The 54990-nt window shown below is 43.7% G+C and overlaps 2 protein-coding genes and 1 long non-coding RNA gene across 3 annotated transcripts; all 3 read left to right on the forward strand.

Moving 5' to 3' along the window:
- Positions 1-10731: 10731 nt before the first annotated feature.
- On the forward strand, positions 10732-14232 carry LOC139396796 (V-set domain-containing T-cell activation inhibitor 1-like). The gene is made up of 4 exons (XM_071143713.1): positions 10732-10926; positions 11900-12190; positions 12265-12324; positions 12674-14232. Exons 1-4 carry the CDS (start codon positions 10833-10835, stop codon positions 12835-12837), a joined length of 609 nt encoding a protein of 202 aa, XP_070999814.1. The 5' UTR covers positions 10732-10832; the 3' UTR covers positions 12838-14232.
- A 10889-nt stretch (positions 14233-25121) lies between these two features.
- Positions 25122-27449, forward strand: LOC139396794 (V-set domain-containing T-cell activation inhibitor 1-like). The gene is made up of 5 exons (XM_071143711.1): positions 25122-25273; positions 26114-26431; positions 26506-26778; positions 26941-27261; positions 27352-27449. The coding sequence occupies exons 1-5, from the start codon at positions 25174-25176 to the stop codon at positions 27447-27449; spliced, it is 1110 nt and encodes a 369-aa protein (XP_070999812.1). The 5' UTR covers positions 25122-25173.
- Positions 27450-27577: 128 nt separating this feature from the next.
- On the forward strand, positions 27578-31168 carry LOC139396795 (uncharacterized). The gene is made up of 4 exons (XR_011630871.1): positions 27578-27666; positions 27917-28082; positions 30634-30679; positions 30773-31168. It is a non-coding gene; the product is annotated as an uncharacterized lncRNA (long non-coding RNA).
- The last annotated feature ends 23822 nt before the right edge of the window (positions 31169-54990 follow it).

Below are 54990 nucleotides of genomic sequence, written 5' to 3' on the forward strand. Positions count from 1 at the left end.
ATCAGACCGTGTCAGACCGTATCAGACCGTATCAGACCGTATCAGACCGTGTGAGACCGTATCAGACCGTGTGAGACCGTGTCAGACCGTGTCAGACCGTATCAGACCGTATCAGACCGTATCAGACCGTGTGAGACCGTATCAGACCGTGTCAGACCGTATCAGACCGTGTCAGACCGTGTCAGATCGTATCAGACCGTATCAGACCGTGTCAGACCGTATCAGACCGTATCAGACCGTGTGAAACCGTGTCAGACCGTATCAGACCGTGTCAGACCGTATCAGACCGTATCAGACCGTATCAGACCGTGTCAGACCGTATCAGACCGTGTGAGACCGTATCAGACCGTATCAGACCGTATCAGACCGTATCAGACCGTATCAGACCGTGTCAGACCGTATCAGACCGTATCAGACCGTATCAGACCGTATCAGACCGTGTGAGACCGTATCAGACCGTGTCAGACCGTATCAGACCGTATCAGACCGTATCAGACCGTGTGAGACCGTATCAGACCGTATCAGACCGTGTGAGACCGTATCAGACCGTGTCAGACCGTATCAGACCGTATCAGACAGTATCAGACCGTATCAGACCGTGTGAGACCATATCAGACCGTATCAGACCGTATCAGACCGTATCAGACCGTGTCAGACCGTATCAGACCGTATCAGACCGTATCAGACCGTATCAGACCGTGTGAGACCGTATCAGACCGTATCAGACCGTCTCAGACCGTATCAGACCGTATCAGACCGTGTCAGACCGTGTCAGACCGTATCAGACCGTGTCAGACCGTATCAGACCGTATCAGACCGTATCAGACCGTATCAGACCGTGTCCGACCGTATCAGACCGTATCAGACCGTATCAGACCGTGTGAGACCGTATCAGACCGTGTCAGACCGTATCAGACCGTATCAGACCGTATCAGACCGTGTGAGACCGTATCAGACCGTGTCAGACCGTATCAGACCGTTTCAGACCGTATCAGACCGTGTGAGACCGTATCAGACCGTATCAGACCGTATCAGACCGTGTCAGACCGTATCAGACCGTATCAGACCGTATCAGACCGTGTGAGACCGTATCAGACCGTGTCAGACCGTGTCAGACCGTATCAGACCGTATCAGACCGTATCAGACCGTATCAGACCGTGTGAGACCGTATCAGACCGTATCAGACCGTATCAGACCGTATCAGACCGTGTGAGACCGTGTCAGACCGTGTCAGACCGTATCAGACCGTATCAGACCGTATCAGACCGTGTCAGACCGTATCAGACCGTATCAGACCGTATCAGACCGTATCAGACCGTGTGAGACCGTATCAGACCGTGTCAGACCGTATCAGACCGTATCAGACCGTATCAGACCGTGTGAGACCGTATCAGACCGTATCAGACCGTGTGAGACCATATCAGACCGTATCAGACCGTATCAGACCGTATCAGACCGTATCAGACCGTGTCAGACCGTATCAGACCGTATCAGACCGTATCAGACCGTATCAGACCGTGTGAGACCGTATCAGACCGTATCAGACCGTGTCAGACCGTATCAGACCGTATCAGACCGTATCAGACCGTATCAGACCGTATCAGACCGTGTCCGACCGTATCAGACCGTATCAGACCGTATCAGACCGTGTGAGACCGTATCAGACCGTGTCAGACCGTATCAGACCGTATCAGACCGTATCAGACCGTGTGAGACCGTATCAGACCGTATCAGACCGTGTCAGACCGTATCAGACCGTGTCAGACCGTATCAGACCGTATCAGACCGTATCAGACCGTGTGAGACCGTATCAGACCGTATCAGACCGTATCAGACCGTATCAGACCGTGTCAGACCGTATCAGACCGTATCAGACCGTATCAGACCGTGTCAGACCGTATAAGACCGTTTCAGACCGTGTCAGACCGTATCAGACCGTATCAGACCGTATCAGACCGTATCAGACCGTGTGAGACCGTATCAGACCGTATCAGACCGTATCAGACCGTATCAGACCGTGTGAGACCGTATCAGACCGTGTGAGACCGTGTCAGACCGTGTCAGACCGTATCAGACCGTATCAGACCGCATCAGACCGTGTGAGACCGTATCAGACCGTGTATCAGACCGTATCAGACCGTGTCAGACCGTGTCAGACCGTATCAGATCAGACCGTGTCAGACCGTATCAGACCGTATCAGACCGTATCAGACCGTATCAGACCGTATCAGACCGTGTCAGACCGTATCAGACCGTGTCAGACCGTGTCAGACCGTATCAGACCGTATCAGACTGTATCAGACCGTATCAGACCGTGTGAGACCGTATCAGACCGTATCAGACCGTATCAGACCGTGTCAGACCGTATCAGACCGTATCAGACCATGTGAGATCTTGTAGCCTGGTTCCCAGATGGAACTGCTCCACCACACCTGACTTTACTAATTACCTCACTAACTGAGATAATTCATCATTAAGCGATTGGTCAGATTTCACCTATTTGGCCTCCCAGTTCTAAAGCAAAAAAGGTCAACTCAAAAAGCTGAAGTACCTTCTGTTCTCCAGGAAGAATGTTGACTAACCCTGTGTTCAATGATCAATAAGGGTTAAAGGTTGTGGTAAGCAGGCAGGTGAGATGACTCACAGAGCTGAGTAAGAATTGTGACATGTAGCACAATAGGGAGGTGTGTGTGTCTGACAGGAGTACGTGACTTCATGCGTGGCTGCAGATAATAAAAGCCAAGAATGATCATCGTACCATGTTTGTTTAAGTTGGTTGGTTGGAGATGTGTTCAGGTGAGATGAAGAGCACACACACCACACACACTCACAAATAAAGAGGAGTCTATCTGTTGTTTGTACAGTGAACTACTATGGTTTCATTCCACCACAAGGTGTTTATATGAATGCAATGCAGGTTTACTTGACTGAATTCCTCTGATTGCCAATAGGCCCTGAGGTGTATTGACAGGTGTGTGTGATCTCTTTACAGATGCTCACGTGACGTGTGTGTTCTTGGAGGAGTGTGTCCTGCCCTGCAGCTTCCAAACAGACCGTGATGAGGTCATCCGCTGGCTCAAACAGGAAGTGCCTGTCCACTCCTTCCAGCGAGGAGGGGAGTGGAGTGAGCATGAGCAGTATGCTGGCCGCACCTCCCTCTTCACACACCTGGTATCCCGTGGTAACGCATCGCTGCACCTGAGGGGGTGTGGCCCCAGGGACCGCGGCATATACAAGTGTCACGTGCGTACCTCTGCAGGCGTGCACGAAGCCCATGTCATCGTCAGGGTGGAGGGTGAGTCAAGCTGTCAATCGAATGGTAGACACAACCACAGTGACTGTCAATGTTCTATCAATGTATGATCAGTTGGTGTGTGTATATATATATATGTAACAGTACAGTATAGCTTCCGTCCCTCTCCTCGCCCCAACCTGGGCTCAAACCAGGGACCCTCTGCACACATCAATCACAGTCACTCACGAAGCATCGTTACCCCTCGCATTACCCCTTCAAGGTCTCAGAGCAAGTGACGTCACCGATTGAAACGCTATTAGCACGCACCACCGCTAACTAGCTAACCATTTCACATCGGTTACATATATACACACCGACTTATATATATATATATGTGTGTGTGTGTAGCGCCCGTCCGGGCCCTGTCTCTGGAGTTGTCCAGACTAAGTGGCTATGAAGAGGTGAAGTGTACCACTCGACATGTCTACCCCGCCCCTCACGTTGCCTGGGCAACTGACCCACCCACCGCCCAGCCACTTCGACCAATAACGCGTAAACTGGCTGACCGACAGGGGCTGTATGCGGTGGAGAGCCGGCTGAGGAGGCTGAACAGCCAATCAGAGCTCACCTACATCTGTACAGTCATCTCCTCCTATGGATCACAGACCTGGACCGCTTCACTCAGAGAAAGAGGTATTACACACTCACATACACTGTTTTGTAAAACTTTAAAAGCTTTTTGTAATCTCTCGCTCTCGCTCTCTCTCAGAGATCAATGGAGTAGAAGGGAAGGATCTGACCATTCCTTGCCATGCCCCACCCTACCAGCCTAAATCCTCCGTCTCCTGGAGTTTCACAAATCACAACGAAGAGGCCCTCATCCTCACCTACGACAGCCAATCACAGCTCAGTTCTGCCTCAGCACCTTGGGAGGCCTGTGCAAGACTGGACGTCCTCAGGGTTCCGCTCGGTGACGGATCGCTGCAATTGGTCAACCCAGTCAGTCTGGAACACACAGGGACCTATACCTGTGTTTACTCTTCCCCCCAGAACACACACACAGAACACACCGGGGTCAACATCTCAGCTGTCACTGGTGAGAGAACACTCACACCTACACACTAAATTAAATCAAAAATCTAATCAAATGGTATTTGTCACATGCGCCGAATACAACAGGTGTAAACCTTACAATGAAATCCTTACTTACCAGCCCTTAACCAACAATGCAGTTAAGGAAAAAAAAGTAAGAGATAAGAATAACAAATGATTAAAGAGCAGCAGTAAATAACAATAGCGGGGCTTTATACAAGGGGTACCGGTACAGAGTCAATGTTCGGGGGCACCGGTGTCGAGGAAATTGAGGTAATATGTACATGTAGGTAAAGTTATTAAAGTGACTATGCATAGATAATAAGAGTATGCAAATATTCAAATAGTCTGGGTAGCATTTGATTAGCTGTTCAGGGGTCTTATGGCTTGGCGGTAGAAGCTATTTAGGAGCCTCTTGGACCTAAACTTGGTGCTTCGGTACTGCTTGCCGTGCGGTAGCAGAGAGAACAGTCTATGACTAGGGTGGCTGGAGTCTTTGACCATTTTTTGGCCTTCCTCTGGCACCGCCTGGTATAGGGGTCCTGGATGGCAGGAAGCTTGGCCCTGGTGATGTACTGGGCCACACGCACTACCCTCTGTAGTGCCTTGCGGTTGGAGGCCAAGCAGTTGCCATATCAGGCGGTGATGCAACCCGTCAGGATGCTCTCGATGGTGCAGCTTTAAAACCTTTTGAGGATCTGAGGACCCATGCCAAATCTTTTCAGTCTCCTGAGGGGGAATAGGTTTTGCTGTGCCCTCTTCATGACTGTCTTGGTGTGCTTGGACCATGTTAGTTTGTTGGCGATTTGAATGCCAAGGAACTCTTGAAGCTCTCAACCTGCCCCACTACAGCCCAGTCGATGAAAAGGGGGGCATGCTCGGTCCTCCTTTTCCTGTAGTCCACAATCATCTCCTTTGTCTTGATCACGTTGAGGGAGAAGTTGTTGTCCTTTCACCACATGGTCAAGTCTCTGACCTCCCTATAGGCTGTCTCAGGCCTACCACTGTTTTGTCATCAGCAATCTTAGTGATGGTGTTGGAGTTGTGCCTGGCCGTGCAGTCATGAGTGAAAAGGGAGTACAGGAGGGGACTGAGCACGCACCCCTGAGGGGCCCCCGTGTTGAAGATCAGCGTGGTGAATGTGTTGTTACCTACCCTTACCACCTGGGAGCAGCCCATCAGGAAGTCCAGGATCCAGTTGCAGAAGGAGGTGTTTAGTCTCAGGGTACTTAGCTTAGTGATGAGCTTTGAGGGTACTATGGTGTTGAACGCTGAGCTGTAGTCAATTAATAACGTTCTCACATAGGTGTTCCTTATGTCCAGGTGGGAAAGGGCAGTGTGGAGTGCAATATAGTTTGCATCATCTGTGGATCTGTTGGTGCGGTATGCAAATTGGAGTGGGTCTAGGGTTTCTGGGATAATGGTGTTGATGTGAGCCATGACCACCACATCTATTGTTAGGGGTTTACTGTCTTTTTATGCTACCTGTGTGTCTGTTACCTGTGTGTCTGTTACTTGTGTGTATCAGAACTAAGGATAAGACCCAGATGCAGACAGCTTGAGTCCCAGACGTTTATTGACCCAAAAAGGGGTAGGCAAAAGACAGGTCAAAGGCAGGCAGAGGTCCGTTATCCAGGGCAGAGTCAATAAGGTACAGAATGGCAGGCAGGCTCAGGGTCAGGGCAGGCAGAATGGTCAGAACCGGGGACACTAGGGAACAGAATTTGAGAAAGCAGGGAGATATGAAAACATTCTGGTAAGACCTGACAAGACAAACTTTTAACAGACAAACAGAGAACACGAGTACAAATACACTGGGGTTAATGAGGAAGATGGGTGACACCTGGAGGGAGGTGGAAACAAGCACAAAGACAGGTGAAACAGATCAGGGCGTGTGTATATTACCTGTGTGTATTTTACCTGTGTATTTTATCTGTGTGTAGGTGAGCGTATGCGAAGTCAAGAGGAGTCTCGGTGGTGGATCTTTGCCGTGGTGATAGCAGTGCTGGCTCTCGCCCTCACAGGAATTCTGGGATATCTTAAAGTCAGAGGTAAGGAGTATGGGCAGGGGGAAAGGTTAACTATAATAATAAACCTAACATTATCTGTCTATAATCACAAATGTGTAGTAATACTGAGAGAACTAAGGCTGAATGAGCTTGCAGGTAAATTATGGTTTAAATACTTCTACATTTACCCTATCTGTACCTGACGCCCCTTTTCCTGTCACCAGGTGACCAGTCCAAGCCCAGAAAGAGACCAGAGGAAACCAGTGAGATGAAGCCAATGAAAGGTAAGTCACAGTCCACCCTTACTGTGGAGTGTATGTGTAGTACCCGGCCAGACCATCAACTAACTGTAGTATCCAGGACAGACCACAAGAAGGTGTAAGAGGATCATGAAGAACACTAGGCAGGAGTATAGTGATCAGAACAAAGTGAATACTTACATCAGGAGTCAGGAGTATTGTTATATCTAGAAGCCTGTGTAGCAGAATCCAATGTACCTGTAGAGCTAGAGGATGCATTTACACCAGGGGTTGGAACTGGTTCAAAGAACCGAAAAAATAACATTTAGAGGAACAGAATCAGAACAGGTAACAAGTGATCTGTACTGTTCCGGAAGACAACTGTTATTTAAAAGCATGGAAACGGTTAATAAAGTTATTTTACATTCCGTTAAAAAAAATTCAAGCCCCCCCCCCCAAAAAAAGCAACAAAGTGCATATACCGTACAAGCCCTCCCTTGGTCACTCGTATTCCAGTGTCTGCCTGCCAGCTGAGTATCTTTTCCAGTGTGTCTGCAAGCTGTGTGTTAGCAAGCTACTCTTTTCACACTGATTTGTGAAGTATTTCATGTTCAGCTAAATGTAAAAAAACAGATTGAAGTTTAAAAAGGAACATAAACGTAACGATGACGCTGTGAGTCGAAAAGCAGGTGCAACGTTTGTTTTATTAAACATGAAACGAAATAGTGTAAGTGGCGACATTGCATGAACAATACCGACCGAGGAATGAACGTAAGGGAGGGACAGATAAAGGGGAGGTAATGGAGTCCAGGTGTGAATCATAACGATCTGCAGCTGTACATAATGATGAATCCCAGGACCGGTGGTTAATACTCCGGCGACGAACGAGAGAAACAGCAGTAGACATGACAGTACCCCCCACACCCCCCCACCCGGTCCGGGCAGCGAAGGTGGAAATCACGGATGATGTTGGGATCCAGAATGTCCTCCACTGGAACCCGACACCGCTCCTCTGGGCCATACCCCTCCCAGTCCACCAGGTACTGTAGCCGACCCCCACGACGCTGGTAGTTCAGTAGAGATCTGACAGCATATGCCGGACTCTCCTCTATGCCTGGGGGGGGGGACATCATCAGCTAGTGGAACAGGCACCACCGGCCTGAGAAGGGAAACATGAAGAGGGTGAGATCTAATAGTGACTGGGAAGCTGTAACCTACACGTCACCTCGTTGACTCTCCGGAGAACCTTGAATGGCCCCACAAACTGGGGGCTCAGTTTCTTGCAGGACTGGCAGAGTGGGAGGTTCCTGGTAGAAAGCCAGACGTGATCCCAGGGTGGAACACAGGGGTCTCACTGCAGTGGCGGTCTGCCTGTTCCTTTTGATGCTGGACGGTGTCAAACCACTCATCAACCGCAGGAGTGTCGGTCTGGCCCGGGGTCCACAGAGCCAGGGCCGTCTGAAAATCCAGAACACACTAGAAGGGGGTCAACCCAGTGCAGGAGTGACGTAGCTAGTTCTGGGCATACTCTGCCCATGGAAGGAATCGTGCCCACTCACGCTGCCGGCCCTGACAGTGACTCCTCAGGAGCCTCCCCAGCTCCTGGTTCATCCTTCCCACCTGCCCGTTGGACTGAGGCCGGTACCCGGAATTGAGTCTGACCATGACCCCGAGCTTCTCCATAAAGGCCCTCCATACTCATGATGTGAAATGGGGGCAACGGTTGGAGACGATCAAATCAAATCAAATCAAATGTATTTATATAGCCCTTCGTACATCAGGTGATATCTCAAAGTGCTGTACAGAAACCCAGCCTAAAACCCCAAACAGCAAGCAATGCAGGTGTAGAAGCACAGTGGCTAGGAAAAACTCCCTAGAAAGGCAGAAAACCTAGGAAGAAACCTAAAGAGGAACCAGGCTATGTGGGGTGGCCAGTCCTCTTCTGGCTGTGCCAAGTGGAGATTATAACAGAACATGGCCAAGATGTTCAAATGTTCATAAATGACCAGCATGGTCCAATAATAATAAGGCAGAACAGTTGAAACTGGAGCAGCAGCACAGCCAGGTGGACTGGGGACAGCAAGGAGTCATCATGTCAGGTAGTCCTGAGGCATGGTCCTAGGGCTCAGGTCCTCCAAGAGAGAGAAAGAAAGAGAGAAAGAGAGAATTAGAGAGAGCACGGAGACGATGTCCTCTGGAAGGCCATAATGCCGGAAGACCTGCTGGAAGAGTGTCTCAGTGACCTGGAGAGCAGTGGGGAGACCAGGAAGAGGGATTAAAACGACAGGGCATAGAAAATATATTGACCACCACCAAAATGGTGATGAAACCGTCAGATGAGAGATTGGTTAAAGTCAATGGATAGATGTGACCAGGGTTGCTCGGGCATGGGAAGCGGCAGGAGCTTCCCTGCTGGAGCGTTCCGGGGAGACTTGGTTTGAGCACATACGGAGCAGGAGTTGACATAGCGAGTGATGTCCTGCGCTAATGTGGGCCACCAGTATTTCCCAGAGATGGATTGGATAGTGTGAAATACCTGGATGTGAAACGACAACAGCTGTGTGCGCCCAGGTCAGCAGCCGGTCCCGCTCGCTAACCTGAGCGGGTTGCTGAACGGGTTGTTGTGCTTGCTCGACTGGTTAAAAAGTGTCCTCCGCTAGTTGAAGCCAACGCCTCCGGGGGTTGTTCTAGACGTTGCAAACTGCGAAGAACCTCCTCCATAGCCGTCCCCAGTTGTGCCAGCTGGTCATGGTGTTGATGTAGAAGATAAGCTTGTTCGTTGACTGTCAGAGACATTTGATTCTCCTGCTGCTTCCATAGTTTTGTGAGACAGTATTCTGTAACAATGACGCTGTGAGTCGAGAAGCAGGTGAAATGTTTAATCAAATATGAAACAAGACAGCGTAACATTGGCGATATAGCATGAACACAGGAACAATGCCACCTGAGAAATGAACGTAAGGGAGGGACAGATAAAGGGGAGGTAATGAGGAAGGTAATGGTGTGAATCATAATGATCTGCAGATGCGGGTAATGATGGATGCCAGGTGTGCATAATGATGAATCCCAGGACCGGGGGTTAGGGGAGGAGCAGGAGTAAACGTGACAACAAAGAAACGATATAAACCGTTAGTGTTTTAGGGTTTGAACCGGGTCAGAACTTTATTTTTCTGGTCAGAACAGTGGAACGGAACAAGAACAAAAATAATGGTTCTGTTCAGAGTGAACCGATTAGAAAATAATTTTGTTTCCAACCGAAACGTAAACATCCGTACTGCTAGACTTAGCCTTGACGGCATGTTAACTAGTGTATGATGTGTGTACTTCTGTTTGGTGAGTAATCTCTCCCTTCCATATTGTCTCTTATCCCAGAAACCACAGCCAATGAGAGAGGCTTGTCTGTGAGCAGTCCCCTTACCACAGGAGAGACCTTGTCGACAAATGTCAACATCCTCACCCCCAAACATGTTCCCGCGGCCATGCCAGAGACGGCATGACCTACACAGCTGGTGGATGGAGCAGCAGTACCATGAGTAGGTCTACCTGAGGCCTTGGGATGAGACCTGGCAGGACTGATGTTACTCACCATCAGCTGGCCTGGAAGTGATCCACAGTTACAGCAGTGAACTGTAATATTTAGGACACATAACTGCAAGAGACTTCCTTCACCTAGAGTCTGCTGATATTGGCCTTTTAGAGTTTGTCTCTGTTTTTACCTACCTGTGGTGAGCAGTATGTCAAAACTTTTTTTAAATGTTTGACAAAAAATAAATCTAAGTAATGAATGTTGAAGAACTTTAATTATATCCAGGAAATAATTGGCAACCATATCCTTGGTGGATATCCATGGAGAGTATGTGGAGGGGAGGCCAATTCATTGTCATGTCATTCATACAGACTTTAAAGATCTAATCGGCCAACCAGTAAAATGCTACATAGTCAGACAGATTCACTGAGTTGTTCAGTCATTATCTGCTTACCTTGCAGTCTATCCATGACATTCTGCTTTAGCACAGTCACTGCTTTGTCGTGCAAACCAAGCTCAGTCACAACTTCACAAGGGGGGAGTGTTTGTCTAGAGCAGAAAGGCCCTATCTAATCTGTAAATGTTTCACAATGCAGTACACTTTGCCCTACAATTATTTGGCAAATAGTAAAAAGAACTGGAATGACAAGCACAGGTACTGAATTCTTTACAATCCATTAAGAGGGAGAGGAGTTTGTTTCCACAACGATAAACCTGGGGTCTGGTCTCCATGGAGATGGCCTGGGTTCTGGTTTCCATGACATTAAGGGGTCTGATGTTGGTGGTGATTCTGCTGTGGACTGTCACACCCACAGATGGGGGAGGTGAGTAACAACCATCATCAGTCTGTCTTAATTCATCTGTCTTTACCTTCTGTCTGCCTCAAAAAATTACATTCCAAAATAACTCCAATAGATGTAGGATCTTAATTTGATCAGTCTTTTGTTGCTATGAATTTTATTGCATAATAGGAAATGCAAAGCTTTAGTGTACTCAAGTTTCAAAAAAGGCGTAACTATAATCCACATAATAATTCACATTTCCTGTTGCTGCAGGATTATTTTCCTGCTGTAGCAAACAGGCTCAAGGTAGATCCTACATCTGTAGTCCTAGGTCTGTTTGACAGTAAGTGCTGAGCTAGCAGCACCTGGGAGGAGGGAAGTTGTTATCACACAGGACAGACAGGGTTTTACTGATATAAACTCACTGGAATCACCTCACATCAGTTTAACTGTAAAACAAGCTTCTCTGAAACATGAATTACTTAATTCAAGAACAGACTTTTCCTGTTGTGCGTAGTGATCTTTGGCCACTTCCACTCTAAGGTAAAGTGTTATACAGATGAAGGATCATGTGACTGAAAATGAGGTTTCATCAACGTCTCTCTGTGATTGTTTGAACATCTTCAAAGTAGGAATCAGTGATTCAACTTAACAGACAAGACAGGCTAAGATAGTTTATCAATGTAAATGATTGCTGACTGGGTGTGGTATGATTAGAGGCATGAAGGAAGTGTAGTCATTCAGGTTTGACTGGAGTCTTTACTTGAGATTGTGATCTTAGTTAGAGGTTAGGTGCTGTGGGTGTGGAGGGTGGAGGACCGAGGAAGACAACAATAGCAGAATAGACTCAGGTTAATATTAACAATAATAACAATAATAACAGGTTAACTCTGATATAAACAAAGAGCCTCCTCACTTTCCCAGGGTATCTGACTATTGGGGAGTGTAGGAGTCTGTGTTTGAATCCTCTCTTGTCCAGATGCTCACTTAACGTGTGTTTATTGTTTGTTCTCAGAGGATTGTGGCCTGCCCTGTAGCTTCCAGCGTGGCAGTGATGAACTCAGCCACTGGCTGAAAGTAGAAGACAAGGACCTGAACATCCACTCCTACTACTACAGTACATATCAGCTCAAACAGAAGAGCCAGCGTTTCAGAAGGAGAACAACCCTGTTCAATGACCAGATCCCCAAAGGAAACGCTTCACTACTGCTGAGAGGGATCACACTCCAGGACCAGGGCAGATACAAGTGTTACACCAGCACTATTAAAGGCAACATGGAGTCCTTCATTAACATAGCAGTGGAAGGTACAGAATGTCTATCTGTCTGTCTATGATGATCACTTCATGCTGCTCCATGTGTAATGTCTACTTTGTTGCAGCTCCAGTCCACTTGGTGGACATACAGTTATCAGATGACATCATCACCTGCAGTTCTACAGGTATCTACCCTGAGCCTAAACTCACCTGGTCCACTGGCTCACCTGGTCCACTGCATTTACTCATACTAGCTGTTTGTGTGTCTGAATCCTGCTAACTCACCCTAAACTCACCTGGTCCACTGCATTTACTCATACTAGCTGTTTGTGTGTCTGAATCCTGCTAACTCACCCTAAACTCACCTGGTCCACTGCATTTACTCATACTAGCTGTTTGTGTGTCTGAATCCTGCTAACTCACCCTAAACTCACCTGGTCCACTGGCTCACCTGGTCCACTGCATTTACTCATACTAGCTGTTTGTGTGTCTGAATCCTGCTAACTCACCCTAAACTCACCTATCCCCCTCCAGCAAATACAAATGGTCCAAATGAAAACAGAGTGGAAAACCACTTCAGAATGAAGAAGGAAGAGAGGAAGACAGAGAAAGACAACAAGGTCAGCCACTGCAGACACACTAGTGCCTCAGACAGAAGAGGAGACATAGACCCAGGGGAGGACAAAGAGGAAAGGTGACAATTGGATACTTTAAGTTGCAGATAAGCAAATAAGCAATGATGACAATTTCACCTACAAAAGGCAATGGATCCTTCAGATCTACATGGAGTGCCTAGCCAGGGGGTTGTGGCTATTACAATACATTGGGAGAAGTAGTTGATTTATTGTGGAACATAGTTTAAGTTTTAGTTAAATTTATTGTGTGTGTGTAGCAGTCTGATGTTGTTCCCCTAGATTATGCACCAAGTTGCACACAAGGACCAATTCAAATTGGCCAGGTCAAAAGGGGATGTTTATAATTTGATAATAATAATAGTACTTAATAGTAAATTAATTGCAGCTGCATAGCTAATGTCATTTTTTGGTGTACAAACACTTTTTCATATCAATATTGTAAAAGTTGTATATTTTGTTTTGGTCCATCGCGGGTTATCTGTGTACCCCCTTATTGTTCTCTTTTGCCTGACCTTCGGCTAGCGAGGTATGTTGTCCTTGGCTCCAAAATCGTTCAATATAAAACTGTGGTAATGTTACACAATGTACTGTTATGCTACTATAGGTTTGTTACAATGTGGACAATATAAAGATTTATGGTAAGAAGTTTCACCGAGCTCGCTAACTAGGGTATCTATTGTAACTTGTGAATACTTGGGACAGTGTTTGAGTGAGTGTCCATGTGCTTGCGCAGGTGCCTGAGAGCTAGGACCGCGCCAAGGGCTAAAATATTGTGTGTTGTCTCTTCGTGTGCAGGTATGTCTTTTAGTTTGTCCGAATTATGTTGTATATCATTTTACTTGTATTGTATGGTGTGCTGTAGTGCACTGAATGTGTGTACGCAGCATCTGCTATTCCTTTTTGGTTCTCTCTTTTGCCTGACCTTCAGCTAGCAAGGTGCCTGAGAGCTCCGACTGCGCCAAGGGCTAAAATATTGTGTGTTGTCTCTTTGTGTGCAGGGCAAATACAAAATAATCCAACCAGCAGACATATAGTTGTGGCAGTGTCCTATTTAAAAGTACACAATGCAGAATGAACCATGCTACATGTGCACATGCATTTTGCTATGGGATGAGGAAGTAGCTACACTGTGATAGCATCACACCCACACCCACACCTTGATGAATGTTCTTTACCTGTATATAGCAGGAAGTCCCAGACAGTCTCTCTCTGAAGAGAAGCAGGAACAATAAGTTACCTAAAATGGTTTGGGCTGCCGAGTGGCGCAGTGGTCTAAGACACTGCATCTCAGTGCAGCATGTGTCACTGCAGTTCCTGATTCAAATCCAGGCTGCATCACATCTGGCTGTGATTGGGAGTCCCATAGGGCGGTGCACAATTGGCCCGGGGTAGGCCGTCATTGTAAATAAAAATGTGTTCTAAACTGACTTGCCTATTTAAATAAAGGTTTAAAAAAAATAACCATAGTCAACTTCTTTTTAGCCATTTAACACACCATAATGTCCCGAATTTAGTAGAGAACGATAGAGAATATAGAGAATATGTAATTAACAGAAAATGTTACATTTTTAGTGCAGAGGATCTCAACATTTCTGTACAAGAAACACTTGGGACAAACTTTTTTTTAAACAAATGTTAGGCTATTTTCTGGCAATTGTGCCATTATTATGTTCCAAATGTTAAGACTACAAACCATTATAAATGGCCTATTTGCAAGTTTGACTTTCATTTTAATAGGCACTGACTAAAATCTGGGTTTATAAATTGCAATTTAACATTGTCATGGTCTGCTGAGCTAGATGCAGCTAGCATCTAGTATAGCATCTAGCATAGCCTCTGACAGTTCAACATCTCATTTCAGAGAAAAGTCCACAGGGAAACTGACATGACATGTGGAGAATGATACATTTGCGATAGAGCTGTGACCATGATCACAATTGACACATTTCAATTTAATTAACTAAACATGACCAGCTGTGCTGCCCTGTTCTGAGCCAACTGCAATTTTCCTAATTCCTTTTTTGTGGCACCTGACCACATGTTTTAACAGTAGTCCAGGTGCAACAATACTAGGTCCTGTAGGACCTGCCTTGATGATAATGCTGTTAAGAAGGTAGAGCAGCACTTTATGATGGACAGACTTCTTCACATCTTAGCTACTGTTGTATCAATATTTTTTTGTAAACATTTTTTATTCAACCTTTATTTAACCAGCTAAGCTAGTTGAGAACAAGTTCTCATTTACAACTGCGACCTGGCCAAGATAAAGCAAAGCAGCGCGACACAGACAACAACACAGAGTTACACATGGAATAAACAAAACATACAATCAATAACACACTAGAAAAAAAGTATTATTCAGTGTGTGCAAACAAGGGAGGTAAGGCAATAAATAGGCCATAGTGATGAAATAATTACAATTTAGCAATTAAACACTGGAGTGATAGAGACTGGAGTGATAGATTAGCAGAAGATGAATGTGCAAGTAGATATACTGGGGTGCAAAGGAGCAAAGAAATAACAGTACGGGGATGAGGTAGTTTGATGGGCTATTTACAGATGGGCTATGTACAGGTGCAGTTCTGTGAGCTGCTCTGACAGCTAGTGCTTAAAGTTAGTGAGGGAGATATGAGTCTCCAGCTTCTGTGATTTTTGAAATTCGTTCCAGTCATTGGCAGCAGAGAACTGGAAGGAAAGGTGGGAAAAGTAGGAATTGGCTTTGGGGGTGACCAGTGAAATGTACCTGCTGGAGCGCGTGCTACAGGTGGGTGCTGCTATGGTGACCAGTGAGCTGAGATAAGGCGGGGCTTTACCTAGCAAAGACTTATAGATGACCTGGAGCTAGTGGGTTTGGCAACAAATATGAAGCGAGGGCCAGCCAACGAGAGCATACAGGTCCCAGTGGTGGGTAGTATATGGGGTTTTGGTGACAAAATGGGTGGCTCCTGCTTCATATTCGTCGCCAAACCCACTGGCTCCAGGTCATCTATAAGTCTTTGCTAGGTAAAGCCCCGTCTTATCTCAGCTGTGATAGACTGCATCCAATTTGCTGAGTAGAGTGTTGGAGGCTATTTTTTAAATGACATCGCCAAAGTCAAGGATCGGTAGTGTTACGAGGGTATGTTTTATTATGAAATAGGAAGCCAATTCTAGATTTAATTTTGGAATGTAAATGCTTAATATGAGTCTGGAAGGAGAGTTTAGTCTAACCAGACACCTAGGTATTTGCAGTTGTCCACATATTCTAGGTCAGAACTGTCCAGAGTAGTGATGCTGGACGGGCGGGCAGGTGATGGTAGCGATCAGTTGAAGTTTTACTTGCATTTAAGAGCAGTTGGAGGCCACGGAAGGAGAGTTGTACGGCATTGAAGCTTGTCTGGAGGTTAGTTAACACAGTGTCCAAAGGGCCAGAAGTATACAGAATGGTGTCTGAATAGAGGTGGATCATAGAATCACCAGCAGCAAGACAGCATCATTGATGTATACAGAGAAAAGAGTCGGCCCGAGAATTGAACCCTGCGGCACACCAATAGAGACTGCCAGAGGTCCGGACAACAGGCCTTCCGATTTGACACACTGAACTTTGTCTGAGAAGTAGTTGGTGAACCAGGCGAGGCAGTCATTCGAGAAACCAAGGCTGTTGAGTCTGCCGATAAGAATGTAGTGATTGACAGAGTCTAAAGCCTTGGCCTACTCTACCATAGAAAATAAAGGCTCTCTATGGTCAGGACGTGACAGTGGAACCAGTCCGTGGACACTTAAGGAACAGTCATGTCGGGTTTGTTTCATTTGGTGACTTCATGAAGAACAGGAAACACACATTACTGTATCTTTGTTTGTATACACTTCTCAATTATGGGGTTTGCATCTGAATGTTGTATAAAATGAATGATTAAGCATAAGAATACTTTTGGTTAGGATAATGTGATCTTAGTCTTCTGAAGGAGAATTGTTTTAATTTGAGGTCTTGACCAAGTCAGTGGCCATGCCCACGTGAGCAGAGACATTACATCAGGCGTCATGGAACTCCCTTTTCCCATAAGTGTATCAAACCACTGGTGACAAAATTTACATTAGACCAGAAAGCATGGAGCTGTGTTACGCTCGTTGATTGAATGATCGGACCAAGGTGCAGCGTGGTAGGCGAACATCTTACATTTATTAAAATGAACACCGAAAAACAACAAAATACAAAACGAACGTAAAGTTCTGCAGGCTATACAGCAACTATACAAAGTCAAGATCCCACAATCTAAGGTTGGAAAAAGGGCTGCCTAAGTATGATCCCAATCAGAGGCAACGATAGACAGCTGCCTCTGATTTTGGAACCATACCAGGCCAACAAATAAATAGAAAAACTTGTATGCCCACCCAAATCACACCCCGACCAAACCAAATAGAGAAATAAAAAGGCTCTCTAAGGTCAGGGCGTGACAAGCTGTCGCTACATGTTGAAGTGGTTTGCTATTTATGATAATCCAGCCAATCTCAATTGATTGGATATCATCATCTCATTCAATTTAACTCAAGGTAAAATTACCAGACTTACCTTTTTCAAATAGGCATTTTGAATAATATCCAAATTGATTGGCTTCTATAAATGAGACAATTTCAACATTAACCTTGATACTGCTATGCTTTCAGGTTAATCAAAGTTTAATTCCAAAATAGCCTATACAGGTTTGATTTATCAGTGAAATTTGCTTTTGCAAAGCTCATTGAGTACAACCCCCAGTACTGACGGAAGCCCCGCCTTCACGGGAATCCCATGTAGCTTCAGCCTTTGGGATAAGTGACCCTGGTGGTGAATGTACCCTCACATTTGATTTACTAGTTACACTTTTGATAATCCAGCCAATCTCAATTGATTGGATATCATCTCAATCAATTTAATAAGAAATTGTCTAACATACCTTTCAGGTTCTTCCAATTAAAATGAGATATTTTAAACATTCCCATATTAACCTAGATCAGTGGTTCCCAACCCTTTTACAGTCCCGTACCCCTTCAAACATTCAACCTCCAGCTGCATACCCCCCCTCTAACACCAGGGTCAGCGCACTCTCAAATGTTATTTTTTCCCATTATTGTAAGCCTGCCACACACTATACGATACATTTATAATACATAACGAGTGTGAGTTGTCACAACCCAGCTTGTGGGAAGTGACAGAGCTCTTATAGAGCTCTCCAGGGCACAAATAATAATCAATATATTTGCTATTCTTTTAACCATCTTACATATAAAACCTTATTTGTACATTGAAAATTGTGAATAACTCATGTTAATGAGAAGGGTGTGCTTGAAAGGATGCACATAACGCTGTAATGTTGGGTTGTATTGGAGAGTCTCCGTCTTAAATCATTTTCCACACAGTCTGTGCCTGTGTTTAGTTTTCCTGCTAGTGAGGGCGGAGAACCCACTCTCACATAGGTAACGGGGTTGCAAAGGGCATCAGTGTCTTAACAGCACAATTTGCCAAGGCAGGATACTCGGAGCACAGCCCAATTCAGAAATCTGGCAGTGGCTACTGATTAAATTCAATTTTCACAGAACCACTTCTTGCAATTTCAATGAGCCTCTCTTTTTCAGATATCTGTAAGTGGACTGGAGGCAGGGCATGAAAGGGATAACGAATCCAGTTGTTTGTATTATCGGTTTTGGAGAAGTACCTGCATAATTGCGTACCCAACTCACTCAGGTGCTTCGCTATATCACATTTGACATCGTCCGTAAGCTTGAGTTCATTTGCGCACAACAAAAAAGCATACAATGATGGAAAGACCTGTGTGTTTTCCTTGTTAATGCAGACAGAGAAGAGCTCCAACTTCTTAATCATAGCCTAATTATTGTCCCGCACATCAAATATAGTTGCGAAGAGTCTAATCCTAGATTCAGATTATTCAGGCGAGAAAAAAACATCACCCAAATAGGCCAGTCGTGTGAGAAACTCGTCATCATGCAAGCGGTCAAACAAGTGAAAATTATGGTCAGTAAAGACAAATTTAAGCTGGTCTCTCAATTATAAAAAAAAAATAAGGATGACAAAGGCAGAGAATATTACCGTTTACAGATAATTTATTCTTCCTTCACACAGTAAGGTGGGGAAAAGGGGCTGGACAGAACCAAAGCAGAGAAAGGGAAAGTTAAAGTTCCCCCTCGTCTACATTACCTGCCTACCCAGTGGTTACCTATTCTTAATGCCACCTGGCGCGCTAACCAAAATACAAGGGGTGGTCCGCCCAGGTCTTACCTAGTGTGCATAGACAGTAATTACTACGGGTATATGTATGCCTGCAGCCCTCTTGCCTAAACTCTCCCAAGGTGCCGTCCCCTGGGAACAAATGAAACAGAATAATTCAAACTTAGTGAACAATTTGAATAAACCAAAAACACTAGGCACTATGGTATACACATACCGTTTGCAGGAGCAGCTACAAAATACTTTACAAATTATACCAGACTAACAACCAACACAGGACATACAAAGAAACTCCCTTTCCTAACAAAGGAACACTTGCTTTTCAAGCTGCAGAAGGAGTCGGTAATTGCAGACAGCTGTATCCCCTGACGAGAGGGCGGGGTCAGAGCTCTAATTAGTGATGGGCCGACCAATCAGCTGCTTTGGAATCCAGGAAGCCATCCTGAAATACACACATACAAACCCACAACAACACAGAAACTGTGGAACGTAACAGATACCACGAAATTGAGGAGAAAAAAGGGCTAAAAAAAATGTATATATACATAAAAAAAAATATATATATAATAATATATATTTTTTGAAAACATTACATGGTCGCTGCCCATGTCTTTGCATAGTGCAGAAAATACATGAGAGTTCAGGGGCCTTGCTTTAGCAAAGTGAACCATTTTCACTGTAGTGTCCAAAATGTATTTCAAGCTATGAGGCATCCCCTTGGCAGCAAGAGCCTCTCGGTGGACGCTGCAGTGTACCCAAGTGGCATCGGGAGCAACTGCTTGCATGCGCGTTACCGCTCCACTATGTCTCCCTGTCATGCCTTTTGTGCAATCAGTACAGATACCAACATGAGCAGCAGCTACGTTTGGATTTCCCATGAGATAGCAATGGTTAATGTGATTGGATGTTAATTATTTGACTAGGCTACCTGTATGTGACGTGTTGTTATTTATCTAATAAAACTTTTTCTAGATGGTATAATTGTATTTTTGGCAGTGAAACGAGGCTACTAAAACTCGTTGAAACGAGGCTACTAAAACTCACCCAAATGTAAAGCCCCGTTGGAAAATATAAATGGACTGAGTAATCTTGTTTTTATTTTTATGTGAATCACGATTTTATTTTGCAAATTCATTCACGTCCAACTCCCGCATTGCTGATAGTATTGATGGTTTATTAACGTCTATAAATAGATAAAAATCGTTTTTGCAGCTTTCAATAAATCCAAACCCAAACTTTGAAATCATAGGGACATTTTTTCCTCTCAAATGTTCTAATAATGTGCCCCACTGCCCCGCTAATTAGTGACCCTCACCCCTAAAAGGATTGATCACTGACCTCAGCAGCAATTCAAACCCTAATTATGACATTAGCGGAACAATAGCAGGAATTGCGAACAACGCTCTCCAAAATCAACCAACGAACACAGGCTTTGTACGGTTCTCTCCACTTTAGCCCTGATGTATCGCCATCAAAGATTGGCATCGGTCCAGTACCGCAGTGCTCAGCAGAAGCAGGTGCAAGACATGGCTGACATGAAGGGACAGGTGGAGAGAACCGAGCAACTATTGACAAAAGCAGGAAATGAAAACATTCTGCTAGCCGAGGAACTGTGTTTCAAATCTGAACAATTAAAAGTAATTGCAAATACTTATGATGATGAATGAGCACAAACTCTTCAACAAAATAGTTTTCTACAGGAACAACTCGATTTAGCCAAAACTAAATACGATGTAGTCCACTTCAAACGTGCAATTTGATAACATGCAAGCAGTTTTGTTGAACGTTTCTCAAAGTAACATTGCTGCAGACCAAAGACGATCAGTTAATGAACACAATGACGAAGTTGGATGACAAATCAGCAGAACTCATTGAAGTTGTTGACCCATGAATGATGAGAGAACTCAGGTGATGAAGATGGAAGTATTGATTTTCTAAGCAAGCGGAGGAAATCGCATCACTGAATCTCTCGCTCCATACTGAAGACCTCTATCTGCAAACCATGACAGATAAGTATGATACCGAACGGAGCAAGTGCGACACTCACATGTCCAAAATCAGTTCTCTAAGCGCTCAAGTTGACTCTGCTAGGCAGCAGAATATCACCCTTAGATACCATCTGAAGGAATTTCAGATCGGTCATGCGCTACAGCGTGACTACCCAACCAAGCAACTGGAGCTCGGTACTCAAAGGAGTAAAGACATAGAAGGTTTCAGACTTTGCCTCCCTCATGTGTCCCTCAGTCTTATTCTCTTGGACTTTCGACCTCAATTTCCCCACATGATGAAGCCAACCCTCTCCGCCAAGTTGACACGGAGCGCCTTGACAAACTTGTCAAAAATGTCCCCACCTTTGACCCCATTCCAGGTCAGCCAAATGATACTGAGACGTTCCTAGCTGACATAGAGGACGCATTGGATGGCTACCCGAACGCTATGGATTCTGACAGGGTTACCTGTTGAAACGAACGTCAAATAGACAGGTGACGAGGTTAATTGTCTACAACAGCAACACATGCTAAACAACAACTGTCACAGGCGTCGTAAGTAGTGGTCCAAAGTGCAGCGTTGTGAGCGTACATATTCCTTTTATTTATAGAAAATGTAGCCAACAAAACAAGAAACGACCTTGATGCTTAACTTCGGCTATAATGCCTCTAACAAAGTCAACTACCCACAAAACAACAGGGAAAGAAGGCTGCCTAAGTATGATTCCCAATCAGAGACAACGATAGACAGCTGTCCCTGATTGAGAACCATACCCGGCCAAAACATAGAAGCACAATCCTAGAAAACAAAACATAGAATGCCCACCCAAATCACACCCTGACCAAACCAAAATAGAGACAATAAAAGGCTCTCTCAGGTCAGGGCGTGACAACAATGCTAAACTTGCCACAGCTTTGAAATTAGAATTCAGTGGTTCTGCGACTTGCACACACATCAGCTCACTGGCTAACAATGTCAAATAACCTCAGAATGAACACACACGAGATTACTATCATAGGCTTTGTTCATCTTACTGTGGCCTACTCACTGAAACAGGAATGGAAGAGCTGTTACCATTCAAAGAAATGTTTCTGTTGAACATGTATCCCAATTTCATTACCTACTTGGGACCTACAGCCCACGATGGCTTGCCTATCTTACAACTCAGAGAGCTTGCAAGCACAGCTTTTGAAGAACTAAAGCGAGAAAAATGTGAGAAAAGGTTCAAAGATAAGTCACAAGGACTAGACGGGGAATTACCAGACACCAGGTCTGCAGGAATTAACACCCTTAGCAAGGACGTTAAAAGTCAAATTTTTCCCGCTCTCACTCGAGACCCTATCCAGGGCCCGCTCGATCAGGAAACAAGCCCACAGGCTTTGTCTATATACGGATACAAACGTTGCGAAGAAAAAGGTCTAACGCTTCACTAAAGCCAAGCCCACTCAACATCCGAAAAGTTTATCTGCTTTCATCTTGAACAGATATGGCACATCACATCGTTGCGAACGACCACTCCACTTTGTGGGGAATATGTTCACTAAATGCAACTCTAAGCGGCCATACCTGGAAACAGTCCTGGAGGACTGCTTAACTTGTCATGCGCTGATTAATTCAAGCACAAAAATATCGGTCATCTCTCAAACATTGTTCAACGATCTCAAAATGGCTTTGAAGCCAACGTTTAGTTGGTTAAAAGTGGAACGATGCGACACTACCATTCCAGGTTTTACTCAGACTGCCTCTCACATGCTGAAACCACACTTCCAGGACTTAGCGCTTGAACACCCTGTGCATGTTACCAGCCTCGAATCTGAAACCCTGCTCCTCGGTGCAGACTTAATAGTTAGTTGTTACTGTTGTTGTATGCTGACTTTTATTTATTTCTGTAATATTTTATATGGGGGTAGTATTGTGTACAGTGTATTCATTTTCTCCTGTTTCAGAACCACTACCATTCCACTAGCTTTCCCATTTTTCATCCCAATGTCAATCACCATGTTTGTCTTCCTTAGTGTGTTTAAGTACTTGTTCTGAGAACGGAAGTGATATTACAGGTTATTTGAAGTGTCGTATCATTAAATGTGAAGACTTCATTTATCAACTCAATTCTCTATGTAATTTAATTATGCTATTAAACTAATCATGTAACGTGAATTAACAAAGAAGTTGGGGCACCACAGCAAAATGTTTAAAAAGTTTCTATTTCCGAACTAACTCTCCAGATATTTTCATATCTTATCGATTACAGTCACTTATGAATGTAATATTACCTCATCAGTCAAATTCTGAATGTCGCAAACCCTTAGATATCTGCACGAACCCATAGATCATGAATCAGCGATATACAAATATACAGATCTATTGTGATATATTGTGTTTCCTTTCAAATGGTACCAAGAATATGCATATCCTTGCTTCAGGGCCTGAGCTACAGGCAGTTAGATTTGGATATGTCATTGTTGGCAAAAATGTTTTTAAAAAAAGGGCTAATCCTTAAGGAACAAAAGTTGTTCCAGTTGTTGATGGGCAGAGACGTTGCTCTCTGCCACTGCTTGAGGGACACTGACTATTGTAGAGACAAAGATGTTGCTCTCAGTCACTCCTTGAGGGACACTGACACTATTGAAGAGACAGATGTTGCTCTCTGCCCTGCTTGAGGGACACTGACAGTATTGTGTGACCTGTATGTTCCAGAGTTGGGCAGATGTCCGGTCCCCTAGTAACACCCCTAGCAACCTATCGGGGCACAGGTGACACAGGTCAGAGTTTGAGAGGCAGGTTTATAGTACCCCTAGACTCTCAGGCTCCAGTCGTGGGGTATGGGGAGTGGAGTGTGCAGCTCAGGTTTGTGAGGTGCTGATAACAGTAACCGGCAGGGAATTTGTGACAGGGAGGGTCACCTCGAGGTGAAAATGGATCTTGTTCACAATGGATATTTAAGCGCTGGTACATCTCACACCATGCAAAGATATTTGTCTTATGCTAAGCAAGAGATTTAGACCAAAACATTCCCCTCGTCTGTAGTTACCAGTTAAATAACATGTTACTACTGTATAGGTACAGGCACACACACACACACACACACACACACACACACACACACACACACACACACACACACACACACACACACACACACACACACACACACACACACACACACACATCCAATCATCATATAAGCTGCTGCTACTCCTGAGGCCGAGGTCACCTTACCCCTATACATATTGAGCCCTTCCTCTCCAGTACCCCTGCACATTGTAAATATGGTTTTGGAACGGACCCTGTATTTAGCTTACTTACACTCTCATGTTCTTCTTATTTCTATTTCCCATGTGTTTTTCTTCTACTTTACTTTATAGTACTATACTGTATATTGATAGTGATTACTTACTGTATATTGATATTTATACTGTTACAGGGAAAAGAGCTGGTGTCACGACTTCCGCCGAAGTTGGTCGCTCTCCTTGTTCGGGCGGCGTTCGGCGGTCGAAGTCGCCGACCTTCAAGCCATCGCTGATCCTCTTTTCATTTTCCTTTGGTTTTGTCTTGTATCACACCTGGTTCCAATCCCATTCATTACATGTTATGTATTTAACCCTCTGTTCCCCCTCATGTCTTTGTCGGTGATTGTTTGTTTGTAAACATTGTGCCAGATATGTTCTGGTGTGCCACGGGTTTTGTTCCCACTTTTATTATTTTGTATATTTTGGTTTTCTGAGTTTTTGAGCACTTATTAAACTGCTCCGTTTTATACCAAGTTCGATCTCTTGCACCTGACTTCCCTGCCACCAGCACGCACCCTTACAGCTGACAAGAAAGGCATTGCACTGAACTGGTGCACGTGACAATAAAAACTTGATACCTGAAAATATTAGCATGTGGAAACAGTGCCAGAAACTAAACCAAAGCATGAATTGCTGTCATACCTTGTCCATAGACTACTTACAGGGTAATGAAACCAATGTGTCATTTTGTAATTTGAGTGAACTATCCTTTTACCTGGTCTACCAATGCACTGCTCTTGAAGAGTGAAACTAGGCTTACTGCTAAGGAATGACATTCACATACCAACACAAAACCGGAATGGGCACTTTACTCTGTGACTAACTGGATTTGGCTAAGTGTGTCAACACAGCTACTAGATTCTGACAGAGAGGAGTTTGTATCCACAACGATAACACTGTGGTCTGGTCTCTGTGGAGATGGCCTGGGGTCTGGTTTCCATGACATTAAGGGGTCTGTTGTCTGGGGTCTGTTGTCTGGTGATTCTGCTGTGGACTGTCACACCCACAGATGGGGGAGGTGAGTAACAACCATCATCATTCTGTCTTAATTCATCTGTCTTTACCTTATGTTTGTCTCAAAATATTACAGTGCAGACTCCAGACTCCATATCATATGATACCGTAAAACAAGCTTCTCAGACACATGAATTACTGTAGATCATAAACATGTTGGTCATTATAGAAGACTGACAATTTAATTAAAGAGCAGACTTTTCCTGTTGTGCATAGTGATCTTTGGCCACTTCCACCCTAAGGCAAAGTGTTAAACATTGATTATAACTATTTGGACAGTAAACCCCCATTTTGCCCTCAGGACAGCTTCAATTCATCAGGGCTTGGACTCTACAAGGTGTCGACAGCATTCCAAAGGGATGCTGGCCCATGTTGAATCCAATGCTTCCCACAATTCTGTCAAGTTGGCTGGATGTCCTTTGGGTGGTGGATACCCAGCAGCTTTGCAATTCTTGACACAAACCGGTGCGCTTGGCACCTACTCTCATATCCTGTTCAAAGGCACTTGCATACAGTGGGGAGAACAAGTATTTGATACACTGCCGATTTTGCAGGTTTTCCTACTTACAAAGCATGTAGAGGTCTGTAATTTTTATCATAGGTACACTTCAACTGTGAGAGACGGAATCTAAAACAAAATTCCAGAAAATCACATTCTATGATTTTTAAGTAATTAATTTGCATTTTATTAACAAGTGACATCAGTAAAGGATCAATAAGCTTTCATCAATAAGCTTTCACCTGTACTCACCTGGTAAGTCTATGACATGGAAAGAGCCAGTGTCTTTAATGTTTTGTGTAGTCAGTGTTGATGAATCTGTGTTCTGTGTTTATTCTCTTCCAGACGTCCATGTAACCTGTGTGTTCTCAGAGGATTGTGTCCTGCCCTGCAGCTTCCTGCCTGGCAGTGAGGAAGTCATCCACTGGATGAAACCAGAAGACAAGGACCTGATCATCCACTCCTACTACTACAGTACAGATCAGTTCAAACAGCAGAGCCAGAGTTTCAGAGGGAGAACAGCCCTGTTCAATGACCAGATCCCCAAAGGAAACGCTTCACTACTGCTGAGAGGGATCACACTCCAGGACCAGGGCAGATACAAGTGTTACACCAGCACTATTAAAGGCAACAAGGAGTCCTTCATTAACATAGCAGTGGAAGGTACAGAATGTCTATCTGTCTGTCTATGATGATCACTTCATGCTGCTCCATGTGTAATGTCTACTTTGTTGCAGCTCCAGTCCACTTGGTGGAAATACAGTTATCAGATGACATCATCACCTGCAGTTCTACAGGTATCTACCCTGAGCCTAAACTCACCTGGTCCACTGACCCCCCCTCTGACCTTTCATTTGACCCTGGAACCATCCAGAACTCCACCAGCATCAAGGTGGATGACCGGGGCCTCTATGACATCACCAGCACAAAACAGTTTAGCAGAGACCGAACCAACATCTGTACCGTGACCTCTGGGACAGTAGAAAGGACAGCAACCCTGAAACAGCAAGGTTATAAGTTGATCAACCTATTAATCAATCAATTCATAAATCAATGAATAAATTCATCAATATATTTATCTGGCTGCAAACTGTACAAACACAACACATCAATGTGAGACAGAATATGCAAAGACCATCCTAAAAAGGCTCTTTCTCATGACCTCATCTCAGCTCCTGTCCAAGGATCTCCAAGCAGTGAGGTGTCCATCCCCTGCAGTGTCTCTCAGTCTGACCTCCCGACCTTTGACCTCACCTGGACGTTCAAGCAGATAGTCACCATCCTTACCTCCACCTTCACCAACGGTACAGCTCAGATGTATGTTGTTGACAAGTGGAAGGAGCAGGTTCAGAATTTGTCTGACTCTGGCAGCCTTCAGCTCCACAAGTTAACCATGGTCCACCAGGGGACCTACAGCTGTGAACTCTCTACTGCCAGAGACACACACCTGATCCTCACCTACCTGCAGATCACACCTGATAAACTATCTGATGGTACAAAGTTTACTCTTACTGTTTCCCCTCACTGTAAGTCACAGGATCACATTCAACAATAAAACTGATACTCTGTATTTTCTCCTTCAGTTTCAGATGGACTGAGTCCAGGTTCAATCACTGGTATAATAATAGCAGCAGTGATTATAGCAGCAGTGATATGTTTCCTCCTGAGAGGTAAGTTATGATGATGATGACATCATAATCTGTTGAACCATTTAACACAACCACCTCCTGATGAACAGAGAGGAGGGTTACATTGGTGGCTTTTGATGAACAGCTTTCAGTTTCTGATATTTTTCTGTCTCCTGTCTCAAGGTTTTCTGTGCAAATCCAAAAAGCCCACAAGGTCTCAAGAGATTAACACCATCTCACCTGAAGAGGGAGAGTCTCTCTCTGCCACAGGTAGACGTCCATGGAATATTAATGTCCTTATGGTTACATGCATTTACTCATACTAGCTGTTTGTGTGTCTGAATCCTGCTAACTCACCCTAAACTCACCTGGTCCACTGCATTTACTCATACTAGCTGTTTGTGTGTCCGAATCCTGCTAACTCACCCTAAACTCACCTGGTCCACTGCATTTACTCATACTAGCTGTTTGTGTGTCTGAATCCTGCTAACTCACCCTAAACTCACCTATCCCCCTCCAGCAAATACAAATGATCCAAATGAAAACGATCAGAGTGGAAAACCACTACAGAATGAAGAAGAAAGAGAGGAAGACAGAGAAAGACAACAACAAGATCAAGGGGAAGAGGGTTCAGCCACAGCAGACATACCAGTAGCTCAGACAGAGGGAGAGGATATTGATCCTGGGTAAGACAAAAAGGGCATTCTAGAATTCTCTCTGGTGTGAGAGAGAGAGTCAAAAGTCAAGAAGAATATGATAAGAAATGTGTCGGTGTTCTACAGGATGTGGTCATGGTCTCTCTTAGAAAGAGACAATGGCTATTATTGATTATATAATATGTTGATGACAAAATCACTACTGGTTTAGACACTAGAATCTTGTAGAGACTTGAATGAATTCAGTAACTATCTATAAGCAATTATGAAAATGTTACCTACAGAAGACAAGGTGAAGTTATAATCATAATCATTTAGGATCCATATGGAGTGGCAAGCAGGAGGGTAGGAGCTAGGGGTTATTTCTGGACCAGCACCATATTTGACTACAAAAATACTTTGTTTTGCAAATATAAAATGTGCATTTACCAATGACTGTCTTCTGTATTCATAATACTTAATATTCAGTGACAGTATATTATCCCCTGCTTTGTCTCATTCAACTTCATTGTGTCTTCGAGAGGCCTGTCAGCCTTTACACACACTGAATGGACAGGACAGGACCTGTTTCATTATCAGAAGTAACTTGCTGGCATGTTAATCAATCAGTTACTATACATTATTAGGAGAGGTAGTTGATTGATTGTGGGACATCATTTTTTAAAGTATTGGTTTACTTTATTGTGTGCGTGTGCATGGTGCACATATATATTGCGACGGGAGGAGGAAGTAGCTACACTGTGATAGTGAGTTTATTTACTGTAGCATCACACCCACACCTTGATGAATGCAGGTTCTTTACCTGTATGTAACAGGATCCCTCTGGAAGTCCCAGACAGTCTCTCTCTGAAGAGAGAGGAGCTGTAGTAGCTGGGACAATAAGTTACCTGAAACAGAAAGGGAAGGGAAGCTGTTATGATGATAAAACAGTGAGGGAAAAAAGTATTTGATCCCCTGCTGATTTTGTACGTTTGCCCACTGACAAAGAATTGATCAGTCTATAATTGTAATGGTTTTAAAAGGTTTATTTGAGAGACAGAATAACAACAAATAAATCCAGAAAAACACATGTCAAAAATGTTATAAATTGATTTACATTTTAATGAGGGAAATAAGTATTTGACCCCTCTGCAAAACATGACTTAGTACTTGGTGGCAAAACCCTTGTTGGCATTCACAGAGGTCAGACGTTTCTTGTAGTTGGCCACCAGGTTTGCACACATCTCAGGAGGGATTTTGTCCCACTCCTCTTTGCAGATCTTCACCAAGTCATTAAGGTTTCGAGGCTGACGTTTGGCAGCTCAAACCTTCAGCTCCCTCCACAGATTTTCTATGGGATTAAGGTCTGGAGACTGGCTAGGCCACTCCAGGACCTTATTAATGTGCTTCTTCTTGAGCCACTCCTTTGTTGCCTTGGCCGTGTGTTTTGGGTCATTGTCATGCTGAAATACCCTTCCAGGGCCCATTTTCAATGCCCTGGCTGAGGGAAGGAGGTTCTCACCCAAGATTTGACGGTACATGGCCCCGTCCATCATCCCTTTGATGCGGTGAGGTCGTCCTGTCCCCTTTGCAGAAAAACACCCCCAAAGCATAATTTTTCCACCTCCATGTTTGACGGTGGGGGATGGTGTTCTTGGGGTCATAGGCAGCATTCCTCCTCCTCCAAACACGGCGAGTTGAGTTGATGCCAAAGTGCTCCATTTTGGTCTCATCTGACCACAACACTTTCACCCAGTTGTCCTCTGAATCATTCAGATGTTCATTGGCAAACTTCAGACGGGCATGTATATGTGCTTTCTTGAGCAGGGGGACCTTGCGGGCACTGCAAGATTTCAGTCCTTTGTTACCAATTGTTTTCTTGGTGACTATGGTCCCAGCTGTCTTGAGATCATTGACAAGATCCTCCCGTGTAGTTCTGGGCTGATTCCTCACCGTTCTCATGATCATTGCAACTCCACGAGGTGAGATCTTGCATGGAGCCCCAGGCCAAAGGAGATTGACAGTTATTTTGTGTTTCTTCCATTTGCGAAAAATCGCACCAACTGTTGTCACCTTCTCACCAAGCTGCTTGGCGATGGTCTTGTAGCCCATTCCAGCCTTGTGTAGGTCTACAATCTTGTCCCTGACATCCTTGGAGAGCTCTTTGGTCTTGGCCATGGTGGAGAGTTTGGAATCTGATTGATTGATTGCTTATGTGGACTCCCTTTAAGAGTGTGCTCCTAATCTCAGCTCGTTACCTGTATAAAAGACACCTGGGAGCCAGAAATCTTTCTGATTGAGAGGGGGTCAAATACTTATTTCCCTCATTAAAATACAAATCAATTTATAACATTTTTAGACATGCGTTTTTCTGGATTTTGTTGTTGTTATTCTGTCTCTCACTGTTCAAATAAACCTACCATTAAAATTATAGACTGATCATGTCTTTGTCAGTGGGCAAATGTACAAAATCAGCAGGGGAACGAATACTTTTTTCCCCTCACTCTAACAACCATAGTTAGCCTCTATTGAGCCATTTAACAAATCAAAATGTTCTGAATTTAGAATGATAGTGACTAATGGTTCTGATTGGGTTCTACAGAGAATGTCACCAGCAGCTGAATGTGAGATGACTGCCTCCACCACAGGTACTGTAGGACTGTTGTCTGTATACAGTGATATAAAACTCTGTTCGTGGGATGAAATGAAACCGACTTATCCACCTATCTTTCTCTGTGCAGCTAATGAAAACGGCCCATTTGGAAAACAACTTCTGAATCGGGGACAAAAAGGGGGAGATATTTTGATGAACACCAAGGTGAAGTGCTAACATAGCAGCAATACTGTTGCAGTGTCTCAAGAATTAAGAAGAGGTTGACCTAGAGGTGAAAATGGACCTTATTCACAGTGGACATTCAAACATCTCACAGCAGGCAAATATATGTTTCCCATGCTAACCAACAGAGACTTTTAAAAACCAACAGAAGATTCACCTAGGCTGGAGTTACCAGTCAAATAACACATTCTGATTGGTTTCTTTACTTAAAGGCTGTCCTAATGTCCTAATGAGAAAATATTCATACAAGCCTTATCATTCCACGTAATACTATGAACAATGTTATTAAATATGTTAACTTCACTATACTTTGTTTGCTTCTAGTTCACGTTGCCTGCTCAACCCCAAACCAAACCTCTGTTTTCCACCTCTTAACATTTGGATCAGTGAGTAGGCCTAGTCAATAATGCCTGGTCTCCAAGGAAACACTGCACCAGTGTCTGAAAGGTTGTTGATGCATTACAGAGCCTGAATGGTATTCATGGGAGCTGTCCACAGGTGAATGCAACCATTTTCCTGATCTCGTGTCCACATCAACCTGCCAGTAACCAGAAGACACTGGTCTAATACCATTGGTCCTGCTTGAGACTGGTCAGTGACTCCTGGATTCTGGGAGGAGGCTTGCAAACTTGCAGGATCATGTGCTGAACTTGTGTTCATGTTGGAGTAAGATAAAGGTCCCTCTAGAGAATCTGAGGTCAGTTTTGTATTCTCATTCAGGGTTTAGAATAAGACTTTGGGAAGGGAAATCTGATTGTAGATCTGTGCCTCAGGGCAACTCCTACCCAGAGATGGATCAGGTCAAAGACAGCCGAACATCGCCATCTAGTGGCCTTACAGCCTCGGCACCATATGCCCACACCTGATTGAACACAGATACATTAGGCCAGTGGTTCCCAAACGTATTCCCATTCTGATAACTGAAAATTCTCACGACCCCAACCATGTAAGAAAAAAAAATGTAATTAACAGAATGTTATTTTTTTTATTTGGGGCTATGGCAGTCGATTGAGGAACATTGTAACAGTATTTCTAATTGTCTTCTCAACTCACGTTCACATAATTGTAATGTGGGACTATGACAGTCAATTGCAAAGTAGTCTGACATGTTTCTTATCTCACCACCACTAATGAGTTAGGTGTGCCTGATGCATGTTGTGTAGGAGATTCTCAAAGTCAGGGGGCGTGGTCGACGTTGAGCACCTCATCTCTGCTGTCACATTAAACCTGGATCGATATTTGGTTTTAATGGAGACGAGAGCACTGATGGTTCTTTCAAGACTCCTGGGAACTCAGAAAAATCATAACGTCAGTGGTCTTCAGGTTGGAAAGTTGGAGCTCTAGAAACAGGCCTGAGTTCCCGAGTTGGAATTCCGGGTCAAAACTATTTATTTTCCCAGTTCCCATTTGCCTTGGATGCACTGAAGTCGGATGCCAGATATTTCCAAGTTCCCAGTTCCCAGTTAATTAAGGACAGACCCTCAACTAACTGTAGTATCCAGGACAGACCATCAACTAACTGTAGTATCCAGGACAGAACATCAACTAACTGTAGTATCCAGGACAGACCATCAACTAACTGTAGTATCCAGGACAGACCATCAACTAACTGTAGTATCCAGGACAGACCATCAACTAACTGTCATATCCAGGACAGACCCTCAACTAACTGTAGTATCCAGGACCCTCAACTAACTGTAGTATCCAGGACAGACCCTCAACTAACTGTAGTATCCAGGACCCTCAACTAACTGTAGTATCCAGGACCCTCAACTAACTGTAGTATCCAGGACAGACCCTCAACTAACTGTAGTATCCAGGACAGACCCTCAACTAACTGTCGTATTCAGGACAGACCATCAACTAACTGTCGTATCCAGGACAGACCCTCAACTAACTGTCGTATCCAGGGAAAACCATCAACTAACTGTCATATCCAGGGCAGACAATCAACCAACTGTCGTATCCAGGACAGACCCTCAACTAACTGTAGTATCCAGGACAGACCATCAACTAACTGTCGTATCCAGGGAAAACCATCAACTAACTGTCGTATCCAGGACAGACCATCAACTAACTGTAGTATCCAGGGAAAACCATCAACTAACTGTAGTATCCAGGGAAAACCATCAACTAACTGTAGTATCCAGGGAAAACCATCAACTAACTGTAGTATCCAGGACAGACCCTCAACAATAGTTACTCACCATCAGCTGGCCTGGAAGTGATCCACAGTTACAGCAGTGAACTGTAATATTTAGGACACATAACTGCAAGAGACTTCCTTCAACTGGAGTCTGCTGATATTGGCCTTTTAGAGTTTGTCTCTGTTTTTACCTTAATAAATGTTGAAGAACATGAATTATATCCAGGAATTAGTTGGCAAGACTTAGTCTTTTCTAATCGTTTGGCTCCGAACAGTAGCCTTATTTTTGTTGTTGTTCCATTTCACTATTCCGACCAGCTAAATAAAGTTCTGAACCGGTTCAAACCCTAAAAAGGAACGGTTTATATAGTTTATTTCTGTTCATTATTAAACCTCTGAAAACTGTTTTTTTTTTTTACATTTAGCAGAACATTAAATGACTTCACCATTCAGTGAGGAAAGAGCAGCTTACTATGGTGCAGGCAAGCGATAGTTACATGAAGCTTGGATTGAAGCGCTGGACATCTTGTTATGACATGCATTCTCTGAATTAGACCCACATAATTATACCTACATAGGAGCGGCATCTATGAAGGAACTTTTAATGTCTTTGGACTTCAGAGAGTTGGCTTAAAGTTGATGCTAGCTTGCTTGTGTGCAGAGCGGCACAAGAATTCAAGTCTAGCAGTACGGACATTTTGCTTTAACACAGTCGCTGCCCTGTCTTGCACACCAAGCTCAGTCACAACTTCACAATGGGGGGAGGGGTAATTTGTCTAGGGAGGAAAGTCCACTCTGTAAATATTTCACAGTGCACTAATCTTTGCCCTACACTCATTCGGTAAATAGTGAAAGCACTTGTGTAAGGAGCAGCACACTCCTCACTTCACAACCTGGATGGGGATACACTTTTTAGGAATAATCAGCAACAAAACTAGAATGACAAGCACAGGATTCTTTACAATCCATTAAGAGGGATAGGACTTCATTTCCACAACAATAACCCTGTGGTCTGGTCTCTGTGGAGATGGCCTGGGGTCTGGTTTCCATGACATTAAGGGGTCTGTTGTCAGTGGTGATTCTACTGTGGACTGCCACATCCACAGATGGGAGAGGTGAGAGACAACCATTGTCTTAGTTAATCCATCTTTGAATTATACCTCTATTTACCTAAGCAAGTCAGTTAAGAACAAATTCTTATTTACAATGATGCCTACCCCGGCTAAACCCGGACCAATTGTGCGCAGCCCTATGGGACTCCCAATCACGGCTGGATTTGAACCAGGTACTGCAGTGACACCTCTTGCAGTGTCTTAGACCACTGCACCACTCGGGAGCCACTCTGTGTGACTCCAAATATTACATTCCAAAATATCTCCAACAGATGTAAGATCTTAATTTGATCACTCTTTTGTTGCTGTGAATTATCCTGCACAGTAGGAAAATAAAAGTTCTAGTCTATTCAAGTTTAAAGGCTTCTAAAGATTGTGATTTCCAATTTAAAATGGCAGACATGATTTGCCCTAACGAAAAATGTATCAATATATTAATGTATCATGTCCATTAATTACAATCCACATAATAATTCACATTTCCTGCTGCTGCAGGATTATTTTCCTGCTGTAGCAAACAGGCTCAAGGTAGATCCTACATCTGTAGTCCTAGGTCTGTTTGACAGTAAGTGCTAAGCTAGCAGCACCTGGGAGGAGGGAAGTTGTTATCACACAGGACAGACAGGGTTTTACTGATATAAACTCACTGGAATCACCTCACATCAGTTTAACTGTAAAACAAGCTTCTCTGAAACATGAATGACTTACTTCAAGAGCAGACCTGTTGTGAGTAGTTATCTTTGTCCACTTCCACCCTAAGTCAAAGTGATATACAGATGAATCATCATGTGATAATGTGATTTTTTTTTTTTTTTTTTTTTTTTCTTTACCTTTATTTAACCAGGCAAGTCAGTTAAGAACAAATTCTTATTTTCAATGACGGCCTGGGAACAGTGGGTTAACTGCCTGTTCAGGGGCAGAACGACAGATTTGTACCTTGTCAGCTCGGGGGTTTGAACTCACAACCTTCCGGTTACTAGTCCGACGCTCTAACCACTAGGCTACCCTGCCGCCCCAGTGACAGTGAGGTCTCAAGAAAGTCTCCCTGTGATTATGTTTGAACAACTAATGGAAGATCAGTGATTAAATTTAACACAAAGGACAGGATAAGCTGGTTTAACAATGAAAATGATTGCTGAATGGGTGTGTGGTATGATTAGAGGCATGAAGGAAGTGTAGTCATTCAGGTCTGTCTTTACTTTAGATTGTGATTTTAGTTAGAGGTTAGGTGCTGTGGGTGTGGAAAGGGGCAGGTGCAGGACCAAGTAAGACAACAATGAGAGAATATTAACAATAATAACAGGTTACTCACTTTACCAAGGTAACTGACTATTGGGGAGAATAGGAGTCTGTGTTTGAATCCCTTCTCGTTCAGATGGTCATTTAATGTGTGTGTTTATTCACTTACAGACGTCCATGTAACCTGTGTGTTCTCAGAGGATTGTGTCCTGCCCTGCAGCTTCCTGCCTGGCAGTGAGGAAGTCATCCACTGGATGAAACCAGAAGACAAGGACCTGACCGTCCACTCCTACTACTACAGTACAGATCAGCTCAAACAGCAGAGCCAGCGTTTCAGAAGGAGAACAACCCTGTTCAATGACCAGATCCCCAAAGGAAACGCTTCACTACTGCTGAGAGGGATCACACTCCAGGACCAGGGCAGATACAAGTGTTACACCAGCACTATTGAAGGCAACATGGAGTCCTTCATTAACATAGCAGTGGAAGGTACGGAATGTCTATCTGTCTGTCTATGATGATCACTTCATGCTGCTCCATGTGTAATGTCTACTTTGTTGCAGCTCCAGTCCACTTGGTGGACATACAGTTATCAGATGACATCATCACCTGCAGTTCTACAGGTATCTACCCTGAGCCTAAACTCACCTGGTCCACTGACCCCCCCTCTGACCTTTCATTTGACCCTGGAACCATACAGAACTCCACCAGCATCAAGGTGGATGACCAGGGCCTCTATAACATCACCAGCACAAAACAGTTTAGCAGAGACCGAACCAACATCTGTACCGTGACCTCTGGGACAGTAGAAAGGACAGCAACCCTGAAACAGCAAGGTAATCAATCAATCAATTCATAAATAAATGAATAAATTCATCAATATATTTATCTGCCTGCAAACTGTACAAAAACAAGACATCACTGTGAGATAAAATACACAAATATCAAGCTAAAAAGGCTCTTTCTCATGACATCATTTCAGATCCGGTCCAGGGTTCTCCAATCAGTGAGGTTTCCATCCTCTGCAGTGTCTCTCAGTCTGACCTCCTGACCTTTGACCTCACCTGGAGGTTCAACCAGATAGACACCATCCTTACCTCCACCTACACCAACAGTACATCTCAGATGTATGTTGATGACCAGTGGAAGGATCAGGTTCAGAGTTTGTCTGACTCTGGCAGCCTTCAGCTCCACAAGTTAACCATGGTCCACCAGGGGACCTACAGCTGTGAACTCTCTACTGCCAGAGACACACACCTGATCCTCACCTACCTGCAGATCACACCTGATAAACTATCTGATGGTACAAAGTTTACTCTTACTGTTTCCCCTCACTGTAAGTCACAGGATCACATTCAACAATAAAACTGATACTCTGTATTTTCTCCTTCAGTTTCAGATGGACTGAGTCCAGGTTCAATCACTGGTATAATAATAGCAGCAGTGATTATAGCAGCAGTGATATGTTACCTGCTGAGAGGTAAGATTATGATGATGTTGTGTCTTTACTATCATTAACTGAAAACTTATAGTTTTTATCAAAGATTCTCTGTAATTAGTGTTACACGATCAAACTGATTAATCATGTAACCGTAGTTACTAGGAAGTCGGGGCACCAAGGACAATATTCAGATTACAAAGTTATCATTTCCTAAAATAACCTTTCAGATATTTTATCTGATCAATAGTCTTCTGATTAATGAATTATTTACTTTACCTCACGTTAGTCTCATTCCAAACGTCGTAAATGGTTGGTTATCTGCACCAACCCAGTCTTCACTATGAGTCATCCATACATCAATTGTCTTAAATCATTTATTTATTACTAACTAAGTAATTCACAGAAATGCATAACCAAACAAACAAACAAGGTACATGTGGTTACAAGAAATGATAGGAGAATGTGCCCTAGTGGGCTAAACCGGCATGGCAGCTTGTTTGACAAAAGGGGAAGTGGAGGTCGACTAAGAAATCACTACAGAGTGACGATTATAACAGTTGACATGCTAATCCTTTTCACATGAACGCTCACTCATTCGGGAACAATCAATATGTATATATTTATGCTCGGTGTGTCATCTTGTTCGCTGGTGAAAAGTTTGTTTCTGTTGGAGAGTTTCGTCCTCTCTCTCTCTCTCTCTCTCTCTCTCTCTCTCTCTCTCTCTCTCTGTCTTGGTTAGAGGGGAAAGTTCAGAGTGGCATTCATTAATTTGTTATAGAATGGATGTTTCGGCGGTTGTCGTTCTTCGCGTTCAATGACACCGAATTCCTAGCTGCAGACTAGTAATTAATATCAAAGACTTATTCTGTCAGTATCGATAGTCTAAGAGTTTAACCACGTGTTATGGTTAAAATATTCAACAATGGTCCACAACCTTTGTCCTCCCCTAATGGGGAAAAACATGGTCTGCTGATAATTTCTCAAAGTTGGGTTTTATTCAGAATGGCAGAAAAGGGCTGTCCCAGGACACCTGACCCTAACTGAGCTCAGGGGCGGTCCTCTGATTTAGTTAACTCTAATCCCCTTTTTGAGTTTTCCTTCATTAAACAGTCCAAAATCATATTACACAATTTTACAAACAGTATCATACTCACTCATTCATCTCATACAACAATTAGATGTAAACCTCATATCTGAGGCTATTATATAAACAGCGTTATGGTAATGTGGCCACACCGTCTCCCATGAGCTTCCCCAAGTTGTGACAAACGGACCAGTTCGTAGCTGGATTCTTCACCGATCTTTTATACTTTCTCCGGAACATGAAATTTGTTCGTACCTCAAGTTCTGTGAGGTGGAAGGAATTGCTTTGTTCTCTATGAAAATGTACTCTCTATACTGTGTCCATCAGGAGATCCGTCAATTTACGACGTCTCTCTGACCACCGCAGCCTAGTTGAAGGAGAAAAGGGGGCGGCAGGGAGAGGGGGATGTGGCTTGCTATACTCAAAGAGGCCAACGTCATGACAATGATGAAGACATCATAATCTGTTGAACCATTTAACACAACCACCTCCTGATGAACAGAGAGGAGGGTTACATTGGTGGCTTTTGATGAACAGCTTTCAGTTTCTGATATTTTGAAGTCTCCTGTCTCAAGGTTTTCTGTGCAAATCCAAGCCCCCAAGGTCTCAAGCGATGAACACCATCTCACCTGAAGAGGAAGAGTCACTCTCTGCCGCAGGTAGACCTTCATGGAATATTCATGTCCTTATGGTTACATGCATTTACTCATATTAGCTGTTTGTGTGTCTGAATCCTGCTAACTCACCCTAAACTCACCTATCCCCCTCCAGCAAATACAAATGGTCCAAATGAAAACGATCAGAGTGGAAAACCACTTCAGAATGAAGAAGGAAGAGAGGAAGACAGAGAAAGACAACAACAAGGTCAAGGAGAAGAGGGGTCAGCCATATCAACTTTAGTAATTCCTTGAATCAAGGAGAGAACATTGACCCAGGGGAGGACAAAGAGGAAAGTTGAAATTGGGGTAATTGTCCAATTGCATACAGTACCAGTCAAAAGTTTGGACACACCTACTCATTCAAGGATTTCTCTTTATTTTGACTATTTCCTACATTGTTGAATAATAGTGAATATCGTAACTATGAAATAACACATATGGAATCATGTAGTAACCAAAAAAGTGTTATACAAATCTTGCCTTGATGACAGCTTTGCACACTCTTGGCATTCTCTCAACCATCTTCGACACTCTTGAAGGTGTTCACACATGCTGAGCACTTGTTGGCTGCTTTTCTTTCACTCTGCAGTCCAACTCAACCCAAACCATCTCAATTGGGTGTAGGTCAGGTGATTAGGGATGCCAGGTCATCTGTGCAGCACTCCATCACTCTCCTTCTTGGTCAAATAGCCCCTACACAGCCTGGAGGTGTGTTGGATCATTGTCCTGTTGAAAAACAAATGATAATCCCACTAAGCGTAAATCAGATGAGATGGCGTATTGCTGCAAAATGCTGTGGTAGTCATGCTGGTTAAGTGTGCCTTGAATTCTAAATAAATCACTGACAGTGTCACCAGCAAAGCACCCACACACCATCACGCCTCCTCCTCCATGCTTCACGGTGGGAACCACACATACTGAGATCATCCGTTCACCTACTCTGTGTCTCACAAAGACACAGCGGTTGGAACAGAAAATCTCAAATTTAGACTCATCAGACCAAAGGACAGATTTCCACCGGTCTAATGTCCATTGCTCGTCTTTCTTGGCCCAAGCAAGTCTCTTCTTCTTATTGGTGTCCTTTAGTAGTGGTTTCTTTGACCATGCAGGCCTGATTCACACAGTCCCCTCTGAACAGTTGATGTTGAGATGTGTCTGTTACTTGAACTCTGTGAAGCATTTCTTTAGGCTGCAATCTGAGATGCAGTACACTCTAATGAACATATCCTCTGCAACAGAGGTAACTCTCGGTCTTCCTTTCCTGTGGGGGTCTTCATGAGAGCCAGTTTCATCACAGTGCCTGATGGTTTTTGTGACTGCACTTGAAGAAAAGTTCTTGAAATTTTACGGATTGACTGACCTTCATGTCTTAAAGTAATGATGGACTTTTGTTTCTCTTTGCTTGTTTAAGCTATTCTTGCCATAATATGGACTTCGTCTTTTACCAAATAGAGCAATCTTCTGTATGCCACCCCTACCTTGTCACAACACAACTGACTGGCTCAAACGGATTATTAAGGAGAAGTTTATCTAAAGTCCATGCATAACACTTGAATTTTCATCAACATTTATAATGAATATTTCTGTGAATGGATGTGGCTCTACAAAATCACTGCATGTTTTGGAACTACTGAACATAACACGCCAATGTAAAATGACATTTTTGGATATAAATATGCACTTTATCGAACAAAACATACATGTATTGTGTAACATGAAGTCCTATGAGTGTCATCTGATGAAGATCATCAAAGGTTAGTGATTAATTTTATCTCTATTTGTGCTTTTTGTGACTCCTCTCTTTGGCTGGAAAAATGGCTGGGTTTTTCTGTGATTTGGTGGTGACCTAACATAATCGTTTGTGGAGCTTTCGCTGTAAAGCATTTGTGGTGGGATTAACGAGAATTGTATCTTTAAAATGGTGCCCAATACTTGTATGTTTGAGAAATTTGACATTTCCGCCAGCGGAACCCCATTCCCAGACAGGCTAATGTCCTAATGAGAAAATACTCATATACAAGCCTTATCATTCCACATAATACTATGAACAATGTTGTTAAATATTTTAACTTTACTAGCCTTTGTTTGCTTCTACTTCACGTTGCCTGCTCAACCCCAACCCAAACCTCTTAATTTTCTACCTCTTAACATTTGGATCAGTGAGTAGACATAGTGAATAATGCACTGCACCAGTGTCTGAAAGGTTGTTGATGCATTAGATCCATAGTATTCATGGGAACTGTCCACAGGTGAATCTCTTAGGTCCACATCAACCTGCCAGTAACCAGAAGACACTGGTCTAATATCGTGTGTTAATATACTTAAGTATATTAAAAACCAAATACTTTTAGACTTTCTCAAGTAGTATTTTACTGGGTGAATTTCACTTTTACTTGAGTCCTTTTCTATTGAGGTATCTTTACTTTCACTCAAGTATGACAATTGGGTACTTTTTCCACCACTGATTGCTAGCTATACCATTCATTCTTTGTTTAACAGTGTTATCTGACAAAGGTATTGATGTGAGTTTCTGTGCCTCTGTCTCCCCACACATTGTTTTCACCACATCAATATTGCTGCCGGTAATAACAAAGTCTCTACAATAGTGTGTGGTTTCATAGAGTAGCGGGCCTTAACATTCACTGTGGGAATGATTCAAGTGCAACAGTCGAGAGCAAACTTTTCCCATGATCTAAGTGCGCTCTGGTTGAATTCTATTGTTTATATTTCAATAATTCTCATTTAGATTTTGAAGGTTAACCACTTTACAATAATTTTGAGATACAAAGAATATATTCTAATATATACAGTATATATATATATATATATATATATATATATATTATTTTTTTGGGGGGGGGTTCAGGATTTTGAAAATGTTATTTCACTGACTGTGCACAATCACATTACTCTGATGAAGACAGCTTGTCTTGGTTATTAGGTTATTAAATTATTGCATCTGAGCTCCTAGAGAGTGCGGATCTCCTTTTCTTCAACGTTTATCAACGTTTCCCTTTACTGTGGCAATTGTGATCAAATCAATGCAATATTATCCACTTTCAATTATGCAACATACCAAAACAAACTATGCAAGAGATTTTGTTGTAGACAGAACAGAATAGTGGATTGACTGCTTCCTACAAGAGCACAAAACGTGTCCATTTCTTGAAATCTTTTAAGAGTCTTAAAGGGGCAGTGTTGTATTTTGAGACAGGCTTGTCAATCGTTGTCTCTGATTGAGAACCATACTTAGGCAGCCTGTTTTCCCTCCATGGGTGGTGGGTAGTTGTTTTCTGTTTTGTGTATTGCACCTTGCAGAACTGTTCGTTTGTTTTTTTGTTCAAGTATTTGTATTGATTAAAAGGTATTATGAATACTTACCATGCTGCACCTTGGTCTTCTCCTTCTCCCAACAACAGACGTTGCACTTGCATCAAACAACACAACAACATTTTCAGTCATCTCCTTGTCTAAATGACAAGTGGATAAACAGGTTAATGTCAAGCCCTGCATGTTTCTTTTCAATGGTCCCGTGGAATGTTGGCCTACATTGAACACCACACCTGGTGTGGCTGCTACTGTAGGCTGAATGATAGAACAGCTATTTCCATGTTAACATTTCATGGGATGCATTTTCTCTTTTTGATGGTAGGCCACTCTGGTAGGCCTGCATAAGGACAAAATAGCCACAGTAGCCTGCCAACTTAACCAGTTTTTAATCTGAATTTTCACGAAGTTCAAGTTTGTGTTCAGCAGACCTGAAATTTGTTCAGTGCCGAAAAAAAATAGAAGGAACTTTGTTATAATTATCCAATACTATCAGATCTACATTAAGTGCATACAGTCATGGCCCAAAAGTATTGTCACCCTTGCACTTTCACCTATTGTCACCCAAGTAACTCACAATTTTCCCTACAAATAACTTGACATTGACCAAAGTATTTAGTCTCCAAAAATTATTTATTTCACTGTTAATATTACAGATACTTTGTTTTTGATTCAGAACTTAATATATCAATTTAAACCAGAAAATAAACAGAAATGGCATGGACAAAATTATTGACACCCTAGACTTTATTTGGTCTTTGGTCAAAATAACTGCAATCAAGCGCTTCCTATAGCCATCGATGAGCTTCCTGTACCTCTGTACTGGCATTTTGGCCCACTCTTCTTGTGCAAACTGCTCCAGTTCTCCCAGATTTGAAGGGTGCCTTCTCCCGACTGCTTCTCCCGATCCACAAGTTTTCAATTTGATTTACATCTGGACTCATTGCTGGCCACTTCAGAACAGTCCAGCGTTTATCTTGAACCATTCCTGGGTGCTTTTTGAAGTGTGTTTGGGGTCATTGTCCTGCTGGAAGACCTGTGACCTTCAACGAAGACCTGGCTTTTTGACACTTGGTCCAACATTGCGCTCCAAAATGCCTTGGTATTCTTCTGATTTCATGATGCCATGCACACGTTCAAGGCACCCAGTGCCTGAGGCAGCAAAGCAACCGCAAAGCATCACTGAACCTCCTCCATGTTTGACTCTAGGAAAGGTGTTACTTTCTTTAAAGGCTTCATTTTGTTCTTTACCAAAAAAGCTCTAATTTGGTCTCATCTTGAAACTGTCTTGTGTCTGAAGGTTAGCTTGAATCTGTGTGGCAGTTGGTCGAGGTGCTCTCGCCACCATTCAAACGATCTTTCGCTGCAATCTTCCATCAAGACTTTTCTTGCAGCCACGACCAGGGAGGTTGGCTACAGTGGCATGGACCTTATACTTCTGGATAACATTACGTATGTGGAAACAGTAACATGAAGGTCTCTGGAGATGGACTTGTAGCCTTGAGATTGTCCTCCTCAGATAATTCTATGGTTTTCTTTCTTTTCTCCATGCTCATTGTGGTTCACCCTGTGACACAAAACAAGAGAATGAGTATTTTTCTATATTCAAACTGGTATAATTCATGATTTTTATATTGCAGCCACCTCACTTCCTTGAAATCTAATTCTAGAAGGTGCCAATAATATTGTCAGGGCCATTTTTGAATGTCTTTGTGGAATTGGCTAACATTTAGTAAATTATTCATATATAATTGCAAACCAAATACATACTTATGTGGATACCAAAATATTTTTGAATTTCGACAGTTTTCTGGAAGAAATGGTGCGTTATTTGAAAAAATATTTTTTGACATACAGTGCCTTGCGAAAGTATTCGGCCCCCTTGAACTTTGCGACCTTTTGCCACATTTCAGGCTTCAAACATAAAGATATAAAACTGTATTTTTTTGTGAAGAATCAACAACAAGTGGGACACAATCATGAAGTGGAACAACATTTTTTGGATATTTCAAACCTTTTTAACAAATCAAAAACTGAAAAATTGGGCGTGCAAAATTATTCAGCCCCTTTACTTTCAGTGCAGCAAACTCTCTCCAGAAGTTCAGTGAGGATCTCTGAATGATCCAATGTTGACCTAAATGACTAATGATGATAAATACAATCCACCTGTGTGTAATCAAGTCTCCGTATAAATGCACCTGCACTGTGATAGTCTCAGAGGTCCGTTAAAAGCGCAGAGAGCATCATGAAGAACAAGGAACACACCAGGCAGGTCCGAGATACTGTTTGGCGTAAAAGCAACACAGCTCATCACTCTGAACACACCATCCCCACTGTCAAACATGGTGGTGGCAGCATCATGGTTTGGGCCTGCTTTTATTCAGCAGGGACAGGGAAGATGGTTAAAATTGATGGGAAGATGGATGGAGCCAAATACAGGACCATTCTGGAAGAAAACCTGATGGAGTCTGCAAAAGACCTGAGACTGGGACGGAGATTTGTCTTCCAACAAGACAATGATCCAAAACATAAAGCAAAATCTACAATGGAATGGTTCAAAAATAAACATATCCAGGTGTTAGAATGGCCAAGTCAAAGTCCAGACCTGAATCCAATCGAGAATCTGTGGAAAGAACTGAAAACTGCTGTTCACAAATGCTCTCCATCCAACCTCACTGAGCTCGAGCTGTTTTGCAAGGAGGAATGGGAAAAAATTTCAGTCTCTCGATGTGAAAAACTGATAGAGACATACCCCAAGCGACTTACAGCTGTAATCGCAGCAAAAGGTGGCTCTACAAAGTATTAACTTAAGGGGGCTGAATAATTTTGCACGCCCAATTTTTCAGTTTTTGATTTGTTAAAAAAGTTTGAAATATCCAATAAATGTCGTTCCACTTCATGATTGTGTCCCACATGTTGTTGATTCTTCACCAAAAAATACAGTTTTATATCTTTATGTTTGAAGCCTGAAATGTGGCAAAAGGTTGCAAAGTTCAAGGGGTCCGAATACTTTCGCAAGGCACTGTAACTGTATGTGTTTGGGGTTAGAGGCGGGGTCTTGGGGTGGGTTTGTGATTGACAGTAAGTGCTGAGCTAGCAGCACCTGGGAGGAGGGGAGTTGTTATCACACAGGATTGTCAGGGTTTTACTGATATAAACTGACCAGAATCACCTCACATGAGTTTAACTGTAAAACAAGCTTCTCAGACACATGAATTACTGTAGATCATAAACATGTTGGTCATTATAGAAGACTGACAATTTAATTAAAGAGCTGACTTTTCCTGTTGTGCATAGTGATCTTTGGTCACTTCCACCCTAAGGCAAAGTGTTAAACATTGATTATAACTATTTGGACAGTAAACCCCCATTTTACTCTCAGAACAGCCTGAAGGTGTCGAAAGCTTTCCACAGGGATGCTGGCCCATGTTGACTCCAATGCATCCCATAGTGGTGTCAAGTTGGCTGGATTTCCTTTGGGTGTTGGACCATTCTTGAAACACATGGGAAACTGTTGGGCGTGAAAAAACAGGTAGCTTTGTAGTTCTTGCCACAAACTGGTGCGCCTGGCACATACTACCATACCCTGTTCAAAGGCACTTACATCTTTTGTCTTGCCAATTCACCCTCATGAATGGCACACATACACAATCCATGTCTCAATTGTCTCAAGACTTAAAAATCCTTATTTAACTAGTCTCCTCCCCTTCATCTACACTGATTGAAGTTTATTTAACAAGGGACATCAATAAGGGATCAATAAGCTTTCATCAATGCCCACTGCTCTGAGGCTAGGAAACACTGTCACCACCGATAAATCCACTATAATTGAGAATTTCAATAAGCATTTCTCTACGGCTGGCCATGCTTTCCACCTGGCTACCCCTACCCCGGTCAACTGCCCGGCACCCTCCACAGCAACCCGCAAAAGCCCCCACCATTTCTCCTTCACCCAAATCCAGATGATGTTCTGAAAGAGCTGCAAAATATGGACCCCTACAAATCAGCCGGGCTAGACAATCTGGACCCTCTCTTTCTAAAATTATCTGCCGAAATTGTTGAAACTCCTATTACTAGCCTGTTCAACCTCTCTTTCGTATCGTCTGAGATTCCCAAAGATTGGAAAGCTGCCGCGGTCATCCCCCTCTTCAAAGGGGGTGACACTCTAGACCCAAACTGCTACAGACCTATATCTATCCTACCCTGTCTTTCTAAGGTCTTCGAAAGCCACGTTAACAAACAGATTACCGACCATTTCAAATCCCACCGTACCTTCTCCGCTATGCAATCTGGTTTCAGAGCTGGTCATGGGTGCACCTCAGCCACGCTCAAGGTCCTAAACGACATCATAACCGCCATCGATAAGAGACATTACTGTGCAGCCGTATTCATCGACTTGGCCAAGACTTTCGACTCTGTCAATCACCACATTCTTATTGGCAGACTCGACAGCCTTAGTTTCTCAAATGATTGCCTCGCATGGTTTACCAACTACTTCTCTGATAGAGTTCAGTGTGTCAAATCGGAGGGCCTGTTGTCCGGACCTCTGGCTGTCTCTATGAGGGTGCCACAGGGTTCAATCCTCGGGCCGACTCTCTTCTCTGTATACATCAATGATGTCGCTCTTGCTGCTGGTGGGTCTCTGATCTACCTCTACGCAGACAACACCATTCTGTATTCTTCTGGCCCCTCTTTGGACACTGTGTTAACTAACCTCCAGACGAGCTTCAATGCCATAGAATTCTCCTTCCATGGCCTCCAACTGCTCTTAAACGCAGGGGAAACTAAATGCATGCTATTCAACCGATCACTGCCCGCACCTGCTCGCCTGTCCAGCATCACTACTCTGGACGGCTCTGACTTAGAATACGTGGACAACTACAAATACCTAGGTGTCTGGTTAGACTGTAAACTCTCCTTCCAGACTCACATTAAGCATCTCCAATCCAAAATTACATCTAGAATTGGCTTCCTATATCGCAACAAAGCATCCTTCACTCATGCTGCCAAACATACCCTCGTAAAACTGACCATCCTACCAATCCTCGACTTCGGTGATGTCATCTATACAATAGCCTCCAACACTCTACTCAACAAACTGGATGCAGTCTATCACAGTGCCATCTGTTTTGTCACCAAAGCCCCATACACTGCCCACCATTGCGACCTGTACGCTCTCGTTGGTTGGCCCTCGCTTCATACGCGTCGCCAAACCCACTGGCTACAGGTTATCTACAAGTCTCTGCTAGGTAAAGCCACGCCTTATCTCAGCTCACTGGTCACCATAGCAGCACCCACTCAGAGCACGCGCTCCAGCAGGTATATCTCACTGGTCACCCCCAAAGCCAATTCCTCCATTGGTCGTCTTTCCTTCCAGTTCTCTGCTGCCAATGACTGGAACGAACTGCAAAAATCTCTGAAGCTGGAGACTCATATCTCCCTCACTAGCTTTAAGCACCAGCTGTCAGAGCAGCTCGCAGATCACTGCACCTGTACACAGCCCATCTATCTACCTACCTCATCCCCATACTGTATTTATTTATTTATCTTGCTCCTTTGCACCCCAGTATCTCTACTTGCACATTTATCTTCTGCACATCTACCATTCCAGTGTTTAATTGCTATATTGTAATTACTTCGCCACCTGCTCCTTTGCACCCCAGTATCTCTACTTGCACATTAATTTTCTGCATACATCTACCATTCCAGTGTTTAATTGCTATATTGTAATTACTTCACCACCATGGCCTATTTATTGCCTTAACACCCTTATCTAACCTCATTTGCACTCACTGTATATAGACCTTTTGTTTTATTTAGTTCTACTGTATTATTGACTGTATGTTTTGTTTATTCCATGTGTAACTCTGTGTTGTTGTATGTGTCGAATTGCTATGCTTTATCTTGGCCAGGTCGCAGTTGCAAATGAGAACTTGTTCTCAACTAGCCTACCTGGTTAAATAAAGGTGTCCTCAACTGGCCTACCTGGTTAAATAAAGGTGTTCTCAACTAGCCTACCTGGTTAAATAAAGGTGTTCTCAACTAGCCTACCTGGTTAAATAAAGGTGTTCTCCACTAGCCTACCTGGTTAAATAAAGGTGTTCTCAACTAGCCTACCTGGTTAAATAAAGGTGTTCTCAACTAGCCTACCTGGTTAAATAAAGGTGTTCTCAACTAGCCTACCTGGTTAAATAAAGGTGTTCTCAACTAGCCTACCTGGTTAAATAAAGGTGTTCTCCACTAGCCTACCTGGTTAAATAAAGGTGTTCTCAACTAGCCTACCTGGTTAAATAAAGGTGTTCTCCACTAGCCTACCTGGTTAAATAAAGGTGTTCTCAACTAGCCTACCTGGTTAAATAAAGGTGTTCTCCACTAGCCTACCTGGTTAAATAAAGGTGTTCTCAACTAGCCTACCTGGTTAAATAAAGGTGTTCTCAACTAGCCTACCTGGTTAAATAAAGGTGTTCTCAACTAGCCTACCTGGTTAAATAAAGGTGTTCTCAACTAGCCTACCTGGTTAAATACAGGTGTTCTCAACTAGCCTACCTGGTTAAATAAAGGTGTTCTCAACTAGCCTACCTGGTTAAATAAAGGTGTTCTCCACTAGCCTACCTGGTTAAATAAAGGTGTTCTCAACTAGCCTACCTGGTTAAATAAAGGTGTTCTCCACTAGCCTACCTGGTTAAATAAAGGTGTTCTCAACTAGCCTACCTGGTTAAATAAAGGTGTTCTCCACTAGCCTACCTGGTTAAATAAAGGTGTTCTCAACTAGCCTACCTGGTTAAATAAAGGTGTTCTCAACTAGCCTACCTGGTTAAATAAAGGTGTTCTCAACTAGCCTACCTGGTTAAATAAAGGTGTTCTCCACTAGCCTACCTGGTTAAATACAGGTGTTCTCAACTAGCCTACCTGGTTAAATAAAGGTGAAATAAAATGAATGTAAAAAATAAAACAAGCTTCCACCTGTCTTCCCCTGGTCAGTCTATGACATGGGAAGAGCAGGTGTCCTTTGTATTTTGTATAGTCAGTTTGTAGAAATAATCATGTGATCATGTGATTGACTATGAGCAACTAAAGTTGCTATAGTCATGTGCAACTAAAGTTGCTAGCAACTAAAGTTGCTATGTGATTGTTTGAACAACTTTATAGGAGGAATCAGAGATTCAGCAAAATATGGGGCAGGTTAAGGTGGTTTAACACTGTAAATGATTGCTGAATGGATATGTGGTATAATTAGAGGCATGAAGGAAGTGTAGTCATTCAGGTCTGACTGGAGTCTTTACTTTCGATTGTGATTTTAGTCAGAGTTTAGGTGCTGTGGGCGTGGAGGGGGGCGGGTGGAGAACCACAATGACAGAACAGACTCAGGATAATATTAAAAATATAACAATTTAAAAACACTCTGATATAAACAAAGAGCCGACTCACTTTACCAAGGTATCTGACTATTGGGGAGAATAGGAGTCTGTGTTGAATCCCATCTTGTCCAGATGGTCATTAAATGTGAGTGTTTATTCACTTGCAGACGTCCATGTAACATGTGTGTTCTCAGAGGATTGTGTCCTGCCCTGTAGCTTCCTGCCTGGCAGTGAGGAAGTCATCCACTGGATGAAAGTAGAAGACAAGGACCTGACCGTCCACTCCTACTACTACAGTACAGATCAGCTCAAACAGCAGAGCCAGCGTTTCAGAGGGAGAACAACCCTGTTCAATGACCAGATCCCCAAAGGAAACGCTTCACTACTGCTGAGAGGGATCACACTCCAAGAACCAGGCAGATACAAGTGTTACACCAGCACTATTAAAGGCAACATGGAGTCCTTCATTAACATAGCAGTGGAAGGTACAGAATGTCTGTCTGTCTGTCTATGATGATCACTTCATGCTGCTCCATGTGTAATGTCTACTTTTTACTCTGGGACAGTAGAAAGGACAGCAACCCTGAAACAACAAGGTAATCAGTTGATCAACCTATTTAATCAAATAATTCATAAATCAAATAATAAATTCCTCAATCAATTTTCTGTCTGTAAAATAAACAAAAACAAGACAACATTGCGAAACAAAATACGCAAAAATCATCCTAAAAAGGCACTTTCCCATGACATCCTTTCAGATCCGGTCCAGGGTTCTCCAAGCAGTGAGATGTCCATCCCCTGCCTTGTCTCTCAGTCTGACCTTCTGACCTTTAACCTCACCTGGAGGTTAGACCAGATAGACACCATTCTCACCTCCACCAAGGGTGCATCTCAGATGTACATTGATGACCAATGGAAGGAGCAGGTTCAGAGTTTGTCTGACTCTGGCAGCCTTCAGCTCCACAAGTTAACCCTGGTCCACCAGGGGACCTACAGCTGTGAACTCTCTACTGCCAGAGACACACACCTTCACCAAAGAGTGATCCGGATCGGCCAGCACGGGAGCCGAAGTAAACAGAGCTCTTAGTTGCCCAAAAGCCCTGTCCGTCTCAGCCGACCACTGCAACCTTACAGGACCCCCGTTCAGCAGTGAGGTAATGAGCCAGCAACCTGGCCAAAACCCCGGATAAATCTCTGGTAGTGATTGGCAAACCATAAAAATCGCTGCACCTCCTTTACCGTGGTGGAAGTCGGCCAATTAGGCACGGCTGCAATGCGGTCACTCTCCATCTCCACCCCTGATGTGGAAATGCGATACCCTAGGAAGGAGACGACCTGCTGAAAGAACAGGCATTTCTCAGCTTTGACGTACAGGTCATCCTCCAACAGTCGTCCAAGTACCTTGCGCACCAAGGACACATGCTCCGTGCGTGTAGAGTAAATCAGAATGTCATCGATATACACCACTACGCCCTGCCCGTGCAGGTCCCTGAAAATCTCGCCAACAAAGGATTGGAAAACTGATGGAGCATTCATCAACCCGTACGGCATGACTAGATACTCATAATGCCCTGTGGTCTTCCACTAATCTCCCTCCCGGATACGCACCAGGATATACACACTCCTGAGATCCAGATTCGTGAAGAAGCGTTCCCCATGCATTGACTCAATCGCCGTGGCGATAAGAGATAGTGGGTAACTATACTTCACCGTGATTTGATTGAGGCCTCTATAGTCAATGCACGGGCGTAAACCTCCATCCTTTTTCTTCACAAAAAAATAAACTCGAGGAGGCGGGTGAAGTAGAGGGCCAAATGTACCCCTGACGCAGGGATTCAGAGACATATGTATTCATAGCCACTGTCTCCGCTTGCGACGGGGGATACACATGACTCCTGGGAAGTGCAGCGTCTACCAGAAGATTTATGGCACAATCCCCCCCATCGATGAGGTGGTAATTTAGTCGCGAGAGAAGGAGAGAGCCAAATCGGCATATTCTGGGGGGATGTGCACGGTGGAGACCTAGTCTGGACTTTCCACCATGGTAGCACCAACGGAAACCCCTACACACCTCCCTGAGCACTCTCAGAACCACCCCGTGATAGCCCTCTGTTGCCAGGAAATAGTGGGGTTATGTAGAGCCAACCAAGGATGTCCTAGTACCACAGGAAACGCAGGAGAATCAATGAGAAAGAGACTGATTCTCTCCTCATGACTCCCCTGCATAACCATGGCCAAGGAGATGGTGGCCTCCTTAATTAGCCCGGACCCTAATGGTCGACTATCTAGAGCGTGTACTGGGAAGGGTCTAACTATGGGAAAAATAGGGATCCCTAACCTAATGGCTAATGCTCTGTCGATAAAATTTCCAGCTGCGCCTGAATCGACGAGCGCCTTATGCTTTGAATGTGGGGAAAACTCAGGGAAACAAACAGGCACAAACAGTTGATCAACAGAGGACTCTGGATGAGTGTGGTGCAAACTCACCTGAGGTGATGCCAGAGTGCCCTGCCTGTTGCCTCGACACCCAGAGGAACCAACACGGCACCGACCGGCAGTGTGTCCTCTGCAGCCACAGATGGCGCACGTGATGGCTCCTCCTCCAGTCTCCCTGTGAGCAGCCCCTCCTAACTCCATGGGCACCGGAGCAGAAGTGCTGGATGATGGAACTGACAGAGCCCCCTCTGGACGTCCGCGGGTGACCAGCAGGTTATCCAACTGGATGAACAAATCCACCAGTTGGTTGAAGGAAATGGTGGCATCCCTGCAGGCCAGTTCACGTCGGACGTCCTCTCGTAGGCTGCATCGATAATGGTCGATTAGGGCCCTGTCGTTCCAGCCTGCTCCGGCGGCCAAGGTCCGTAATTCCAGGGCGAAGTCCTGGGCGCTCCTCGTCCCCTGTCTCAGATGGAAGAGCCTCTCCCCTGCTGCTCTGCCCTCAGGTGCATGGCCACGTCTCCTTCCCTCCACACGGCGTTTGCCCACTCCAGTGCTCTTCCTGTGAGACAGGAGACGAGGGCGGCCACTCCCTCCCCTCCTGAGGGAGCTGGATGCACAGTGGCCAGGTAGAGGGCCAGTTGTAACAAGAATCCCTGGCACTGTGCTGCTGTTCCATCATACTCCCTAGGAAGGGAGAGACGCATCCCACTGGAACTCTCTCTGGATGGAACGGATGGAGATAACCCCGGTTGTACTGGTCGAGGCACTGGAGAGACTTCCTGTCTCTCCCAGCGACCCATGGTCTGGGCAACGCGATCCGTCATGGCACCAAGATTGTTGTAACATGGCCAAATGTTCCTGGACGTGCTCCTCGACTCCTCTAACCGGGGTACCAGCTCCTGCGGACTCCATTGAAGGTGTGTAATTCTGTCAGGATGGTGTATTGGAGGCGAAGTCAAGTGCAGGAGAGCAGATTATAATGAACAGGTGCACTTTTATTAAAGTTCCAAAAAACGAGAGCACTACATGAATCAAAATGTTCTCAAAAAACGGAACATAAAAGTAGAGCGCGTAAACTAACACCACCTGACATGAAAACATTTACACACAAAATATGATGGGAAAGAGGGTTACAAGTAGCTTAATTGGGGAAATGAAAACCAGGTGTGTATGGAAACAAGACAAGACAAATGGATATACGAAAAATGGAGGGGCGATGGCTAGAAAGCCGGTGACGTCGATTGCCGAACGTCACCCAAACAGGGAGGGGCTGACTTCGGCAGAAGTCGTGACAGGATGACTGAGGTGCCCAAAGTAAACTGCCTGTTACTCAGGCCCAGAAAATAGGACAGAAAACACTCTGAAGTTTCCAAAACTGTTAAAATAATGTTTGTGAGTATTTTTATTTTATTTAAGTAGGCTAGTCAGTTAAGAACAAATTCTTATTTTCAATGACAGCCTAGGAATAGTGGGTTAACTGCCTGTTCAGGGGCAGAATGACAGCTTTGTACCTTGTCAGCTCAGAACTTGCAACCTTCCTGTTACTAGTCCAACGCTCTAACAACTAGAATACCCTGCCGCCCCGAAGTATAACAGAACTGATATGGCAGGTGAAAACCTAATGAAAATCCATCCAGGAAGTGGGATATTTTTGATGTGTGTAGTTTTCAATTGAATGCCTATTAGATGTCAACAGTCTTTAGACATTGTTTCAGGCTTGTATTCTGAAAAATTAGGAAGAATGAGACCATTTTATAAGTGGCATGCAGAATGAACCAGAGCTCCTTTGCGCGTGTGACCAATTGCATGCCCTTCGTTCTTTTTCCTTTCTATTGAATACGTTATTGTTGAAATATTATCGATTAATTAGACAATAGACAACCTGAGGATTAATTATAAACATCGTTTGACATGTTTCAATGAACTTTACTGGTACTATTAGGATGTATTCGTCAGCATGTTGTGACAGCCGTTGAGCCAGTGAATTACTGAACAAAACGCGCCAAGAAAACTGAGTTTTTGGGACATAAAGAGGAACTTTATCGAACAAAATAAACATTTATTGTATAACAGGGACTCTTGTGAATGCAACGAGATAAGGATCATCAAAGGTAAGTGATTAATTTTATCGCTATTTCTGACTTTTGTGACTCCTCTACTTGGCTTGAAAATGTTTGTATGCTTTTGTACGCGGGGCGCTGTTCACAGATAATCAAATGGTATACTTTCGCCGTAAAGCCTTTTTGAAATCTGACACAGCGGCTGGATTAACAGCGGCTGGATTAGCTTTATTTTGATGTATAACACTTGTATTTTCATGAACGTTAAATATTTATATTTTTGTCATTTGAATTTCACGCTCTGCCATTTCACCGGATGTTGTCGAGGTGTGCCGCTAGCGGGACGCCTATCCTAAAAAGGTTTTAAGTGTGTTCAGGTGTGTTGGCTGAGCCCACAAATTGGTCACTCCTGATCGTAATGAGTGCCTGTTTCCTTTGAAATAGGGTTTGTTTGAATAGACACAAATGAACAGCTTTGTATGAGTTAAAAGAACATGGCATGGTAGCTCCATCCTGATGGCTCAGTGGACTAATTCCATGGATTAAGAGCAGAAGATCGTAGTTTTGAATCTCACCGACACCATGCCACAATAATAAATTAATGTGTTAAGCAAATAAATGTCCATGTGTGCTTGGAGTTCACACAGATTCAAGCACATCTCTTCTTCTTTTAAAAAAACAAGACAGTTGTAAATATTGAATAAAAGCACACAAGTAAATATGAACATATGTCAGAAACAATCATGTCCAAATGTTCTTCAGCAAGTACACACGATAACACCCAATCTAGGGAAATGTCAAAGTAAAAACAGTCTAGGTAGCTAACTGAACGTCACACATTGAACCCAGGCCATCAAACTCGGAGTGACTGATCCTCATTGGAAAGACAACAAGTGGTTTTGATGGGCTGTAGAATGACCTTTATACAGTAGGATTGGGTGTAGTGTATGTGTGTGTTAGAGAGAGAACAAAGTCCATCCTCCTGGATGTTCATGACAAACAGATGTATGGAATGGGTCACAAGGTTAAGATTAGTATGAAAGATACTTAGAATTCACAGCAGACAGCATATCATTGTGGAGGGACCAGGGTCTGGGTCTGGTGTCATCTCTCCCTGGTACCTTATAGAACAGAAACATTAACTCATGCTCTGGAATGCGGTATCACCCAAAGACATCGTAAATCTCCTGTCAGTGTTATCTCACAGAGGCCCACTTTCAGTTGCATAAAACAACCATTTGATGCAATACAAGTATTA

Source organism: Oncorhynchus clarkii, unplaced genomic scaffold (genome assembly GCF_045791955.1).
Source record: "Oncorhynchus clarkii lewisi isolate Uvic-CL-2024 unplaced genomic scaffold, UVic_Ocla_1.0 unplaced_contig_11825_pilon_pilon, whole genome shotgun sequence".
Classification (NCBI taxonomy): Eukaryota; Metazoa; Chordata; class Actinopteri; order Salmoniformes; family Salmonidae; genus Oncorhynchus; species Oncorhynchus clarkii.

Coding starts and splice junctions, on each gene's coding strand:
- LOC139396796 (XM_071143713.1), top strand. CDS start 10,833: ATGGAGATGGCCTGGGTTCTGGTTTCCATGACATTAAGGGGTCTGATG. Junction 10,927..11,899: donor CACACCCACAGATGGGGGAG/GTGAGTAACAAC, acceptor GTTTGTTCTCAG/AGGATTGTGGCCTGCCCTGT. Junction 12,191..12,264: donor CATTAACATAGCAGTGGAAG/GTACAGAATGTC, acceptor ACTTTGTTGCAG/CTCCAGTCCACTTGGTGGAC.
- LOC139396794 (XM_071143711.1), top strand. CDS start 25,174: ATGGCCTGGGGTCTGGTTTCCATGACATTAAGGGGTCTGTTGTCTGGG. Junction 26,432..26,505: donor CATTAACATAGCAGTGGAAG/GTACAGAATGTC, acceptor ACTTTGTTGCAG/CTCCAGTCCACTTGGTGGAA. Junction 27,262..27,351: donor ACCTGATAAACTATCTGATG/GTACAAAGTTTA, acceptor TTTCTCCTTCAG/TTTCAGATGGACTGAGTCCA.